The sequence below is a fragment of the Macrotis lagotis genome, chromosome 7, assembly GCF_037893015.1.
Source record: "Macrotis lagotis isolate mMagLag1 chromosome 7, bilby.v1.9.chrom.fasta, whole genome shotgun sequence".
NCBI classification, from domain to species: domain Eukaryota; kingdom Metazoa; phylum Chordata; class Mammalia; order Peramelemorphia; family Peramelidae; genus Macrotis; species Macrotis lagotis.
The window spans coordinates 69,303,436-69,354,224 of record NC_133664.1 but is presented as its reverse complement, the minus strand read 5'-3'; the positions used below and the strand labels follow the sequence as shown (position 1 = coordinate 69,354,224).

At 39.0% G+C, this 50,789-nt stretch overlaps 1 long non-coding RNA gene and 1 pseudogene across 1 annotated transcript; both read right to left on the bottom strand.

Moving 5' to 3' along the window:
- Positions 1–6,167: 6,167 nt before the first annotated feature.
- On the bottom strand, positions 6,168–42,083 carry LOC141492616 (uncharacterized). Its single transcript, XR_012469983.1, has 3 exons — positions 41,929–42,083; positions 16,215–16,310; positions 6,168–10,421 (listed from the first exon to the last, which is right to left on the bottom strand). It is a non-coding gene; the product is annotated as an uncharacterized LOC141492616 (long non-coding RNA).
- Positions 42,084–47,330: 5,247 nt separating this feature from the next.
- Positions 47,331–48,375, bottom strand: LOC141494064 (protein FAM50A pseudogene; annotated as a pseudogene).
- Between the last annotated feature and the right edge of the window lie 2,414 nt (positions 48,376–50,789).

Sequence of the window (50,789 nt, the reverse complement as noted above, 5' to 3'; positions counted from 1 at the left end):
CCTCCTTCCAGTTTCTAATAGAACAAAAGTGTTCCATAATGTACAAATACCACAGTTTGTTCAGCCATTCCCCAATCGATGGACATTCACTCAATTTCCAATTCTTTGCCACCACAAACAGGGCTGCTATGAATATTTTTGTACAAGTGATGTTTTTATCCTTTTTCATGATCTCTTCAGGGTATAGATCCAGTAGTGGTGTTGCTGGATCAAAGGGTATACACATTTTTATTGTAAGGCCACACTTGGATGAGAAACTGAAAATCAAACCTAAAAGGCCTTTTATTCATTTGAAGGACATGTCTACAATAGTAGGAAGTTTAAGAATTCCAAGATACTACAGCATAGACTCTTTAAGTAGCTTCTATAAGAAGGGAGCAGAAGGAAAACATGCTGAAGCACCAAGTGTGATACCTTAGCATGTTAGCTTAATTATTTCCTTGAACCAACAATAGAACATGCACATTCTTCCCTCTCAGAACATTAAGTACATGACAGACCAGTCACTTGAAGTTGATAATGAATGCTTAAAGAGGTCTTCGAGCAAAGGCTTAGATTTTTTAATTTAAATTTTCCTTTTTTCATTATTATGAACTTGACAATTATCAATAAATTTTAACATTTCCCTGTACAAAGAAGAAAAGGTGGATTACCTATGAAACAGTAAAGTTCCACCAGATAGAGCTTGAATTTCATTGTTGCTGTTTTATGTTTCTTATTTAACATGAGAGCTCTACACTGTCCTGCCTTGGTATGTCCCCTTCTGATCTTCCCTGGGCTCTTCTCTGTGGATTTTCAATCTAAATGATTCATCAACATCCTTTTATTTCTTTTTTCCTGTTTTTCAAATAGTACCTCTACTACAAAGGAAGTAAACAGATTTGGTCTTAGGGACAGGAAGACCTCTGACTAACTGGATAACTGGGTAACCCAGGAAATTCTTTGTAAGTCTTATATAGCTCTAAATATGATTAAATGTTATAGAGGAGGTGCCAGTCTGCACAGGCAGAAGGAGTTTCTCATCCAGAAAAACCCTAAGGCAATGAGATCCAATAGGGACTAGTCCCTACTCCTATCCATTTCCCCAACTCCACCAATCTCTCTCCGTCCCAAAAACTAAGTCTTATAACAGTTAACCACTTGGTAAGATATATTGAAGAAGATAATCCTCTTAATTCCAACTTTTATTCTTTCTCTTTGTTACTGAGATTTACCTCAGTTCTCTCATATTTAAGTATATTTGCAAAAATACAAAAACTCAAATGAGGTCATGAAGAGTTGGACAAGACTGAAATGACGAGAGAGAGGGAGAGGGAGAGAGAGAGAGAGAGAGAGAGAGAGAGAGAGAGAGAGAGAGAGAGAGAGAGAGAGAATCATCTCACCATAAAGTTCTTTTACTAAATGTCTACACCCTTCTCCAGTCCAGATTCTCATTACCTTTCACCTTCTTTATTACACTGTCTCCCAACTAGTTTCTATCTCTAATCATCCCCCTTACAATCTCTCCAACTGGCCAGGTTTACTATCTTAAAATATTACTTTCATCATGTCCTTTCATCATGCCCTTCCTTGCTCCCCCCCCCCCCCCCCCCCCCGCTTAAAAACATTTAGTGACTCCCAACGGCCTTCAGGCTGAAATCCAAATTCTTTAGCCTGGCATTGATAGCACTCCAAAATATGGCCCCAAGTGACCTTTCCAGTCTTCTTTCTCTCACTAGTCCACTACAAAACCATTCACTCCAACCTAACTAGTTTTCACATTGTTTCCTAAATAATGCATCACAGTTTCTCACTTATTCACCTCTAACTATGGATTTTTCCTGTACCACCTACAACAAAGTCTTCTACCCTCTATAATTCTTACTCATCTTTAAACCAGTTAAACTTCACAGCTCCCACAAGGCCTTGTGACCAAGAGTCTCAAAGTTACACTGAACCCCTATGCATTTATTCTATGAACTATTCACTTAAGCATTCGTTCATCCCCTAGTATCAAGAGTCACATTTCCAAAAGTAGGTTATGTTTTCCTTTTCCCCAGTAAAGTTATTGGTTCCTTTTTACATTCTCTGCATTTCTCACAATTTGTATGACCGGACAAAGAGAAGGTGCTAAATAAGTATATTTTAATTAAGAGAAATTAACCAGTATTCATATTGCTGAGGAAGTCATTGAATAGTTGTTGCTTTTAAAAAGCGATATGTTCATTGTCAAACTCAGTTTTTGCTCTTTCCTTTCAATAGTTCTCTCAATAGATAGCCCCATTTCATCATCAACTGACAAACAAGCCCCAAATACCACCACAGGTTCTCCTACTCCTATCAAACTGGCATTAGCACTAGAAAGCACTTTTTTTCTCTAGCTTCATGAGGACAAACCAAAATTATAAGCTTCAACCCTCAGATTTACTAGTCTGTGCAATTAGAGGATCAGAATTAGATTTGACCCTTTCACTGGCCTTATTCTTCCTGGAGCCAGACTCCCAATTTGCTTCAAATCAAATTATGCACATTTGTAATAAAAACTAATTTTCCCTGGGCTCCCCCTCACTTTCATCAAAATCTTATTTAGAAAGAGACAGGATTTCTTGGTAGCTAATAGGTCAAAAAAATCTCCCAATCCCTTAGCAGAAAGATAAATTTAGTCTTTTAGTGGTTTATAAAACCCTTTTAGATCTGACCAAAAGGATATTTCTTTTCTTCCTGTTATGGCAATCCTGCTAACCTCTTTTTCCCCCTCTGCTTTAGAAACCCAAGAGAGGAAGTTTCATCCAAGAGTCACGTCAAAAGAGTAAGAAAACAAAGATGCTAGGCTTCAGAGTCAATGCTACTGTTTGCATTTCTTTTCCTCTCAGTGTATAATCCATTCACAGATAAGATTATAATATAATTTAACTTTCCCTAACATTTCAAAGAAGGTAACAGACTGAGTTTTTAACAAAAAAGATAGGGGCAATATTCTTCAATTCACATTACCAATGGGTATGAATCACCTCTATAATCACCTCTACCTGTAGAAGAGGTTGTAGTAAAGATGGTTTTGGGTGGAAGGGAGAGAAAATAAATGCTTATAATTAAAAAAATTTAAAATAGGAAATGTGTTTAGGGAAGAAGTAAGATAGATTGCAAAAGTGACACTTTGTCGGAAGGCTAATACCTGGGGGAGGGGAAATCAACTGAGTCTAGAATATTCATTCATACAGATTCAGAAATGTAATTTTATGCATTCATTCAGGAAGGATCTAGTCCTAGGGAATTGATTTACATTAACCAAATTCACAAGTTTATAAACTACAATACCTACAATGAAAAAATATATCTTTATTAATATTTAAAGTACTCTTGTGTCCATTAGGCAAGGTTCCCTTTTCCTGGTATTCAGACACCTTGGAATGTAGTACCAATAGCAACAAATATTTATCCAACTCTGAAGTTTTCAAAGAATTTTACACTGAACTGATCCAACTATTCTTGGAAATATGCCCTTAAGGGCTAAAAAAACTGCATACACTTTGAAACAGTAATACCAAAGAGATCAAAGAAAAAGGAAAAGAACCCATATGTATAAAAATACTCATAAGCAGCCGTTTTTGTGGTGGCAAAGAATTGGAAATTGGAAGGATGTTGAGCAATTGAAGAATGGCTGAACAAGTGGTGGTACTTGATTGTAAAGGAATACTGCCACACGCTAAGAAATGACAAGTAGGATGGTTTCGGAAAAACCTGGGGTGACTGATTCCAAGTAAAGTGAGCAGAACCAGGAAATCACTGTAAAATAACAGTAATATTGTTACAATGATCAACTGTGAATTATTTGGATTCTCTGATGAAGACAATGATCCAAGATAATTCCAAAGGAAGCTATTCACCTCCAGACAGAAAACTGATGGGTGCAAACTGAAGCATATTTTTTTCCACTTTCTTTATGTTTTTTGCTTTTTATTTTGGGGTAACGTGATTACTATGGACATGTTTTTAATGACTTCACATATATAATTGATACGTTCTTGTTTTCTCAATGGTTGAGGAAAGGAGAGAAGCAAAGAATTTGGAATTCATTTTTTTAAAAGAATGTGAAAGTGGTTTACATATGTCATTTGATTTGATCCTCAAAAGAGCTCCCTTAAGTTTATGTTACATTGAGCCCATTTTATTGATGCTAAAATGGAAAGTTTTAATAAGCTGAAGCTGAAATAAGCTAATAAGCTGAAAGGGATCTTGGAGATCCTTTAGTACAACCAACCTCCTGATGGTCCTCAAAGTGTCATGAGGAAAGTAAGGACCTAGATGAATTAAGAGACAGTCCTAAGGTCTTATATTATCAACATCATAGCTAGCATTTATATATTGCTTTTTTATTTATAAAGTGTTTCAAAAATATCTTATTTTATCCTCACAACAACTCTTTTAGTTAGAAGCTATTATTAGCTCATTTATAGATGAAGAAACTGGAACAATAATCAAGTGACTAGCCCAGGGTCACACAGTCAGAATCTGTGGCTGTTGATCAACAAATCCTCCTGCCTTCTAGGCTTGCTTTCTTTCCAAGGCACCACATTGCCTCTCTAATGAGAAGCAATGATATTTTTAAACAGTACCTTAATTTACAAGTGAAGAAAGTGTGTGTGTCTGTATATTATCCTTTTGATTGATCTGAATCCTTTTGATTAATACTAAACTGATCTTAATTTAACAACATTATTTTATCATTCTGAGTCTACATCTAAATAGAGGGGTTGGACAGATGAGGCAAAGCTGGATTAGTACTTGGAGAGTAGAAAAATAATGAATATGATCCTCCCTAAGAAACTGAGGAATGGATAGGGATTTGATAAGTTATTCAAATGAGAAATGAGGAAATAAATAAATGGAACTAATCTTCAATTTGGGAATCCTAAAGAAAAGAATTTGGGGAATAGAAAAAAAATGAGAGGAAGATAAAAAAAGCAAGTTCAAGAATCAGGTGACCACTCATCAATTAGAGAATGGTCGAACAAGGGTCTATGACTGTAATAAAATATTATTGTGACATAGAAAATAATAAGGGATACAATTTCAGAGAAACCTGGGAAGACTGATATAGATTGAAGTGAGCAAAACCAGGGAAATGCTTATATAATTACAACAATATTGTAAAGACAAATTTGAAAGATTTAAGAACTCCAGTCAATACAATGACCAAACAGGATTTCAGAGGACTCATCAGGAAACCATCCACCAACTAATCAGAATGGAACATATTTTGGGGACATGACCAATTAGGAAATTTGGTTTACTTGACCATGCATAATGAAGTCAGCTAGGTGGCTCAGTGGATAAAATACAATAGAACATAAATAATGTTCATATGTAGTTTTCTGTGTCAATATGAAGACAGCTAGGCAGTACACTGGGTCTAGAGTCAGGAAGACTCATCTTCCTGAGTTAAAATCTAACCTTAAGGCACTACTTGTGTGGTCCTGGACAAGTTCCTTAACCTTAATGTGTCTCAATTCTTTTATCTATGAAGTAGATTTAATAACAGCACTCATCTCCAAGGATTGATGATGATAAAATGAGAAACTACAGATTGTTTTATAAACCTTAAAATTATATAAATACTAATTATTGCCATTTTTATTTTTGCTTGTTACACAAGTTTTAACTTTACTGTTTTTCTTTTAATGAGGGAGATATACAGAGAAGGAAAACAAAAGATTTAATTGAAAAAAATTGTTTTAAATTTAAAAAAAAAAAGAATCAAATAACTACTTAGGAGTGCAATTTCCAATCTGACCTCAGACATTTAATAATTACCTAGCTATGTGACCTTGGGCGAGTCACTTAACCCCATTGCCTTGCAAAACAACAACAACAACAACATGAAGAGCGCAATTTCCAACTAGAATAAGCTACTGTTGCTGGAGGTCAGGAAGAAAAAAAACTAGTTTCATAAGAACTATGGAATTCAGGGAGAGCCAGTTGACTTGGAGCTAAAATTACTTTGAATTGTAAATGAAGACATGTCTTGTGCCCTTGTACACTGTAATTTACTGATTCAAATGGTTGGTAAAACTTACCAGAATGTGTGCTTTTCTGGCATTGCCTCCTGGAACCCAAGGTCACCTCCACACAATGATGAGGTTTCAGAATAGGGATTTAATTGAGAAACGACAAAATTAATCTAGAAAAACAAATAAATCTGTTTGAAATATGTGTGAAATATTTATTTTGTGCAATGTTTACAAATGAAAATTGAATCTTTCCTTTAGTTTAAAAGGATATATCTCAACGTTCTAGTAAAAGTTCCCTATATAATACAAAGTTCCTTTATCCTGTCTTGTATGTCCTAAAATCCATATCCTCTAGAACATATAATTAGTAGGCACTAAAATCCATGCTAAATAAACAAAAAAGGACAAGAAGAGAGGCTTTTGAACATTTTTAAATTAATGTATTTTTTTATTTCATATTAATCTATTAACCTAAGTTTACTCTATCTGGGCTACTGCAAAAGGTAGGACACTCCAATTTAGAAATAAAGAGTACTTTCTCTTTGCCTTCCTTTTCTCACTCAACAACTTTTCAAAATAATGCTAATATGATAATATGAAATAAAATCAAACACCCATTCACTACCTGTACCTAGATTCACGATATATAAAACTCCAATGGACCTGTGATATAGCCTTATACCAGACTGGTTTCTCTAGTCATTGATTTTAACCCTTAGGCATTTTACATCAACTCTTCCCCAACTTTGGCATTCAGAAACCATAAACAAATTAATGCTGACATAGCTACTGGAAAGGATGGATCAATCAAATCCAATGACTATCCAAAAGAAAATATACATCCAAAATCATCATCCTTTTATATATATTGTCTTTCTTTATTAGAATACAGGGCTCATAGTGGGTAGCGATTGATTTCACTATTCTATCTGTATCCCCAATGACTGGAATACACTAAGTTTTCAATAAATATTTTTTCAATCATTCATCTCATCAATGCTGCTCTTTCCCTCCCAAGACCCTGAGCCTACACATTCTGTAAAAACTCCAGTAGGAAGTTTTCCACCTAATGTACTAAGGGCTGGCCTAGACTTAGATCTCTTGAAATTATGGAATGCATGGGCTATGCATCTATAACCACCAGTTGTTGATACATGAGCCAGGTCCCTCACACTTTTCTGGCCATGCATATCTCTGATATCTTTTAAACTACTTGCTCAGAATTCATGATTCAAAACTCCCTGCAACCTACTTCAGTCCATCATGAATCTCTCCATTGACATCTGAATGACTTAACAAATTTGTTGCCTCAAACCATGTGGTATTTCTTGACTTACAGCCATAATATATCATCAGAACAATGATATTAAAAAGAAAGGATTCAGTTTCAGAACACCTGGAATCACGCAACATGCCACTCAGTCTACCAAATGAGATTTCATCTGTTCTCTGCCTCCTGTTCAGTTCTGGACCCAGTTCATTGTCTGACAATAGTTTAAAAATTATATTAAGACTTTTGGGATACCCTGTGGATGAACTAATGGACCAGCTTCATAGACTATACATTTAACTTATGCTAGACAAAAGTTGTCACCATCTACAGTAAGTTAAAAGTGATCACTGGTAGCAAGATGGCATATCGGATAGAGCATCTACAAATACTTAAAGTGGTATAGGTTAGCTATTATTACTAGTATGTCAAAAATGTAATGCTGCCTAATTAATTGTGACTAGGGATAGCAGAGATAATTTATAGATTAGCAAATTATTGTCTCAATTACCCCCAGTCTGGAATATTTCCAAAAATTCTGGAATAAAAATGAAAAGTTTTGATTAATTTCTTTAACTCTGAGTTGGGTGAGTTTTTATATGGAGGGTTCTATTTACTGATGTGTGCAGTAGCTAAAGGGTATTCAGGGACCTCCCAAGAGATCCGGGTATTCAGGGACCTCCCAAGAGATCCAATAGCAAGCATCACCTTAGACAAGCCATTTATCCTTTCTAGCACTCATTGTCCTGATCCAGAAAAATGGAGCAGGTTGATTAGAAGGATCATAGATTTAGAGCTGGAAGGGAACTTAGTGATTTTACAAATGAGGAAACTGAGATCCTGAGAGATTCAGTGACTTATTGAAGATCATGAAGGTAGAAAGTGGCAAAGCCGAATTTGAATTCAGGAGCTTTGATTTTTTGATCCAACAATCTTACCTCTGCAACCTAATTCGACCAGATGAGGTTTTGAGTTTCCTCTAAAGTCTAGACCAAGATTCTATGATTCCACTGGCACAGGGGTGATATAGACCAGCAGATAGGAAAACATCCAAAGAAGTCTTGGGAAAACATCCAAAGAATCATTCAGGACAAATCTGAAGGGTTTTTAAAAAGCTTTACTTTTCGAGATCTCTCTTTTCCAATTTCTCAAAAGTTTTCATTTTGTTTCCCTTTTTTTTGCCCCTTTTGGTCAGACACTGTCCCCTTCCAGGTACAAAAGTCAAATGCAGCTCTGCCTCCTAAAAGCCTAATTATACAACAAGTCACACTCTCTAATCCCTTGCCTCTCTTCTGATCCAAAAGAACCACTGCTACTACAAAAGCAACTCAGATTCGCTTGGCATTTTACCAGCTAATAATAATACCTAACATTTATAAAGCAGTTTGTTTACAAAGCACTTTAAAAAGTTAGCGCACTTCAAGTCTAGTTATTATAATTATCCCCCTTTGGTAGGTGAGGAAAGGAACTTTGATTAGTTATATGACTAGGACCATACAGCTAAGTGGCTGAGGCAGAATTGCAGGTCTTCTAGAATCCAGACTGGAAATCCACCCACTGGGCTCCCGAGCCACTGCTTTCCCTGCAACTATAGGAAGCCATATAATCACTGCATTGCTACCATCCCCATTTTACACACTGAAGTTCAGTGAGCTCAACTAGCTATGGCTAAGACTGCATAGTTATTAAATGACAGAACTGCTCTCCAATTCCTGGGCTGATGAATCTTTTCACATAGCTAAGAAAAACATTAAACTCGCATATGGTCAATTAGGTATTATATTATTTGCACATCATGAGCAACTGCTTTTTAAGAGTTCCATAAAAGAAAACAGTTGGCAAAACCAGACATAGGAATATCTTGCCCAGAGAGGATCAGGGATCACGTTCTCTATTTCCTTTATGCTTAAATAGCACTACCCAAAAAAAAAAAAATAATGAATCAGTGGCCAAGCTGCCAAACTTCCATTTTATATAAAAACAAGGGAGAAAAATATAAATAAACATTGTCTTTAAAAAGGCAGACCACAATATCTGGCCTGACTACAATGAGGTTCACCAATTGGAAAGGACTATACTGCCTGGGCACTACTAAATTAGACAATAATGTTTCCAATGAACACAAGAGTCAAAACTCTGTCTGGCATCAAAAGTTCTGGATTCTAATCTTTTTAAGTCAAATCAAAGCTCTGATGCTTTCACCCAAAGTGATGTGGAGACAGATACATCACTTTCCAGGATGGCCTCTATCATCATTAAGAAGGGGTTGGAGTAGATGCAATTTAAATTCCTTCCAAGTTTCAGATCTTACAATGATTGTTCTATTGTATCTGTACAAAAACCACATACAGCAATGAAAGGTTGAAAAGATTTACTATTTGGAATTTTCAAAGCATCATATTTAGTAAGCATCTGTGTTTTAGGGTAGCCCAAGAAAGGACTCTCCCCAATTATCATGAATGAATGAAAAGGTATTTCTTAAGTGCTTTCTATGTGCAAACTCATGTACTGAGGATACAAAGAGAAAAGTTTTATTTCATCAAGGAGTTCATATCTAATGTGGCAGATAAAACAGATTTGCAGTCAGGTCTCAGGGTCTTTAGAGTACAGGAGTAAAGTGAATGGTAATGTCTCTTCTTCATTTCCACTGATGAATTCTTATCAGTTTCTGATGCAGAATCGTTTGAAAGGGCTAAGGACTTTGGTGGTAAGAACTTTCTTTTCTGGGTTCTATTTTATCTCCTCAGAAGTTACTTCCTGGGATGACAGCTGCCAGGACTGAGCTAAGAGCAGAACCAAGATTCTGGGCTTGACATCAGTGGCAATTGTTGTTGGGGAAGAGGGCTTCCTTCCCCAAGTGGATTTCTCCCCTCGGTAATGGCTGTGGGGCTTGGGTTGGAAGTGGAGAAAGTGGTTTGCTGAGTACTATTATTCAAACACTCTTGGATTCAGGCTCCTAAATTATCTCCATGAGTCGAAGGGGATGTGGGGATTGCAGTGGATTGACTTGCCTGACACATGTCATTTCCATCTATCTCTCAGGAAGGCCTGGGTTCAGTTGGGTCGCTTTGTCTGTCCCAGGAGTGGCAGTTGGTCGGCAGTTGGTAGGAATCACTGCCCTTATCCACAGGAATAACTTCCCTGAGTGATGGCTTCAGGGGCTAGGTTAGAAGCGGGACAGGTGATTGGAAGGGAGTACTATTATTCTCAGATCTCAGAAGCCATCTAATACAAAATTCATTTTATAGATGAGAAGCTGGGACCTAGAAAGTGACTAGACTGTCCCAAAACCTTAGAAGCAATGAGTAGCATATCTGCAGCTTGCATCTGACCACCAACTTTGACATTCCTTCCACTGTACCAAATCATCTTAGCAATATTTCAATTTGCTATATTTGCTTGAGATCAAAAGAACACTAATAAAATATTAAAAGGTCTGAGATTTACTGGGGACTAACTCTGCTACCCTCTGCCAAATTCTATTCTAATATCACAGTAACTTATGTTTTCTAAATGAAATGTTATCTCATTGCTTCTTCTCCCTCCAGAAGGGCAGAAAAATACTCAAGATTTCTGATTTTTTTAACATTAAAAAATAACAAGACTCTAGTCTGTACCAGTACTAGAAATTATATTTTCCTATTTACCTTCTAATACATAATAGCAAAGGGGTTTTAAATGCCAACAATGAATAGGAGAGAGTTAAATACCTAAATTGGTACTTTCGAGTCTATAAGATTAAAGACAAAAATATAATGAATTGCAAATTATTTACTTCTTTCAGTTTCTAAGGATAAATCTAAGACTATTGATCTAAACAATGTCTACAGAATTTCCTTATTCTCATTTAAGAATATAAGTTTATGACCCAGTATTGCCAGAATGACTGTTTCACTTCCTTTCAGATTTCCAGCCTCAAGATGACCCCATGTAACCCTTGGTTACAAGGGCAAGGGCAAAGCACACACATCTGACATTGTTTACCCAACCACTCTCATCCCATAGGAGACACCAAGGCTAAACTGTCATTTGTAGCAGGATGTGGTATTTGGGATGAAAATAACTGAACTACTCTCCTTTCCCACCCCAATCTGATCTTCCTCATCACCTCCCAGATAAGGATAAAGATAAAGCTAACAAAAATGCTAAGGGGGGTGACTTGGCAATGAGCAGACTGGAAATTCAAGAGCTATGAGTAATCTCTGCTGTATGCTCACTTGGGCAAGTTATTATTACCTCAGTTAATGGTCTCTGTTTTCTCCATCTATAAAAGAGCTAGCCAAGGAGGTTGGGTCAAACCACAGGAGGTCAGCAGTGAATTGCATTTTTCATTCTCAGAGAGGTGAATAGAGCTCAATGTTTCAATTAACCATGCATTAAAAAAAAATAATTCCTTATGGAAAGGACATATGAGCCTCTTTACTGTTCTAATAAGTATCTTCCTTTGATGGGTGAAACCTGGCAAGAAATCTTGGGGGTTGGTCAGTGCCAAATCACTCTGGCTTCTCAGGTCAACATCAGGTCCCAGAAACCCTGAGGATCTTCCCCTCTCAGATTGATCTTTTTGTGTGTTATGCAAAAGAGGTCATTCTTTGCCAAGTGGCACAGTGAATAGAGAGTGACTTGGAATCAGGAAGATGGGAGCTCGAATTCTGCCTTTAAAACTTAATGGCTGTGTGACCTTGAGCAAATCACATAACTTTGATGGCCTCGCATCCAGGGCCATCTCCAGTTACCCTGATTCCTATCTGGCCACTGGACCCAGATGACTCTAGAGGAGAAATTGAGGCTGGTGACTTAGCACAGCCCCCCTCACTAAAATCAATTCATGCGTTTGTCATGGCATCACTTCCCTTGATGTCATAGTCTTCTTTGAGAATGAAGGACAAATCATCTTTCTTACCTACTTCAATCACTGAATGGGCATTGCCTCAGTCAACCTGAGACCTTAGTTTAAAAAGGTCTCCCACTGGATCCAGAGTCATCCCCAGTCATTCTGATCCATACATAGCTAGTCACTGGATCTAGATGCTCCAGAGGACAAGTGAGGCAGGTGACCTTGCATAGCCCTCTCTCACTTAAGTCCAATTCACTTGCATGTCATGGTATCATCTCCTTGAGATTCTCTTTGAGAATGAAGGGTAAACAACAAGTTTCCTCGAAGTCACATGAAGTCATTGCAAATTAAGTCAAACTTTTCATTCCTTAATAGAAAGACAAATTAGAAGTGTCTTTAACCTGCACTTTCCCTCTCTGCATCAACTCCCCCAAGCAAGTGGTAGAAACCCTTTATTTCATTCCTTTCTCCCATTTGATTGCTGGGGAAGTACATTTTTTTTTTAATTCTTCCTTCTATAATTCTTGATCCAATGTAATAGTTTCTGTTTCAGTAGAAACTAGAAGAACAAGCTACCACTAAGATGGTGGAAGCAAAGTGAAGGGAGGAAGAAAAACCCTACAATCTAGCTGTGGAAAAATGGAGTAGATTTAGAGAAGATATGAGTTTAAAAATTTTAGTAGTGACATTGGGTCAGAAGACCATAGGAACTCATATCAACTAGCAACCCTTTATTTTATAGATTACCACAGTCAAACAAGTAGTAAGCATCACAGCTAAAATCTGAACTCATTTCCTCATACTTCTCCACTGCTTCAACTTCAAAATGAAGAAAGCTTCCTTTCCAAATGGAATTCCTCTGATTCTAAGAGATTCTGTCAGTCTAGAATTAGCTATAAAAAGGCAAGCCATCTACCCAGTCTGATCTCCCCCTTCATATCCATGGAGAAAAATAAGGGGTGAGAGCAGCTAGCAAAACAATCAGCAGACTTTGCCTACATAAAATACTTCATCAACGCTTTATAGTTCACAATCATTTTAAGAGTTGAGGGGAGCAGGAAGATTTACATTCTGCATCACCATCATAGGGTGTGAAATGAACCTCAAAGATCGTCTTCTAGTCCAACTCCCTTATTTTTACAGACGAAGAAAGAGAGGTCCAGGGAAGAAAGAGACTTGTCAAAAGTCACAAGCAATAAGCCTATCAGAAGTGGGATTTCAACTAGGGACTTATGACACAATTGTTCTATTGAAAATGAAATTTTAGAAAGATTTCTATTCAATCATTAAAATATAAAGTTCTAGTGCTTAAAGACTTAGTCACTCAAGAACTCTTGTTAGAACAATTCATTTTTCCTGAGAATTCCAGATTAGGTTTTATCATAATTTTTAAAATTTAAATTTTATTTTTAATTTTAGTTCCACAGATTTACCCTCCCTCCTCCTTTCCCCATCCATTGAGAAGGTAAGAAATATGCTATCTATTTCATATACATGGTATATTCAGTCATGCAAAACAATTTTCTACATTAGCTACATTGTAAAGAAGAAAAGAGAAAAGGAAAAATAAGTTCCAATCTGCACTGAGTCCATCAGTTCTTTCTCTGGGGATGAACATTTTTTTGATGATAATGTTAATACCACCACCACAGCACAAGTGTTATTTATGTAGAATTTTAACGTCTGCAATGTGTTTTCCTCATAGAGCCAGGAAAAGCGTATGCCCAGTGTACCTATGGATAGAGCATGGACCCTCAAGTCAGGAGGATCTGAGTTCAAATCCAACCTCAGATCCTTAATAATTACCCAGCTGTGTGACCTTGAGCAAGTCACTTAACCCCATTGCCTTGGGAAAAAAGTATATGCCTAAGAAGCCAACAATGCCTTGAGGTGCCCTTCTTTTTCTTTTTCAAGGTATTTAATTCCAATATCACTTATTATTAGGTAGAATAGCACTAATTACTCCAAAAGTCCTGTTGAATTGATTAAATGAGACCAATTTTTTCCTACGACCATTTATTTTCATTACCTTCATGACTAATACTGAGGTATTTACTGTCCCCACCCCAAAGATAAACCCAAAGCTTTCCAACATAACAATTATTACTAATTATTGTTATCCCTGCAAACATACTTGTTGGATTGTCTCATGGGGAGGCAAGGATGAAAAATGGCAAAATCACAGAATCATAAAATGAGACTATCTAGTTTAACTCCATTTTATAGATGAGGAAAATAGGGCTCAGGGAGGCTAATGTCCTACAGGTAGCATGTAACACAGTTGAAATTCAAACTACAAACCTCTGATAATAAGTCTTAGGAAATTTTGAGGGACAAAGAAGTTAAATAACTTGCCCAAGGCCAACTAGGTAATGGAGCCAAGTCATCAGGACTCCAAAGAAGTATGGTCTCTACCCTCAAAAAGATTATAGTTTATCAAGGAGGAATCAGAAGGGGGGAAAAAATCTCTAATATATATTTTATACAAGGTAAAATGTGAAAGGAGAAGCAAAAGAGAAATCTAGAAAAAAATACTAAAGAAAAACTGAAGCTTAAAAGGAGAAATCGCTTTTATTTGGGGAATCAGGAAAGCTTCATAGAGGACATGAATGTACCATGGAAAAAGAGAATTTTAATGAGGTAAGATGTCACTGAAGTTCATTCTAGACAAGAGGTTTGTGAGAATATATAAAGTCAAGAGAATGCAGGTTGGGGTCAGGCAATAGGAAGTCCAGTTTGGCTAGAACATAAATCTGACTGTAGCATGATTAAAGTTGGCTAAAGCTAGATTAAAGAACGCCTTAAATATTCGATGATAGCTTTTTGGTTCCTATGAGAGCAATATAGGATCCTGAATGTGAAATTATTTCCAAAATTAGGTTAGGTAGAATACAATGTAATCATGGGGGTTGAGGAAGTTGATGAGCTGAGATAGGATGTTACAGAGGGTCATCCATCTAAATCCAGAAGCCACCAAGGATGACTACAAAGGCTGGGGTTCTGAAGAAGAGATTTCAAAGACATGAAAAGAAGGTAGAACTTGACTTGAAAAGTAGCAGATGATAGCAGAGACAGTCCTTGTCAAGGTGCACTCTTTCTGACCTCTCCCCTACTTCTCCCTCAAACTTTACACGAAATCTTTTAATCTTGCTTTAATTCAAGCTTCATCTGTAGATTATGTATTTGAGAATAGCTAAATCACAAACATTAAACAAAAATTTCAAATGCAAGCAGATATTTAAGAATCCAGGTAAAGTTCCTCTTTTTTTTTCTATCCAAAATAGTTCATGGAAAATTCATGTCAATCTCATTTTTTTGTCAAAAAAAATGCAGAGACCAGATCAATGCTAAAAGTCACAACTAAAAAACTAAGACTATATTATCATGTCCATGGCTTGATATTTAACATACATCATTTATTCTGCCTTTATTTAACCTTAGTTTCTGATCTGCCTATTTAAAATGAGAATAATGCTCAAATTACTGCATTGCCTAAGGACACAGACAATCTCTCTAAACTGTAATTACAGGTATTTCAATAATACCTCTCAATTTTGTGATTAGTTGCTTTCCCCCAAGGACTCTGATGAGAGTACAATAGGTTCATGGTAAAAACCTGTTTACCTCAATCACTAGAATTATGAGGACTATTGGGGGTGGGGGAGGAAGAAAGGAATGGAGGATAGAATCCCAAGAATAACCCAGAAATAAAGTGTCAAGTGTCTCAACTTCCAGAAGAGGATCCAATTCAAAGCAAAGCCATACTAAGAGAGTTGAAGGTAATAGTGAGAAATAATAGTAATGAGGGAGTTTGTTCCAGGAATGAGAAAGAGACTGTAGAAGAAAATGATAGATGGAAGTAAAACTTACAAGCCTTGACAACTGATTGGATATGGAGAGGAGAGAAGAGAGGATAAAGAATAGAGAATGCTTCCTGAGAAGAACATGAGTGATGGGAAAATGGAGGTACACTGCAGAAATTAAGCAGCAGCGTAACATGGGTTTAGGAAGAGTTCTGAGTTTGTTTTTGTTATTTCAAGTTGGAATCTCAGAAGCCATGTACACCAACCCCTTCAAATAAACATCTGAGAAAACCCAAGTAAGCTAAGTGACTCACCCAAGGTTATTCAGGCAGTATTAAGAGACTGGATTTGAACCTTTGACTCCAGAGTTTTTCCTGTTGTACCACACTTTCTGAATCTCAGTTCCTCATCTATAAAAACAAAAATAACAATCTGTCACAACCCTTTGAAGTAAGTAGGAGGGGACTAAAAGAGATAATGTATAGAAAGCATTTTGAAAACATTAAAATACTACAAAAATGCCAAATTCAATATAATAAACCCAAAGTCAGCCTTTTCTGAATGACCATTATGATTAATAGCTGCTATTTCTTGAAGGAAAGTTCCATCAAAACAAGTAAAACCACTAAAACCGCCAGGATTTTTCCTATAGTCTCTAAATGATCAATGGGATCTATGCCAAAACTATTCCTCTCAGTCCAGTCATATTGAAACTTCCCACCCATTTCCAACGTGCTAGAGTTCTAAAAAGCCATTAACTATGAAAGCAGAAGTATTTTCTTTACTACTTATTCATTTATATTTAGGTAGGTATTAAGTCCAAATCTCAGAACCAGGAATTTATTTTCAGCTTACATATTGACTAGGTTTATCATTGAGACACACCTTGGTCAGACACTGTCAATTAAAGTTATGCTGTTTCATGAATAATGCAAAGTTCTATGTACCTTGGCAACCACAAAAACTATTATACTGACATTGAAACTTAATCCATCCTTATTCAAAATGAAGACTGAGACATCTGTTAGGCTTTTTAAAATTACTGTTATGATTATTCTTATGCTCAACATCACTACTAAATTATAAGGATCCAAGAGGGAAAAGGTGACCTTTTCCCTGAATGATGTGTCTCTTCCAGTGCTTAGTAGGTACTTTCAAACTGCTGATCAGAAGTGAATCTTTTCTCCTTTTCTTATTTTAAGCGAAAAGAATTTGACTACAAACACATAGCTAAGGTATTTTGATCATTCAGACTTCCTGATCCAAGACTTGGATGTAAATAATTATAAAAACTTTAAAAAACTAAAAGTGTATGTTAGTAAAAAAAACTGTTATAAATTCATATTATTCATGGAACAGACATTACAAATATTGTGTATTTTTTGACTTTTGTTCCCAAAGTACCTTCTTAGCAGAAAGGTAATTGTGCCTTATGTGGGGGCTAGATGAGGGTAAATTGAGTATACCTCATTCTGATAAATGGCACCTTAAGAGTTATCAACCCTTCAGACATCACTGCCACCTGTTGTCAGAAGCCAGTACTATTATCTTTAAAATGATTATTCTGTACCCCAAATAGCATTCCATTCATCATTCCTTTTCATTCACAAAAGTACTCATCTAAGGAAGGGCAAGATAGAACAAGGGCCAAAGATTACCACTTAGAAAAACCACCAAGGAATAAGGTTATGCACATAACTAGTTCTCTGGTCTGAACAATGGGTCATGAGACCATGGATTTATAGGAGGACTGTCCTGTCTAATGCTTCATTTGACAGATGAAAAATTGAGGTCCAATAATTTAAGGTCAGTAAATAACTAACATATTTAAATTCAAGCCCTCTGACCATCAATAAATAGCTCTTTCTCATCCAATCTACTTTGTGACTTTGTTCAGAGGGGAAGTACATTTGACAAATGAAAACTTTAGAAAGGACACTTCTCACTGACAAGATGCAGACTGAAATAGAAATGTAATAGGAGAATTAGCTGAAGGAAACAGAAATGTTTCATTTAGAGAAGAGAAGGTTTGGTGAGAACTGTCTACAAGCACTTTAAGGGATGTCATGAGGAGTAAGGATAAGATTTGTTGTTTGCTCTAGAGTGTAGAACCAAAAGCCAAAAGGTCATGTAAGGAAAATCTTAATAATTAAGAACTGTTCAAAAGTAAAATGGGTTGGGATGCTGCAGAAGGTAGTGGGTTATCTGTCACTGGAGATCTCCAGGCACAGGTGGAATTCCCTCTTGTGAGGGATAAGATGCAACTTATGCAACCACTTCTAAGTGTAGTCCAAACCAGATTAAAAATGTATTTGGGGGTGGCTAGGTGGCATAGTGGACAAAGCACCGGCCTTGGAGTCAGGAGTACCTGGGTTCAAATCTGATCTCAGACACTTAATAATTACCTAGCTATGTGGCCTTGGGCAAGCCACTTAACCCCATTTGCCTTGCAAAAACCTAAAAAAAAATGTATTTGGAAAATAACAAAATAAATAAAACATAATAATATGCAGCCTCTGGGGATTCTTATATACAGATTTGAGACCATCATTTCTATTTGAGCTTGTCACCATTGCTGTAGAAGGAATTCTTATCTGAGTTCATATTAGAGGGGGCAGGGTGTCTCCTCCCATTAGTATGGGAGAGGTCCCTTCCCATTCTTTGAAGCTGTGGTTCTAAATAAGCCAGTCCAGATGTCAGCAACTCCAGAAGTAAAATGAACCATTTTTGTGAGATGAGAGCATCTTCTTGGTCAATTGCTTATTTCCAGCAAAATCTTCAATGATATATTTAGTCGGAGCCTCCACAGAATTTTGTCCTCTGCAACTACTCAGAAAATGAGATACTGGAACTGAATCTTTATGAATTTTTCAGTTTACTATTTTGTTCACCCTTTCCATGAACCAGTTCCTTCTTCTATCTTCCAATTCTCTCTCTCTCCCAATGAAGAAGATAATTTCTACCTTTACTTCCCCATCCCAACCACAATCTGAATTCAGTCTACTTATTTCCTAGGGCATTCATTTTACAACTAGTCACCTAAATTATACTTTGTGCCACTTCTGATACCCTGATGTCTTTGTTCTTTTGGCTTTGGGATTGGTTTGTAGGTTTTTTGGTACATAAAGTTACAAATATGTACATAGTTATAGTAATGCAAGGGAAAACTTCTTAATTAGAGCTTTCCAAAAGTGAAATGAGCTGGGATACTGCATAAGGTAGTAGATTATCTGTCACTGGAGATCTCCAGGCATTAGCAGAATGCCCTTTTGTGGGAGATAAAATGCAAACCACAATACTTCTAAGTATGGTCCAAATACAAATTTCTTAAAAATGAGAAATTCAAATTATTTTCAAAGCTGTGTATTTTCAATTCCCTAACATTCATTGTATTATCTTCTAAGAATTTTAAACATTTTTAAAATAAACTTTTTTCTCATTTCTCCCTGATTTCCTCCCTAAAAAAATGAAAACCCTTGAATTAGATTGAATTCAATGAGAAATTCCCCATTTTATGCATGTCTGAAAAATCTTCATCTTTTCTGTATCCTGAATTTATATCTTATTACCAATCCTTTAAAATTATGGATGGTCTTGAAGTTATCAGCAAAGAGTTTTTAAGACTTTCCAAATTATTTTTCCTTACTATGTTGTTACTGTATAAAATTATTTTCCTTGTTCTTCTCAAATCATACAATTGTCTGAAATCATCTGTCATTTTTTACTGGACAATAATATCCTATTATATTCATATATCAAAATTTATTCATTCATTTCCCAATTGTTTGCAGTTGTTTATTTAAAAAACTTATATTTTTGTACAGGCGGAGTCTTTCCTTCTTTCTGTGATATCTAAGGGGAATAAGCTACCTTCTGTTTATATCCATATTATATGTACATTGTAGCTATTACTCAGTCATATCCAACTCTATGATTTTGACGTTTTCTTGGTAAAGCTATTCCAGCTCATTTTTCAGATGAGGAAACTGAGGCAAAAGAATTAAGTGACTTTTCCCAGGATCACACCATACAGCTATTAAGTGTCTGAAGCCAGAATTGAACTCAGGAAAATAATAGAAAGGCCATTGTGGCTAGATGAAAGAGTATGCATAGTTTAGTGATTTGGGGGTATTATTCCAAATTGCTTTCCAAAGTAGTTAGAGCAATTCACAGTTCCACCTTTAGTATATTCGTTTATAGGCTAACAATTGTCATTTTCCTTTAGTCATTTTTGACAATCTGATGGTTGTGAGAAAAGTGCCTATGAGCTGTTTTAATTGCCTTTTCCCCTAATATTTGGAGCAAATTTTGTTCATATGACTTGATGGCAAAACTGATATCAATTCATTATATATCTTGGATGTCAGACGTTTAATAGTGAGTGACCCTTGCTACAAAGAGTTTTCCCCAGTTAATTTTGTCCCTTCTAATTTTAATGGCATTAATTGTCTGTGCAAAAGCTTTTCCCAAGATGAGATGATGAGGGCTTGAACCAGAGTGAAGGCAGTGTCAGAAAGAGAAGGACAAAGATACAGGGAACGTTACAAAGGTAAAAAATGGCAGATTTGATCATTGATAGAATATGGGGCAGGAGGGAGAGAGAGTTTAAAATGACTTTAAAGTCATTCAGAGTGAAATGTCTAAAAGACATTTCTTAGAGAAGTTGAGACTGGAAGATAGAAGAGAAGTTAGAAATATACATGTAAATCTGAGAGCCTTCTACACAGACATAATAATCAAAATCATGAGAAGTATAAAAAAGTGTTCAGTAGTTATACAGTTTCTCTGTTGTCCTTAAGTAGACCCCAAATATGTTTGTATTAATTTCCTATCTCCCCACTTCCTGTGTAAATTCTTGTAGAACAGGAATAATACTTTGTTTTGGATGGTCCTCAAAGCATTTATCACAGTGGTGATGGGTGGAAATGGCAGCAGAGTATAGGGAAAGACCCTAGACCTTCTACTTAACCAAAGGTTTGACCTTAGGCAAGTCACTTGATGTCTTTCTGAACTTTAGTGTCTTATGGATTTAGTTTCTTAAGGACAGTAACCCATGTTAACTGCCTTCATAATAGTTGAGAGGAAAATAATTGTAAACCTTTGATTGCTATGTAAATAATGAGTTGATAAATCTAACAATAAGATATTACACAACTCCACCACCAGTGAAGGGAGGGATAATTTTCCACAATAGACAAAGTAATGAACTTAATATTGATTCCTTACTAAATTCTAGACATGGTTTATTTAATGGATTTGAGGCCTCAGAAAGGTGAATATTAGAAGTTTGCATTCTATAGGTTTGTTACTTGAGAAACTAACCTTTTTTTTGGATTTCAATGCAATGTTTGGCAAAGTCTCTCAAGATAATCTGACAAATGGAGAAATATGGAGTACTGTTAGCTAGATTAATATAACTTAGTGATCTACTGTTTTATAGAAGTATTGATTAACTGATCAATGTCAACCTAGAAAAAAGTCTCCAGTGGTATGCCAGAGCACTCTGTCTTCAACCTGATGTTATTTAACAAAATATATAATTAAGTGCCAATTACAAATGAGAGATCTGTGCTAAATCTTGGGAAAGAAAAAAAATCTCTACCATCAAGGGGCTTATGATATTAACTTTCATTTACAAATTATTATAAGGTTCATGACCTGCTTGCCTTAGAAAACCTAAGACAAATAGCATGAGTATAATTATCCCTATTTTAAAAACGAAAATAAAAAAACAAACAAACCTGAAGTTCTGAGAAGATATAGGACTTGCCTATGATCACAGAAACTAGTAAGTTTCTGGGATGTTTCTCAACAGAGTGAGTAAGCACACACAAAAAATATAGTGCAGCACAAGACCAAATGTGGTAAATGATAAAGGTCAGACAAGATACTCTGAGGAACTTGAGGAAACGGTCATTTTCATCAAAAGAATTCAAGAGAAAGTGATATCTTATTGTCTGATCTTGCTATCTCTTATACTTTATGTTTCTTCCTTAAGGATATGATTTCTCTCTCATCACATTCAATTTGGATCAATGCACAGCATGGAAATAATGTAAAGATTGGCAAATTGCCTCCTGTGTGTGTGTGGGGGGGGTTGTAAAACTCAAAATAAATAAAATCTTTAAGTACAAAAAAAAAGAATTCAAGAAAACAGTCATGAAAGAGGTCACTTCTCAGTGGATGAAAATATAAATGCCTGTTTACCAAATTTTCAAATAGAATGAAGCTGGGAAGAATACTTAAAATGTTGAATAATAGAACTGGAAAAAAAAAAACAACCCAAATATCCCACAGACCAGAGTCCAAATTTTTACCTTTTAAATTTCATTTTGATACAATTGTTCCTCTACTCAGGTGTCCAGCCACAGAATAGGGAAACACAGCCTAATGCTGACAGAAAGAAGTCTAACAGTTTGAGTTGACTGGAAGCTCAATAATACTAATCTTAGATCACATTAATAGAAATATTTCCAGAACAAAGGAAATGACATATATTCTTTCCTGGTCAGACTACACCCAAGTCTATTGTGCACAGCTCTGGGCTAAGTGAACCATAGACAAACTGGAGGTTGTCCAAAGATTTAGATGAAAAAGATAACTGAAGCAACTGTTCAGCCTGCAGGAAAATTTAAGTTGCAAATTGATGCTGCAAAATTGATGAGGAATCCTTTTTTTCTCTTTGACCTCAAGAGGGCAGAATTAAGATCTATGAAGGGCAGTTACAGAGAGCCAGATTTCAGCTCATCATAAGGAAGAATTTTCTAACCAATTTCCTATCCAAAAATGGAAGAGTTGCCTCATGAAGTACCCAGCTCCCTGTTACTGGAAATATTCAAGAAGTTGGGTGATCACTTCTCAGAAAAATTATAAAAGAGATTCTAACATAGAACAGATCCCTAAAGTTTCTTCTAACTTGAAGATGCAATAATTCTGTCTTTACAGAATTCAGTGATCTCTTCCTTGGAGGTACTTGAGTGGCATGGCAACTAGACCCAGGCCTTCCACAATGATCGATATTTGTGCATATAGGTCAAAAACACCATGATCATGTTTAAAAATTGAGGCATAGGCTAGATTTGGACTTTGTTTCTTATTTTGAGCATTAATGCCTGCCACTAAAATTGCATTCCAGTCTTATAATTTTGTGGAGGTAGTCCTGGGTTTTCAAAGGTTATGAGGAATTGCAAGCCCTAGCAGGTCCTGGAAAGACTTCAAGTATGGGCCTGAAAATTAACCACATATATGCTGAGAAGCAACCCAGAAATGTTCAGAGGGCTCATCACCAACCAGGCGATGATTTTTTTTTTGAGTCATAGCAACAAATGAAGAATGTCTACAGTAGCAGAGGTTTTGATCTATGTATGTGGAGGAGGTAAAATAAATTAACAAAACCAAATTTTATCAAAATTCACAGAAAATGAGTCATTTATAAATATTCATTCTACTTTTTCACTTTTGACAAATGTCTCATCTTAACCTTGCTGCCCTTCAACATACCTTGTTATGCCGCACCAACTTTAAGCAAAAGAGCTGTTTAATGTATAATAGAGATAGAATGTATATGCTTATATATGAATGTATCTCCCCAAATAATATATGTCACTTGAAGGCAGGAGCAGGACCTAACACAAATTGGGTATTGGATAACTACTTGTTTGATTAAATAATAACTCCAGTCTATAAACATAATTAGGGGAAACATAATATGAACATATCAATTTGTATAAATTCTGACCATTTATACAACTAGCAAATTTCTTATTCTCAAACCAAGGAGATTTGACTAAGTCACCTGAGAGTTCTAACATGTTAGAACAAGCGTGAAACAAAGTATTCTAAAGATGATAGAAACCAAACATTTTCAAACATGTTCATTTTGAAATAGTTTGGAGCTTTCCTTTTTCCTTTTTTTTTCCTTTTTCCTCTCTTCTCTTAGTCCAAATCCTGTGATCCTGATAGGATCACAAACAAAACGAAGAATAAAACCTAGAAGGGTTTTATCTATAGCTTCTATTGAGTTTAGAAAGTCATAGCAAACATTTCATAGCAAACTCATCAAAAATACAGAAAGAACTCAAAGGATGCAAGGGCAAAAGAATGGAAAGAGGAAAAGCAGTAGGGGTTCTCCTTGAGGCAAAAACCTATAATATTAAAGTTACCTGGAAACACAGAAAGATATTCAGTGACTTGCTTCAGGGTCACACTGCCAGAATGGATGAGAGGTAAGACTCCAACCCAAGTCTTCCCAATTAAGAGCTCAACTTTATAGCCTGCAGTGCCTCAATGTGACAATGCAACATATTTTAATTAATTTATTCTTAATAGGAATAACGATGGACAGAAGAAAAATTTTATAGCATTCTGATTTGGGAAAAAAAAAAAGGAACATTCCAGAGTAGCACAGTCTTGTATTTTGGCACAAATTCATGAGCTGATATCTCCACCCAGAAATATATTTATAATGAACATAAAAAACCCAAACAGTTTTCAAAATTAAAATAAGAATGGGTACTTGGTAAGCATTAAATGTTTTTTTTTTCATTTGCATCATATTCAAAGGAATATTTAAGTTGCTAAAACTAACCACAGACTTATGTGATTTCCTTACATACTCCTAAATATCTATGATTATGTTCAGGAAAATTAGGGTGCTTAGCTATAGCTTTGTTAAGGAAGAAATCTTTTACAAAATCCTCTTCAAACTGAATAGAACTAACCTGGGACCATTAATTTTTCCTTGGCTAAGACTTCTCTATCCTTTCGTTAACAGTTGTTGGATTTTAGGGGGTGCCTGTTCATGGGGGCAAGGTTTTTTTCTTTAAGTTTGGGCAGATGTGTAAAAGATAATGAGATAAAGATGACTCTGGAAGGTAGACAACACCAGAATCCTTGTCCTAGCCTTGCCACAAACTACTCATGTGATCTGGGGCAAGCCTCTTAACCTCTCTTGGTTTCAGGTTTCCTTGTCTGTAAAATGAGATGAATGGAGGCAGTTAAACCAGTTAGGAGGCCACTGCCATCATCCAGGCAAGAGGTTATAAAGGGTTTAAATTAAGGTTGCAACCATGGAAATGAGTATGGGGGGGGGGGGGAGAGGAAGGGTTGAGGAGAGAAAATATAGGTGAAAATCTCTTCAAGAATTGGGATTAAGGGTGGCTAGTCAGGAGTACCTGGGTTCAAATCTGGTCTCAGGCACTTAATAATTACCTAGCTGTGTGTCCTTGGGCAAGCCACTTAACCCCATTTGCCTTGCAAAAACCTTAAAAAAAAAGAATTGGGATTAAGATGATTGAGAATGAATAGAAATGGAAAGCAGAGAAAGGTTAAATGATTTACCAGGTCCAGGCTACATCTACAAATGTGTTAGTCTCTTGCTTCTCCCATTATACAACAAGAAATTATAACTAGATATGATTTCTGAGGGAACTAAACCATTAAATCTTTATGTTGCATTTCCTAAGTGATTTTTAGGCATAACCAAAAGTAATAGCAGTGCAAACAAAATCCCAAATGAGAAACTTAAGACATCAAGAACAAAGCTTGGTTTTGCTAGCTTCCTCAAGAATCAAAGGAAAAGGCAATCTTGAGGAACGGGTCAAAGATTAATCAGGAGTGATCCCAAATCAATTTCAATATCACAAAACATGCTTTGAAAATTCCAGTGTGAGTGTGTTATCAATCAGAAGAGCCGGGCAATAAGAGCAGTTAAGTGAATCCCTGGAGCGCAGAAGGCTCTCGTAATGTTTAGAGAAGGAGAGGAGGGGGAAAAGAAATAGAAGATGGAGAGATTATGACCCAAGCTTGCAATTTGTCTCTTGAGGAGACAAAACAAACACGTGAAACAAACGAACAAATCACTGAGCAGACTTGTGGGCTCTCTCACTCTTGTTCACTCTCGCTCTCTCTTGCTCCTCTCTCTCTCTCCCCAAAATACAGACACACACATGGACATATATACACAGACATATACAGACACATAGAAGCACACAGACACACAGAGTGTGTCAGAACTGAGGCATAAGCCAGACTGGAGGTCTACAATATCCCAGAAGTAGATGATGAGAGCCAGTGGAGGTGAGAGCCTCAGTTTCTTTCATGTTTGAAGAGAATAGTGACTGTTCATATTTACTTTTTTCACAGAGTTATGAGAAAATTCTCTGTAAACATCAAAATACTTATAAATGTGAGCTATTTTAATTATATGATTACAAATAGCAACCAGGATGACAACTTGGTTTCTGAATTTCTTATGGGTCTGTCAAATGTGTTCTGCTTCATACTTATGAAAGCCCAGCTACTCTATTTTCTGATTTCCCAAGTAGACCTTCATTGCCCCTATCTATTAATAGAGATTAGGTTCTAAAGCATTCCTAGCCAGCTTAGTTAGAAAATAGCTTCCTATGACATCCTTGTTAGCCATTTGATAAGGAAGTCTGTGCTTCTCCCAGAGCCATACAACAGACCAACAGGTACTGGGAAGTGGCTCTCATTGGCAGGCCTCAAGTTACCATAAGCTCAAGGTTGTATTGCTCCAAAGGGCCTCTAGCTATCTGCCCAGTAACCCGCAGGAAAATCTGTATTTCTCTAGGGAAGGAGGAGGAAGAAGCCCAGTGATTCCGGACCCATCAGCTTTGCCTTGGCCCTACCCCTAATTCTACCTTTAATTATATTATTCAGGCTCTGACCAATCCCCAGAAGTCTGGGTTCCAGAAACTCCAAGACTGGCCTGATAGCCTAAGAAATTTGCCCCACCTGAACAGCAAAGGGAATCAGAGCCTCCAGGTTCTGCTGAATGCTTTGAAGTTATTAACTCTTATTTCTCTTAGAATACTGTCTCTAATAGGCAAGGAAAAAGAAGAGTAAAGAGAAAGAAAAAGTTTGGCACTATCTTGGTGTACTTTGGATTGGAGTGAAAAAGACTTGGGTCAAATCCTCTTTCTGAATGACTGTTTGTGTGACCATAAACAAGCCCCTTCCTCTCTCAAGGTCTCAGTTTCTACAGCAGTACAATGAGAACAGTTGAACTAAAAAAAATAATAATAACAATAATTAGCACTTATATGGTATTTTAAGGTGGTCAGATATAAATATTTTCTCTCATTTGATCCTTCTATTGCTATCCTTTGATTTACAAATGAGAAAACTAATGCTGCTTCAAGATCACTTAGCCTAGTAAATGTTAAAGGAGGATTTGAACTGAGGCACTCTGAATCCAAGTCCAGTGCTCTATTTGCTGGGTCATCTAGCCCACTCCATATTATCTCTAAAATGTCTTCCATATCTGCATTTGATGTCTGAAACCCTAGAAAGTGATTATATGGTGCTCCTGAGTTCCAGATAGGGTCACATCTAGATTGTCAGAAGAGAAATAATTCATGATGAAGCTAAGCTTTAGCAAATCTTTTCAACCTCTTGCTTTTGTGATCATAATTCCTGTTGGCGTTTATTTGGCATAGAGCCCTGCTGGAGCTAGAAGTGAAGACCTTTTAAGCAGAAACATTTAATTATCTTCCTTCACTTTCCCCCAAGGAAGACTTCCACTAGAGAGAGCTGTATGGAAGTTGGCACCTCCCTACAAGGGGTAGCTTTCTATTCCTAACACAGATGATAGATGAACCAAGGAGAGATAAAACTAGACAATTACAAAATCAAACCTAGGGTGGACCCATGCTTTGACCAAGGGCACCAAGATTATGAGGAGCTGACAATTACAGTCCTAAAACAAAGTAGATATAACCAATTTAAGCACCTAATTAACAAACTAAGTAGCTTAAATAGGAAGCTACCAGATGGCCCACTCTCCCCAGCATCCTCCAGATGAGTTCCTCCCTAGATCCAACCTATGGTCTTTTCTTCAGCTAGAGTCTTCCTAATTGTATCTGTTTTGCCCTACCTGGGGCTTTGAGTTCTGAGAATTGAGTGCTCATTTCCCAAACTTAAAAAAGTTAATCTATGGATACATTGCAAGTTGTATGCCCTGGTATCTTGAGTCTTTGGTGTGATTTTATTATGTTAAAGTGTTAAAAGTTCAAGAATGACAAAAACAATTCACATTCACTTATAAAGTTGCAAAGTTGTTTTATTTAGAATCAGCCCCGCCCAATTTGAATCGGCCCTGTCACTGACTTAACATCTAGTTTGGCTAGCCCAACACAGGTAAATAATCAGTGATTCTTGAAATTGAATTGGGAGGTTATTATTATTTAGATTCCCTTACCTGGAGGTAAGATCCTACCCATCCCAAGGATTGTTTCATTGTGTCACTAGCATAGTGCCTTATACAATAAGGCAGATGCTTGATAAATATTATTAGTAGTAGTATGGGAAGGTAAACTGCAGGTGTTACTAGTCTGCTTCTCCACATAAGGCCACCTTTCCCCTTTATATTTATTGCAATATTTCAAGGATCTGGGATCTTGTCAGCATGGGTAACTGCTTTCACCCACATGGGTATGACATAACCATTGAGAATTAATGTGGACCAAGAAATTCATCAATGAACAAACTTTGGTGATAAGTCTCTCCAGATGTAATCAGGCTGATCCTCAGGTAACAGAGGTACATTCCTACTCAAAATCTTTTTCAGAATAGGACCTGATAATATTTGCTCAGCGAGAAGGGACCAGTGGAGGTTTTTGCCTCATACTCCAATACAGTCTTGGGTTAGTGTCCATCTGAACTTTCCCTGCTTTAATCAATCTCTTTAAAATTCAGAAGTTTCCCTAATTCAGAGGTTGTTAAATGTTTGAGGTTTTTTTTTTGGCATCCTAGGCTTCTGACTATCTAGTGAAGTCTTGTAGACTCTATAAAAGATACAGAATTATAAAGGATACTAATTACATGAAAATATAGCTAATTTTGTACATGCATATACACATATGCACATATATTTTTTAAAAAGTTCATGAATTCCAGGTAAAGAACCCTAGCTCGAATTAAATAAGCTTACTAAAGAATTTTTGCCTTCCTTTTCAACATCTATAAAATAAGTATTCTATCATGAAATAGACCAAATGACTTTATGCAAGTCACCTTATGAAACCCAAAAAGTACTCACGAAAATCTATCTATCTAAGCTGAACCAAACTCCTCCCAAAAGTAATGCTGGAAGGTTAAGAAAGAGTGGCAATGCTGATTTTCCAGATTTTGTCAATTATGATGCTTGCCTTCATTACCAGACTGGACTTTGGACTGGACTGGGATGTGGAAACATCCCACATTAAAGAGACCACATAGCATGTTTTCCTTCTATGAGCAAGATCCTGGTCTACTGCTATAACAAAATATATTCTGTTGCTACCCAAAATACATTCCTCCTAGGTCATCTTTATTCCTTATACGAAGTGATAGTACTAGAAATACCAACTGAAATTAGATGACTGTCTCTCTAATTTTATGTCAATCATAGTCATTAACAAGGGAATTTATGGGGGAATCTATTGGGACTGGTGGCATTTCTCTAATTATTGGTGCAAAATTTAGATGAAACACAGAAGAGTACTGCATCTCAAGTTGGCATTACAATTTGATTTCCTGGTCTAAATTCTTTACTTTGCCAAATCAGTCTTTCAATGCTCCCCATCAAAAAGCCAATGAAGAAAAGAAGCCAGCTCCTTCCAACTGTAGGTCCTGCTAGATTAAACATATTTCAGAGAATTGTTAGAGGTGGGATGGGGGTGCTGTTCCCCAGCACCAATTAATCAACTGGTTTTTCATAGCTATCAAAGGACTAACTGTGCAAAACACATACTGGAAATACACAGGATCAGACACTTAATAATTACCTAGCTGTGTGGCCTTGGGCAAGCCACTTAACCCCATTTGCCTTGCAAAAACAAAAAAAAAAGGAAATACATAAGTAAAAAACCAACAAACCAATATACTTCCTGCCCTCATAATTTGTAATATGAAAGAAAAGATATGGAATATACACAATTAGGTGTGATACATGCTAGCACTGATTATAATTTTCATACTTTTGAAGAAAAATATTCATTAACTATAAAATAGTCGTAAGTCTACATAGTAAGAAATTTAGGGTCAGAAGAGACTTTTACACCAGAAGAGGTTAAATGGATTGCCCAGAGTCACATAATTAATGTAGAGCAAAGCCAGTATTTCAAACCAGTTCCTCTGACTCCAAACCCTGTGCTCCTTGCATCTGAGTCCCATTATATTGTCTGCACACATTCATTCATTCCTTCCCATTTACTTTAGGATTAAAAAAGAATGAGACACATCATTTAACAAATGACCCCATTTTAAAATGGAGTCAGGGATTAAGTGTGAAACCAGCAAAGTAAATTAGTGGACAACCAAAATATTACATGTGAATTTGGCAGCTTGAAGTGATAACAAAAAAGAAAACAAACTGCCAAACCCAGTCATTTTAAGATGACAAGTTGCAGCTGAAAAGGGAAATGATGAGTATATCTATTGACAGAAATAATAACACTAAATTATTCAGAAATCCCAATGGTGTCCATAACATAAATGGTTTAAAAAAAAAGTATATCTGAGACCTGTATAGAAGAGAAAAGAATGAGGATTTATTGCATTTTATTATAATAACTCTTTCCACAAACCAAATCCCAACTTTTGAATATGGAATGAAACTGGAGTTTTCCACAGTAAGAGTTGTGGTTTTCTGCAAGGGGAAAATGCTGAGTTATTGAAGATAGCAGAACAAAAGTGATCCAAAAAATAAAAGTCATGAGAAAAAAAATGTGTCATGCCACAAAAGTATATATGTGTATAAATATTTGTATATGTATGTGTATACATATTTATTTAAAGTGACAAGGGAGTTTATTTTAAAAAACTCAGTCATTAGGTAGATAATATTCTGTTTTCTCATCTGTAAAATGAAAGGAGAAGGAAAAAAAAAGTTGGGAACTCTCATCCAAGATATAAGAGAAAGGAAGTCATAAGATTTTGGATGACATGAAAGTGGTAGAAACCAAGAAAGGTTAAATTCCTACGAGACCGATTAGAGAATTGAGTCCTACACAAGCACACAGACACACACACACACACACACACACACACACACACACACACACGCACACACCAACTCCCCACAGTATATACATATAGTAGAAAGAGTATTGGTTTAGAACTCAAAAGACCTTAGTTTGAATTCCAAATTGACTTACCTCTAGAAACTTGGCCTAGTCATCAATTCCTTCTATATGGATTAGTTTATTCAATCTTAAAATGAGGAGGTTGGACAGGATGATCTCTAAATTCCATCTGAGCTCTATATCTATAATCCTTTGATCTTAATTTTTTAAAATAAGATATTTAATATCAAAACAGCACAGTATAGTGAATGAAGCACTGGCCCTGGAGTCAGGAAAATCTAGGTCCAAATCTCACCTCTGATACCTAATACTTACATGTTGTTTAGTCATTTTTCAATTGTGTCTGACTCTTCATGATTCCATTTGGGGTTTTCTTGCCAGACACTGGAGTGGTTTGCTCATTTTGGTGAGGAAGCTGAGGTAAAGAGGGTTGGGAGATCTCTAGGTCACACAGGAAGTATCTGAAGGCAGATTTGAACTCAGATCCTCGTGACTTAGGGGTTGGTGCTCCATCCCACTGAGTCACCAAAGTGTCTGCTGAGGCAACCTAGGAAAATTAGTTACAGGACTAAGCCCAGAAGCAAAAATGCCTTCCTCAGACCATCAAGGCCCTTTGGGTTACATTAGATCTGCCTTTTCATCGGGGGCCTGCTGGGGCTCAGTCTTCATTCTAATATACAATTTCTTTCCTAGATGGAGGCAGATCTGCTCCCTCTTCCTGGATGCTAAAATAATAACACCTCTTTCTTAGGGAGACTCTTTGCCCCTTCCTAATCATTCTGGAGATGACTCAGCCCCCTTTTCTAGCTCTCCATCCTTAGGATGAGAGCTGCAGCTCACAGAAGAGTCTGCCAGTCTTCCCTGCAGGGACATACTGCATTATAGTTTTCACCAAGGTCTTATTCAGAAATAAGAGAGCATTTAATAGAGCATCATTAAGATCTATGTTAGCAGATGAGAGAGGAGACAAGGGGGATGAGAGGAGGTAAGGGAAGGGAGAATACAAAGTCAAATTTTTTAATTACTTCATGTAACTATGAGTGTCTTCCCTAAGGCTTTACATATTTTTATGAGAAATTTCTTTTATGCTACGGATCAATGAAGGTAAAAGCAATTTAAATCTTATTCACAAAAGTAATAAGAATACAAATTTTGCTTTGCAGAAAAGAAAACTATGCTCATCAAGTTTGGTCCTGAAGAAGAGAGGAGAGAATGCACCTTGCTTTTTTCTTTTCAGCATAGCACCCTGCTTACACTGTCAACCTCAAATGATTTCTTCACTAGCTTTATTGAACCATCCATCTCCCCCTCTTCTTTATCCTCTCTTATGATGGAGACCTTTCTGGGTAGGTAAGTAGGGAAAAAATGTCAAAACAAACAATACCAATAAAAATCATTTTTAAAAGTTATAATACTACTATCTTATTTTACTATTTTAAACTGACAGTCATGTCCACAAAGGAAAAAAACCTTTCTTCCACACTTATAAGAAAGAACTAGATTGCAGAACTGTGATGTGTTATAAGAAGAGAGATCTTCAGTTTTGACAGCATTTTTTGAACTAAAGTGAAACAGTTAATATATAAGCCTTCTGAAAAAGTATAAGTTTGGAGTAATATTTTCTCCATTATAAGTGATTCATGGCATTCTGGGTCAGGAAACACTACTGTGTCCAGTGGGAGCCAAAGGGCATTGGTCCCAAGCCAAGCAATAGTACAGCTGCATGCTTGCTGCCAAGCTCTGGCAGCTTCAGTCAGTGGCCACCAGAATGGTGTCTTCTCCCATTGTTCTTTTCCCACAGAAGATCAGAAGTTCCTGGATCCTCCCTCCACAGCAGAGTACAAAGAGCACCAGACCAGAAATCAGTAAATTGGTTGGCTTGCCAATGCTAAAAATTATGAAGAATACTTCTGCAGAACTGCTGGGAGGATCAAAGGAAAATGAAGATACATAGAAATGTAAGCTGCCAATATGATTATTCCTATTACCAGAAGGTTAATCTAGATGCACAGAAGTCATCTAAGAACTTAGGAGAGTTAGGATAACACTCCCTTCCCCAGTCCTATGTCTGTGGTACTTTCTTCAACCCCATGTTCCTTATCAGTTAATACATATTGGTGACTGTGGCTATGTCACCTAAACTCTCAGTCAAATAGACAACTCTAGGATTATACTACATGAATCAAATCATGGGTTCAAAGTGGGTGGATGGGGAGAGATATTTGCCAGATATTCCAAAATGACACAATTACTAATTACTGGCAGTGGTGAAGTTTTTGCTGGCTAGTTTATTAGATGTGACAATGATAGAGTGCTGGGCCTGAAGTGAGGAAGACTCATCTTCCTGAGTTCAAATTTGGCCTCCCACACTTACTAGCTGTGTGACCCTGGACAAATCACAATCTCTGTTGGCCTTAATTCACTGGAGAAGGAAATGGCAAACTACTCAGTATCTTTGCCAAGAAAACCCCAAGGACAGTATAGTACATGGAATCATGAAGAATCAGACTAAACAAATGAATAGCAACATCTGTAAAATTGTAATAATACTTGTCCTAATTCATAGAGTTGTGTGAGAAAAACACATCCTACATCAATGTGAGTTATTATTTTGATTCATATTTTCTGGGTTTCTAAGGGAGACCTAAAGAAACACCTTTAAAATTAGAAAGACCTTTATAATTAGTACTATAGGAATCTATAATGATATCAAAGTAACATTTTGAAAGATTTCAAGGAATTGAGTTTCAGAGTGCTTTTCAGTGGAGGAGTGGTTAAGTGGAGGCAGAGGGAGTGGGAGTGGGCAGAAGATTTGCTTTTAAGGTGGATTACTATTTGGATCCTACATTAAAGAGTCTTATGGGAAGGGAAATGTGGTATATTCTGATTTCTACTGAAAGTATACTTACTGCTCCACATAAAATAGGTAAATTAGAAAAGTGCCAAATCATTTCCAAGTAGATCTCAGAGCCATTAAAAAAAACCCCAACAAATATTCTGTTAATTCTACATACACAATTTCAATTTTATAAGGAAAAAAATTGACATTTCAGTTATTTTTAAAAGCACTGCCAAAATAAATTTTAAACTATTTCTCCCAAAAGACTAGAATTGGCCTGTTTGAAGTCTGGCATTTCCAATTTTAAATATCATGGCAGTATTTTTTTAAATGGTCTTCTATGAAGTCAACCTTGATGTAGGATTATTGAAGTTTAATGATTATAAAAACCAGACTAGGATTATTGGCACTGGATGCAATGATTGAGCCAGAATGGTACATTGGATAGAAAGCTACCTTTGGAACCAAGAAAGGATTATGAGTTAAAGTCTACCTTTAACAGATGCTGACTGTGTGAACTATGGTCAAGTCCCTTAAGCTTTAAAGGCTATAAGGCAACTCTCAAATACTAAATTGTAGAGGAAAAAATAGATTACATTGAGAGAAGGCTCTTCTTTACTTTGTTCAGTGTCTGGCACACAGTAGGTACTTAATATTTCTTTATTGACTGTCTTTACCTAACCCTATACCAATTCATCCACAGGTCTAGGTCTTCTCTTTATCCGGTTACTCAATATAATGATCACAATAGAGAAAAATGAAAAAACAAACCTAATTGGTTCAGGACAAAAGCAGCAGAATATGAACATAGCAAAAGAAAAAAAAAGGGAGAGGGAGGTGATTGTCCTTGACAAATACTGGCAGAAAGAGGGAGATGAGAAAGGAAGAACTGAACAGCTTAAAATAGAGGGACAAAGAAATGCATGGAAAATCCTGGGAAGCACTTGGCACAAAGGATCTGCTGAATGTACTTAAGTTGAAATGGTTATCTTCCTAGCCAGAGGAAGGATTAGGGAAAAGTGATTAGAAGAATAGCAAAGAAGAAAAGACAAAGTTGTGCCCTAAGTAAAGGAACTAGTGCATGGGAAAGGCAAAGACTAGATTCAGAGAAGAATACCTGAGACAAACACTCTGAACTGGAGACTACCAATAGTCAGATGAGTCCAAGATAGCTTAGTAGGAAAACAACAACTTTTGGGAAGGGTAAAGTGGAGGGCCAACTGGGGAGCCTAAGAGTTAAAAGAATTGGGAAAGCAGCTACATTTGAAAAAGTCTAGGGCAAAGAAGAGGCTCAGACGGAGCTGAAATGTTAGTATTCTTTCCTCTGGGAGGAACAGTGCTTGGTTCCACATCTCTTAGGTTCAAAGGCACTGAAGGGCCGCCATGCTCCCCACCAGGGAAGGAATGCCTGGCTCACTTCCCAACAACCCCATTGGGAAAGTGACAAAATGTATTAGTTTTCCACCTGGCTATCAGGCATGAACAGAGAATCTTTGTGGTACAACAAGCTGTGAAATAACTGCAAGCACTAGTCTACAAAAACGTTTTGATTACCTCCTTAAAGAGCTTGGAAGCTTGAAGAGACATTACAACATGCTCAAAAACCTACCTTTATTTATTTATTTGTATGTTTGCTTTTTCATATTGCAGATTACCTATCATATACCCCTGAACTATGTTAAGTTCTATACATATGAAGATGGGGGAGAACAAAGAAGAAAATTCCATCTTTGCCCTTAAGATAAAACAAGTCACCTATAAAACAATGAGAACAATTCCAAAAAATTTAAGTGTAATAGTAAAAAGACCACAGTGACAACTCTGTTTTTGTTTCTTTTTTTAGGTTTTTGCAAGGCAAATAGGGTTAAGTGGCTTGCCCAAGGCCACACAGCTAGGTTAATTATTAAGTGTCTGAGACCAGATTTGAACCCAGGTACTCCTGACTCCAGGGCAGGTGCTTTATCCACTGTGCCACCTAGCCGCCCCTACAGTGACAACTTTGAATGAGTGTTTTACCTACTTCACAGGGCTATTTGTGAGGATTGGAAGAAAATGAAGAAAATCTTAAAAAATTGCCATATAAATATCATCTATTATCACTATTGGCATCATTCCTTAATTGTATTAACTATTTTAACTGGTCTATCCTAAGGTAAAATGATTCTTTTAGATAAAAGAAAACCAAGAGATTGGGGGGGGGGGTGGATGGAGTAGCGGGGGAAGTAAAGGAGTGGAGGGGGTTGGGGGGAGCAAGAAAATATAATTAAAAATGAATCACCAAATCTGTGAATTGTGACATTTGGATTAATGGTCAAGATTACAGATTTGGAGCTAAAGTTAGTGCAAAGCTTCCCAATATTTCACAGATATAGAAATTATGATTAAGAGATCTTATGTACCTGGGAGTAGAAATAGAAAAGACAGAGGTAGAGGTGCTCCAGTCCTTTTACTGGGCAACACAACATTGTTTTACTGAGTAAGACAGCACCTAAAGGAGGAGGGAGAACATGAGCAGGTAAAGGCAGGGATGGGATGGGGGGGGTGGATTGGGGAAACAATCAGAGAGGTCTCTTATAGAAGGTGGCATTTGATCTGTACTTGGAAAGAAATTAGTAGGGTTTCAAAGAAGCAGAGGATAAGAGGGATACATTCTAGATATCAGGACAACTTGTACAAAGATAGAACATGAGTGTTATAGATGAGAAAAAAACAAAAAAGCCAGTTTGACCAGACCTGAGAGTAAAGAGCAGTAAAGAGGTACAGTCAGATTGTAAATATGACACTGCTATCCAAATAATTTGCTATTAACACCACTGATAAGCACAGGATCATACATTTAGGACCTAAGGGCTCAAAGAGATTGAAATGAGGAGGGAAGTAAAAGGGTATCACTTTGAAACTTTCTGTATGTAACAGATTAAAACAACTTAGGTTACAAAATCCACAAAACTAAAAAGTAGATTTAATTTTGAAATAAAATTACATTAAGGTCACATGTGGCATAATAAAAAGCTCACTAGATTTAAAGTCAAAAGGTCTGGATTTGAATTTCAGCTTTGTCATTCACTAATTCTGTAACCTCAGGCAAGTAAGTTCCTACATCTGAACTCCAGTTTCCTTTTCTGCAAAAAAGAGAGCTAATAATTCACATAACTAAAGTTTTTAAAAGAAGGATTTGTAGAATTGAATTATTGTACATGACAGAGTTTTCAATATACAGACAGCAGTCCCAAATTATTTTAATATAGAGTCTACAACCCTGGCATTTCTCTGAATATTTCCTGCCTAGGGTGGCAGTCACAGGTTCTAGATGGAATCACCCAGACTGCTCACAGACTTAAAATTGAACAGGAGGTCCCAATTTCACCTTGCTCCACTAATTGGCCAGAAGCAGCCAGGGTCAGTGCAGTTGCTGTGGAGCAGCTGGCAGGCCCCTGCACGGAGAGGCTGGGCAACAGCTGGGGAATGCGGGATGCTTCTGAACAAGATGCAAGGCCATCCCATATAAGGCGATGTGTTGATCCACTGCACAATGGAGGCGACAGGCGAGGGCAGGTCTGGCACATGGATTCCAGCTGCCCCTTTCTTCATAGTCACAGAGCGCAACAAGTGGATACAAATGCTGCAGCCCTCATTCACAAAAACACTTGTGGTTTTCCTCTTAGCCCTCCACAAGTAACAAGTAGCCTCCAACAGCTAAGCTCCTAGTTAGACTAAAAGTTACATGTTGTTTCCAAATAAAAACGTGGAAAGTCAATTATTAGTAATACTATGTTATGAGGATGATAACTCTTGTTGATTCTCAGAGACCACTGCTTTCGGTCTCAAAAGATAGGATTTCAAATCATACCTGTAAACCTTTACTACCTGTGTGACTTTGAAAAAGACATTAAACCTCCCTAGACCAAAGCTCCAGAATCTGTCAAATGTGTGTGTGTGTGTTGTAACTAAGTAGATGGTCTTCTGGTCCAATTCTGAATTTATCAATAAAGCTCTAAATCTCACTAAGACAAGGCAAGCATTATTCTGGCCATTTTACAGATGAGGAAATTGACTTGCATTAGATGTGAACCTTGTTGTTCAGTCTTGGCCAACTCTTTGTAATCCCAATTTGGGGTTTTCTTAGGAAAGACACTGATGCCATTTCCTTGTTCAACTTGTTGTACAGATGATGAAACTGAGCCAAACAGGGTGAAGCAACCTGTCCAGGAGTCACAAGTGTCTGAAGCAGGATTTAAACCGAGGTCTTCCTTATTCCAGGACCAATGTTCTTTGTACTACAACATTTAGCTGAACTATAGAATAATCAGATCATAATCTATCAGGACAAGGCAGCTAGGTGGCACAGTGGATACAGCACCAGCCCTGGAGTCAGGAGTACCTGAGTTCAAATCTGGCCTCAGACACATAATAATTACCTAGCTGTATGGCCTTGGGCAAGCCACTTAACCCCATTGCCTTGCAAAAACTAAAAAAAAATAAAAATAAAAATAAAAATAAAAAAAAATCTATCAGGAGACAGCATTAAAACCCAGTATGACCTCTGGTTTTGTGAGGCATGTACCATAAAGAAAGTTTCTCTCTTCTATGGTCAGAAAGTCCGTTTTAATAGCTAAATCATTATATTAAGAGTTCATATGGATAAATTTTACCCCCCCCTTTCTTTCTTTTTGGTCTGATTTCAGTGATGTAGGAAGCTCCCAATTCAAAAAACTTCCTCCACCAATGCAAAATGACAACTATTCAACAATTTATAATTTTAACAATTACCTGGGGCAGCTAGGTGGGGCAGTGGATAGATCACTGACCCTGGAATCAGGAGGACCTGAGTTCAAATGAGACCTTAGACAATAATTACCTAGCTATGTGACCTTGGGCAAGTCACATTGTCTTGCAAAAACAAACCAAAAAACCCCCAAGAATTACCTGGGGGCACCCAGTTGAAGCCACTTGCTCAGGAATATAATATGATCAGTATGTAGCAGGGGGTTAGATCTCCCAAATAAAAACTATCATCTGCCCACTAAACCCTCTTATCACATGGGTGGCAGTCCCCAGTTAGGATGAGTTCCTTGAGAACAGCAAGGAAACTCATTTTAAAATTTCTATCACCTACTATGTCCCAAGAAGAATCATAAGCATCAGGAATACAAAGAGTCAAAAGACAGTCTCCACCCTCAAGAAATTCACAACCTAATGGGAAGGACAACATACAAAACAAATACAAAGCAAGCTACATACAGGATAAATAGGAAATAATGAAGAGAAGGAAGGGAGGATATTAGCTGGGACTTAAAGGAAGCCAGGGAGGTCAGCTATCTTGGAGGAGGAGGGGGAGGAGGGAGAGCTTTCCAAGTGTGTGTGTGTGTGGGGGGGGGGGCAGCCAGTTCCAATTTACTAAACCTACAGCCCAAATTTTTCTAATTTTCTTTCTAAATGAAACAATTCTTGAGCCCAAGGTCCATCACACAGGTAAGGTAACTAATTTCCAGTTCTGAAATTCAGGGATTCATTCGAATATTCTTAGAATTAGAGAAGCAATCTTCCTTCCTCTAAAACACTGGAAGTTACAAAAGGAAATAGCATTTGCCTTCAGGTTCCTCCCTCCCCAACTCCTCCTCCCCCTTTTTGAAGAACTTTCACTGATGAGCTCACTTGGAAAAAGGGGAAGACCAGTTTCCTTCAACTTGCAATGCCCCTGGTCTGCTAGGTGGACCATCTTGCTAGAGCTTGTTTAGCAGACCCCAAATTCCATATTCTGTACACTCCTTTTTTTTTACCACTTAGCTCAACAACTAATTGACAACACAAAACACTATGCAACAGGAAAATGGCCTTTTTGGTCAACATTCAACCAACTGGGAAGAGGAGAGAGGAGTGGAGAAGGCTAGATTTTGTGTATTTGTGTGTATGTATGTATGTATGTATGTATGCATATAATGTTTATCGTTAACAGGTCAATTGAAAAATTACTAATAAAAAAAGACAGAATGAGGGAGCATGACTTCTGAGTTTCTTGTTAACAATTCCAATTAGGTAATGCTTCAGCTACTTGCAAGTTAGAAATCAGTGAGCTTGTGTGTGTGTGTGTGTGTGTGTGTGTGTGTGTGTGTGTGTGTGTACTGTGTGGATCCGTATGTATGTGGATATTGTGTGTGGATCTATAATGTATGAGTGTGTGTATGTATGTGTATATATATATATATATATGTATATATATATATAAACTCAAAGTGATGGCAAATCAAGATCAATTATTAACTATATCTTTGGTATCTCTCTGGAACCCAGGGAGAAAAGGAAAGTAAATTCAAGTAGGGTAGAAGGAAAGTTCAGAACTCAAATTAATAGTAGCTAGACACCTCCCTCCCCCTTCTCCAATTTAACTGGCTTAACACTAGGGACATTTTGAGTCACCAATTATAAGTATCACCCCAGAGTTTGAAAATGTTTTTCTTCAGAAAGGCAAACTTATTATTGAGCAAAAAAGACACACAAGAAGCATTATACAACAAGTCAATCTTAAAGTCTGGTTACATTAACATATGAATGAAGAAGCACAGGCACTGAAGGAGGATTTAACGGTAATGTCCTAAATTGAGTCACATTCCTAAAGCAGACTTCACACAGAGAAGGGAGGGGAGCTGACTCATTACATGTTAAAATGATATAAAATACCACTACATTGGACTCAGCTATATTTATGATATACTAGTGCATCATTTTCCCAACACCAGCCACTGACAGATTAGGGTCCTATAGTGGGGGCTGGCTACTTGTCTAGATTTGCCCTTCACTTGGGTGCCCACATTCAGAGATGGCTTACTATTTTATGTAAATCCCATAGGGTGCTATTATCTCCTGGCCAATGTCAATGTATTTCCTGTGTTGCTTCTCATTTCATCCAATGACTTTCAGTCCTTTTAAACTGATTCAGAATTTTTCACCTTTTTAAGTATCTTTGATTGATTGGAGGTTGCTCAGACTGAGGTAGTTATTTTTAAGTTGTGTTAGGTAATGGAATCATTCAATAGACTCTTACACCAATAAAATGATCACTTTAAAAGATGGTATGGATTGTAAAGAATCTACCATTACGGAACTTCAGCCACCAAATAAAGTAAACAAAACCATTTCTAATTCCACTGTATAATTCCATCAAGAAACTGGCTCCAAGGAATGGCAGGGATGAGTTCTCTTTCAGTCCTTTTTTAGAATAAGCTTAATAGACTCCTGTTAATTCAGTTACAAGCACTAACAATGGCCAGGGAGGTACTGAGAAAGAAAGTCCATCAAAACCTGTAGCATATGGACAGTCTATCAGTCTCCACATGTGGCTGTATCTGGTTACTTATACATAGATGACTGGAGTCTTGGGACAGCAACACGTGATTCCATTAGACAATGTCAACAAGGCAGTTGCCAAATCCGCATCTCTCCAAACTCTGAAGCAAGTATCTTGGTACACACATACCCCCCCCCTTCCAATACACACAAGAAAAATGCTATCGGCCCCATTTCTTTCATCGATCTCGGGCTGGCAGAGAATTTACAAGCTGCTTATCAGATTCATTCTCTCTCTCTCTCTCTCTCTCTCTCTCTCTCTCTCTCTCTCTCTCTCCACTTCAGCTAACTCAAATGCTTAATGAACCAAGTCAGAGAGCGGTCACCCCAGTACTTCCTAGTGGCTCATCAGAAGCCCAAATCGACAAGTTTCCCAGTTCCGGTCCCGAACCCTCATCACCGGAGAACTTGCTGCTGCAGGAACTGTCAGACATCCCAGGTGCGGTTATTCCTCCCCTTAAGCTAGGTGCAAGACCCAGATTTCGAGCCGGTGTCCACCTTCAGGCGGCCCTCCCCGGTCTCGGTGGCATGCCATCAGCGCCTTGTGGCTCACCTCTTTCCCAGTCCGCGACCCCCAGCCGGACCGGTCACTCTTAAGAGTTTGTTTGCGAAAAGGACTGGAAGCCTCAGCCACATCGAGAGTAGAGCAAAGAGGAAGGGGGGGGGGGGGGGGATTGAGAAAGGAAGGGAAGTGCTGGGGCTTTTTCTCTGTCTTTCTTAAGCTAGGTTACAGTTACGTAAAAGTGGGGTGGTACATACGGAACTGATCAAGGGACGAGGCAGGGCGCCACTCCCTGTCCCGTCCTCAGGGCTTTCCCGCTTCAGTGCCCCTGAGCTGTCAAACGCAGCCTGCCCGGGGCTGGGGCGGCACGGCAGAGTCCCAGCTCCAGCCAGGGGCTCGGGAAGAAGGAAACGGCTGCTTTCCCCAAGCCCGCCCACAGACAAGCCCCGCCTCCGATCCGGAGACCCCCCCCCCCCCCGCCCCGGGCCCCCTTTCCCAGCTCCCCCGGCCCGGGCGCATCTCTCAGTGGCCAAGCTTCCCCCAAACCCAAGAAGGGAAAGGCTGAGCCGCCCAGCTAAGCTTCGGCCGCTCAGGGGAGCTCCCGGGGCCGGGGCAGAGGAGGCTGAGGGCGAAGCGGCGGGCGTGCCACAAGCCCGGAGCGCTACCAAGCTTCTCCAGCGCACAAAACTGAGCGGGCAAGCCTCCGCCTCTGCGATGCCCAATGCCCAGGCCCCCTCGTCCCCCTGCTCCAACTCTGCAAGCCCTGGTGCCAGGAAGATCTCCGAGGAGGCTGGGGGGCCCTGCACCCTCCGAGCTGAAATAGACGTATATGGACATAATGTAGACATACTATACAGAACACGTAACATATATACATATATATGGGCCAAAGCACCTTTAGGCGCTGGGCAGCCCCCCGCTTTTCTAAATTCTCTCCTCTTTCCATGACGCTCGGCCCAGAAAGCTGCTCCCTCCCAGGGCGGCCGGCGGGCTCCGGGGCGGCCGCCCCTCCTCGCTCCCGGGCCCGGGGCCGCTCGCCTTACCTGCGGGCTGGCCGAGGCGCCCCCACCCCGGGGCCCCGCTCCCCTCCCTCCGCAAGCGGCAGGGACGGGCGCCCCCTGCTGAGTCACCCGAAAGAGTGCGGGGCGGGGGAGTGGGGGAGGAGGAGGAGGAGGAGGAGGAGCGGTGTGTAAAGGGGCGAGCGGGGAGCGGGGGGCCACGGAGCCGGGGGGCCGCCCCCCCTTCCCTCCGGTGTGTCCCTACAGAGCGACCCTCCGGCAAAGGCGGGAGGGGCAAGCCTGCGCTCCCGGCTAAGGAGTCTGCAGTCCGGCCCCGCGCCTCGGACCCGGCTGCGGGCACTGCCCCTGCCCTGCCCCGCGGGGCACTGCCCCAGCCCCGGGCCCAGACTGCGGGTGCGGGAGGGCTGGGGGAGCAGCGGGCGGCCCAGGTCCGGGCCGGCTCACCTGTGCCCGGGGCCCGAGGGGGCGGGCCGGGGGGGCAGCAGCCGCGATCCCCGCAGCCCCCCGCGGACCCCCGATCCCGGCCGGGGGAGCCAGCCCGCGCACGTGTGCACCCACTCTCACACTCACGCCCCCCTTACCTCGGGCCAGCGGCGCCCCCGGGCAGCAGGGCCGGCCGCGGCGCACACCTGCCCGGGCACGGTGCTCCCGGAGCCAGCTGGCGGCGGCGGAGAAACGTGCGGGTCGGAGCGCGGCCCGGGGCCGGGGCCGGGGCCGGGGCTCCGCTGCCCAACTTCTGGGCGCCCGCGGCGCGGAGGAGCGCTCGGGGAAGCGGCGCGGAGGGTCTGGGCCCCGGCGTCCCGCCGGCCACGGCTCGCTGCCCCGGGTGCCCCGCGCGTCCCGGCGCCCGGAGCCCAGCGAGTAATTATACAGCGACCCCCCGCCGCGACCTCCCCTCGGGCGCCGGCCCCCGCGCCGCGCGGCCCCCTCCCCGCTCCGGCCCGGCCTGTCACTCCGCAGGCGCCGGGCTCTCTGACTGGCCGGGACCGCGTGCCGAGGAAGCCCCGCCGGCCGGGGCCCGCCCCCGGGCGCGCGCCCGGCCCGCCCCCTGCGCCCCCCGCGCCCCGCCCCGGCCGGCTCCGGGGCCCCGCGCGCACACGCGCCCGGCGCTTCGGGGCCCGGGGCAGACTTTGCCTTAAAGGGCCCGCGCGGCCCCAGCCGGCCTCCCGCGGCGCCCCGGCCCGGCCCGCAGCCGCTGCGGAGGGGCGGGGCCTCGTGCGGGCCGGGCCCGGGCCCGGGGAAAGCGGCGGGGCCGGGGCTCGGGCCGGGAGAGTGCAGGAGGCCGGCCTCGGCCTGGGCCGGCCCGCTGCCCCCGACCCTCAGCACCCCCGGACCTGCCGCGCCCCCGCAGGGCGCCGGCGCCCCGTGCTGCCTCTCCTGCCGGGTCTCTGTCTGTCTCTGTCTCTCTCTGTCTCTGTCTCTCTCTCTCTCTCTCTATATATATATATATATTATATATAATATATATATGGATAGCTGAATGTACATACATGTATGTATATATAATGAATATATGAAATATCTACATATGTGTGTATATATATATCTCCCACTCCTCGAGAGGACAGAAGGAGAAAGGGAGAGATGAACTGTCCCCGCACAGGCGACTTTAAGCTTGTCCAAGGCGACCAGCATTAACATACTGTATTAGCTTTTGCTGCCGCCCCACAACTGCCTAGTATTATTTGTTCATTGCAAAATAAACGCATTTTCGGATTCCCTGCCAGGCCCGAGTGCCTGGGGCAGTGGGGAAAAAAAAAGTTGTGTCCCTCCATCTGTACAGGTCCGAGGCTTGTGGATAACCAACCAACCCTCACAGCTTGAAAGAGGTGATCTTTCATTATTCAGTAATTCATTCTTGTAAATTTGAAAGGGTCTGACTAAACTTTGTCTTGTTTTTGTAAGGTCTCTGATAAGGTTTTGTAAACGTCCCACCTGATCATCCTCCTTCCTTCCCCAAAAAATTGAACAAGGCTCATCTCTCAACCTGCTCCCATGCTTGGGGATTTGATTAGACCTGCTTGGTTTCCCAGTCCATTAAGCTCTTCCAAGATTGACATTTCACTCCTACTGGAGTGAACTCAAACCCGCGGAAACATTATACCCTTGATGGCACTATCATTTATATTTATTCAATTGCCACAATCCAGAACTCTGAAATTCTCTAGATCATAATTTTTTTTTCCCCTCCCATCTCTCCCTGTGCCCCATGCCTCCCAAAGCTATTCTTGGCTGCCACAGTGGCTTCTTAGTCCTTAGGCCTCATTCTCCTCAATATGGCTTTTTACTTTATGCTATTCTTAATTCCCTTAATCCTTATGCTGCTCATCTCTTTGCAAACCTCAATTCTACACCATATCCACCATTGCCTTCCCATCTCCTGCCCTGAATAAAGTCACATCACCATGTTGATTAGATCCACTGAAAATTTATGTTAATCTAATCTCCACTGGGGCTTCCTTGCTTCTCTTAAATCCTTTTCATCTTCCTTGGTAGACTATTATTTTGATTATCACCTTGTGTTCCAAATCTTGTTTCCTCAAAAGTTACTTAAATGACTCCTCCCTATCATGCTCCTTCCTCTTTTCCCCAGTTCTGCACTTAACAGATTTCAACAATACCCGTTCTCTCTTGAAAGAAGTGGTCCTTTTGTTTTTCAAATGTTATTTTCATTTAAAAATTTTTTTTAGTTATATCTTGAGTTCCCAGTTGTCTCCTTCCCTCTCTTCTAAGCCCATATGAGAGACCGTCATTTGATGCAGACATATACATAATACATATATATATATATATATGATACATACCTCCATAGACTTTTTTATATTAATGTCACTTATTTTCCCCACAGCATTCCTCCCTTCTCCCAGACCCACTCCCAGAAGAAAGAGACTCCCAGGACTAGGAAATACCTGACCCTTCAAGCCAGGGAGTGTTTTGTACTGATCATTTTAGGTTTTATTTTACTGTTCCCAAGTACCAAGTGAACTAGAGATTAGGAAAGATTTTTTTTCTACTTCTATTCTTATATATCATTTTGTAAAAGTTAATTGCTATTGAAGAACAGAGGGGCTAAGAGTTCCTAAAAGAAAAGAAAATATTAGAACCTCCAACTCCTTGGCAATCAGAGAAGTAATTGTCTGGTCTTTAGGGACCTAATCTCCCCACATGAGTAAAAGTTTGGGAGAGAATTCAAAGAGAGAGCTCAAAGATTCTAATCAAGAACAGAAAGTTCAGTTAAATTAACATATGAAAATTTAAGGTTAGGGTTATCAAAATATCTAACATCAAATTCAGTATTTACAATTGTTTTGTTTGTTATTTTAGTCATTTCAATCATTTCTAGCTCTTTGTGACTTGAGGTTTTCTTACCAAACATACTGGAGAGGTTGGTCTTTTCCTTCTCTATCTCATTTTACAGATGAGAAAACAGAGACAAAATGACAAGTCCAAGGTCACACAGCTGGTAATTATCTGAAGTTGCATTTGTACTCCTGAAGAGGAATCTTGATGATTCCAAATCCAATGCTCCATCTACTTCATCACTTAGCTGCCACAGAACCTAGAGGTTCATATCATCAAAAAAACAAAAACAAAAGCAGGAAGTTGGGCCTTCTAGTCCTTCTTTGGGGCAGTCAAACTATTTTCACTTCTGATTTTGTATCTCCAGCACTTAGTCCAGTGTTGAGCTTATTTGAGATAGTAAATAAATACTTGCTTGCTTACTTGATCATAACTGAGCTGTCCATTAAGTGATAAATTCTTTGTCCATGATAATCAGATGCAGACTGGACCTGCAACATCATTATTAATAAGGAACTTTGAATGTAGTGATTAAGATTCAGTTCCAACTTTTTCTGAAATTGATTTGCCTTGTCTCCTACTATGGCTCAAACCTAGCTCTGCCTTGGCTATTGGGGTAGGGCTGGGGTTCAGAGGTTTCCCTGCCTCTGAGGGTTTCCTTCTTCTTTTATAGGGTTTGCAATTACCCCTAAGTTTTTATCTGCTTGAGGTCTTTCTTCCATTGTCCCCTGGTCTTTCAAGCTGCACTGTTTATGGGACCAAGTTGCTTTTGAGCTGTACTTTTCATCTAGAATTCTGAAAGGTTTATTTTTTCCAGCTTTAGACTAGGAGAGTGTTATATATGTGTTTGTGTGTGTGTGTGTGTGTGTGTGTGTGTATGTGTATAAACACAATATATATACATGCCTCTTTGTATATGTGAATAACTATATGTATATAATATATATACCTATATACACGTATATCCCTTTTTTAGAGATTCCCTGAAATATTTTTTTCTCTCACAAATTTTTTTAATTCTAAAATAAGAAACATGTAAATAAAAGTAGAATTGAGGAGTAGAAATCTAGGGCCCAATTCTGCCACCACCCCACCCAGTCTGTGCTGGGATCTGCTACCTTGTCAAATGTATGGACCTAAGGGATCCATACATATTCACCTAGAAAATTCATGGGAAGAGTGAAGTTCCAGGATGGGTTAAGTCCAGGAGAGTTAAGAAACTCAAGGAGGAAGAAAAAGATGTTAACTTCCTCAGTTAGGTCTAACAAATGGAAAAAAGTGGAGGGATAGGTGGGCAGGTGGGAATGGAGGAAAGGTGGGATGACAAAGATCACATGCTGTCATTTACAGGAGCTCATCAGATTGTACTTGCCCCACTTTTTCTCTGTGTCATAGGGTTCCCAGAAGCTTACTGGGAAAGCATGCTTATTCTTCTCATCCTAACTCCTTACTTAGCACCACCTTTCCTACATGTGACTCATCCTTCCCTACTGTGTCATCCTAAGCAGCCCAATATCATCATAGTCATCAGGGTTAAAGAATGGATCACTCTTCCTTCTGGCTTTGATGATGATGATGATGAAGTCCCGGAAGCTGTGATGATGAAGTATAATCAGATCCTCCTTGATTTACATAAGCTGCTTCACTCCTGCTGATCTCAACTCACTGATCCTTTCCAAAGAATCTGTAGGGTCTTTTGCAGGTACTGTTGCATTGTGTTCCCTTTCCACATCTTTATGGTCCTTCTATGCACAGAGACTTTCCTAACTAATTGTGATATCAATTTCTTTATTCTTGATCTTCTGCTTGGCCTCCCAATCCTGCTGAAGTTCCTATCAGAGTCTAGTTTCCTCTTCCTCTCAGTCAAGGTCAGGAAGAAATCTTGTGTCTGGGTTCTTCTGAAATTTCCTTTTCTTTGAAGGAATCTCTTCTCCATTTAAAGTATTAACTCTCTGACATTAGGCACCATGTCTGTTCTTGTTGATGTCTATGTTGTCTTCCCATTCTAGATGTTCCTCCTCCAAATCTTACTCTTCTTCCCTCATCCAAGAGTTCCTCTTCCTCATCCAAGATGAAGGCTAGGCTAGATATCTTCTGCTTTTTTTTCTTTTTTGCATTCCTTTTCTTGAATTTTCTCTCACTTTAGCTGAAATTCTTAGATCTGTTCCTTTTTAGCCATCTGCTTTTCCCATTTCTTCACCAGGCCTTCCAGTTTGACCTTCATGGCATTCAGGGTTATAAGACACACAGTGAAGGACTGAGCTCAGCCTAGGTGGTAGCATAATGAGCTGAGAATTTCCTGTCAGTGCTTGACTTTATGATATTCTCCTCAGTGATATTCTGCATCATCTACATCATTTGCTCCCACTGCTTCATCAGATGCATGGCAGGCCCACCTCAATGACTGCACTTTGTACTGAGACAAGCCTATGGTAGATGGTGGCACCTTGGGCTAGTCCAAAATAATGTCAGCTAACAGGTGAATAAGCACCATACAAGCAGCAACAGCAGCAGCAGTGTTGTTTTGGGAGATCTGGGCTCTTCTAGGATCTTAAATTCTCCTTTCCTTCTTCAGGAAAATCTTACTATAATCTCCTCTTAAAAGAACTCCTAAGGCTTTCTTTCCCATGGTTCTCCCTTTAGTTGAAAAGGGCTGGAAGCCTCTCAGGTTATTCCAAGCTGGAGAACTGTGTCATTGTTAATAAGATGAGGAAATGCCCACTATCAATGTAGATCAACATCTTCTCTACAACTTATAGTATTAGAGTACTGTATAGTTAAATGCTTGTCCAGAGTCACCCAGCCATCATTTACAAATGATGAATCTTGAATTCCGGTGTCACTGCCCCCTGGAATGCCAGCCCTCTTTAAAACAAAACAAAGACAAAAAAAAAAACTCTCAGTCCTGTCCATTTCCCAAAGAGAGTAGCAAAGGGTTGGAAAAGAAACTATCAGGTACTAAAAAAAAAAAATCATAGACTTCCTAGAAACATTCATGTAACTGTTGATAATCTGATCTTTGTTCATATCACAGAAGGAAATCATCCTTCTCATCAATACTGACATTCATAATATAAATGAAAACAGAAGACAAAAGAAAATTGCCTTTAAGTGGAAATATCAGTAAATCTGATTACTTTCAGTAATATTTGACATAGGAGAGGAGGGAACAGCCAGGTTAGATGGTTGATTAGAAGAACCAGAGAGAGGAGTGGCATAATTCCGGGTCAAGTGGAAAGACAAAACACTTTAAGGACACAAAGACACCAGGAAGCAAGATGAAGATAGGGGAGAATCTCCCTTTGGTTTGATCTATCCTCATTTAAACTTCAGCATTCTACAAGTGATGAATAATTTGAGAGAGACCAGAAAATTAACAGTCAAGACTTAACCTAGACTGAATTACCAGCCAGTGAATTACAAACCAAGAAGCAATCAGAGGAAAACCTGGAGATAACTGCCTGCTACAGAATTACAAATAGAAACACATAGAACTTGAGAGCCAGCTTTGACTTTGATGAGCTGAACATTGAAGAACTATGTGTTAATTGCATTAAACCTTTTTTCTCTTTCCTGGAAAATGGAAAGGAAACTGTGAGTCAAACAAATGAGATGTGTCCTTCCTAGAATTCATTGTTTTTTAGAAGATGTGCATAATTGTTGAAGGGGATATTCTGAGAGAAATTGTGTATGTATAACTATGGTATATTTTTTTATTATGTATTGCTTTAGTCTAAGAACAGTTCACACAGTACTTATGCACATCTGTCAGTCTTTCTGGGTGATCAGTTCATGAAGGAGCAGAGGAAATTTCTGTCAGGTGGAGGTTCAAGAGTTAATTTTTATTGTGTAAATGTGAAATGTCTTACCTCTTAGACTAAGAACCTAAGTGTAGTCACCTACACTAACAAGGGATAGAATGTCACCCTTTCTCTGATAATTACTTAGAACTTGATTGTTTTGCAGCACTTACTCTAAAGTAGGCTAAATATATCATGTCCAAAGTGAGCATGGGACTTCTCAGTTCCTGGATAAATTGAATCAAAGTAGCATCTAGATATACTAATGTTGATTAAAAAAAGATGCCTCACAAGTTTTTCTAGGAATGGCAATGAAGAATAATTATTTTTTGAACAGATGCTCAAGAGCAACAAGAAACCCAAGATAATAGATTTAGAGCTGGAAGAGACCTTCAAAGTCATCTAGTTTGGCCCCCTCATTTTCTAGTTGATGAAACTGAGGTAATTGTGAGACAAGTAAATATTTCAGTTGGTAGGGACAGCTAGGTGGCACAGTGAACAGAGCATGGGTCTTGGAGTCAGGAGTACCCAGGTTCAAATCCGGTCTCAGACACTTAATAATTACCTAGCCATGTGGCCTTGGGCAAGCCACTTAACCCCATTGCCTTGAAAAATCTAATATATATATATATTTCAGTTGGTAGTACTCATGAAGAAGGAAACCACTCCAAAGGCTGTGGCAGTTTATATGTCAATGTTTGCTCCAGAGGATGAAGTAAGGTGATTGTTTGTAGACCTTGATAAGGCCTTCTAAACCAAATCAACACATACAGTGATATTCAATGACTTCCAAATGAAAGTAAGTACATAGAAAGGCAGTGAAAAAATATATTGGAAAATATGATTAGAAGTAGGAAATGAAAGAGGTCAAAGACTTATAAATTATCTTAAAGTGTCAAGATCATTTATCTGAATAATTTCTTTAAGAAAATTGTCAGAAGGAATTAGTCATTGCAAGTAATGAATATGCTCCCAAATAATATTGATTATTGTATATTA